The sequence below is a fragment of the Oncorhynchus mykiss genome, chromosome 21, assembly GCF_013265735.2.
Source record: "Oncorhynchus mykiss isolate Arlee chromosome 21, USDA_OmykA_1.1, whole genome shotgun sequence".
NCBI classification, from domain to species: domain Eukaryota; kingdom Metazoa; phylum Chordata; class Actinopteri; order Salmoniformes; family Salmonidae; genus Oncorhynchus; species Oncorhynchus mykiss.
Window position 1 is genome coordinate 31,548,413 of NC_048585.1, and position 72,089 is coordinate 31,620,501.

The window sequence follows — 72,089 nt, forward strand, 5'->3', positions numbered from 1 at the left end:
GTGTTTTTTGATAATAAAAGAAATCCTGAACACTTTTCACGCTGCACGTTGGTCCACTCCTTCCGACGACAAGCGTTACAACCACAAACAAACTTGAATCATCACCACTATAGGACATCTGTATGTCAAATACTTTGTGATACAAAAGATCTTCAACAACATGGGGTCCCTTTCTTGTCCATACAACTTTAAACGCATTCAAATGTTCACATATACAGAGTGTGTCTAAAGCAAAGAGAACCAGCAGTACGTTGTCATCTTTTACAAGAATAGACTGGATTTCGTGAAATATTGGCATCTCACAATGAACTTTAATAAGACAAACAACCAAATCTTAACGGTATACATTCCCTCAATGTTTGGCCCACTTTACACTCAAAACCTTAGTGGAAGAAGGCACCCAGAGTGCGTTTGCGATCTCATGAGCTCCTTCCATTACATTCAAAGGCACCATTTTCCCTGGACCAATATATATGTTTGCCAGTTGTATGCCATCTCACTTTGGTGTTTCTTGGCTAATGTTTTAGTTATGTTTTTAGTTAAAAAAAAAATGGTGTTTTGATTCGTAGCGCATATACCAGCTATGGAGATTTTCTGAATACATTGCTGCTAGGGACAAAAAATGATGCTTTGGTAACATTTTTCCAGGAAACAAATGCTCAAACAATCTGTGATGTTCTGCAATGCAGTGCTTCAAATATACTGTAATACCATCTGATAACACTGGAGAAAATACAGTGTTGACTATTTGAAGAAACAAAAGCAGCAAATGCCAGTGTTGTTCATTTGGAGACACCAAGTCACCAAAGGTAAGTGATTGCATAGTAGGAACCAAGACTGAATGGAAAATCATTGGAACCTTCAAGTGACTTCACTGCAGGGGGTCTGTTACATATAACCATATTTGAAGCTCTGAATTCTCATCAATTTCTTTTGAAATTAAATGCTTGTTTTGCAAGTGCTATAGTAGCAATTTCACCTCATGTTGCCCAACACCCTCCAAGATGTCATGCATGATATCAACTGAAAAATGATCACTTGTATGGAAGTACTGTTATGAATTTAACCAGATTTTTTTTTTTAATCTTGGGACTGTCTTCACTAAACTATGTCTGAAAGTCGTGTTTCTCAACAAGACAGAAACGGAAGCAATATCTTGCACTAAAAGATCCCACAAAACCAAATAAACCATGAGTACCAACGTTGTCACTCACCAGTTACTTGGACAATAGGTCCATGAATTTGGTGATCGTACAAGGGAACCATGATTCCATGACAAAATGTTTACACCCCATACAATTGGGTCAAGTAGTGAGTGAAACATACGTTTTTATATCTTGAGCATGAAATAGAGAAACTAGGTGAATATTGAGCAGAGAGGAATTCCACTTTGGAGAGACATTTCTTAAAATGAAAGTAAATGGCACCCAATGTATGTATGCCACGCTTCGATCCAAGAGGATTAGCGGTTTCAAAGTCGTCAAACAAGAGTTGAATTTTTATTGCATGTTTTTCTTTTGAGAACAGAGCACGATTCTTAAAGAAATATCCGTCACGCAAGACATAGAGTAGAGACTTTCTTTGGGACCATCCAGAGGCTGCAACATTTTGTGTGCATTTTTGTAAATAGACTCTAACATCTGCAAAATGGGTATGTACAATAACCTGGTCATATGTTCCACTGGTTCTATTGCGTCAAATCTTGTGCCAAGAACATATTCAACTGGATCTATAGTTCCCCACTTCTCTGAGAAATATTTCAACCTTTTGGTTTCAGAATTCAATACACTGAAAGGATTTTCAATTTGCCCAAAACACCCAAAATCTATTTTACACCCAATGCCATTGTTGCCAGTTTCCTGTAAAGTTAGGCTCGTCTTCACTGACTCTTTAGCTTGACTGTGGATATCATCAACTGTCTCATCCATGGTACTGTAACGGATGTCGTCTGGAGATAGAGAGGAGGACCAAAGCGCAGCGTGGTAAGTGTTCATGATGATGTTTAATTAAAACTCAGAACACTAAACAATAAATGACAACGTGAATTTACAAAACCGAAACAGTACCGTGTGGCCCAAACACACGGAAACAAACACCCACAAACCAAAAGTGAAACCCAGGCTACCTAAGTATGATTCTCAATCAGGGACAACAATTGACAGCTGCCTCTGATTGAGAACCATACTAGGCCGAACTCAAAAACCAACATAGAAAAACAAACATAGACTGCCCACCCAACTCACGCCCTGACCATACTAAAACAAAGACAAAAACAAAGGAACTAAGGTCAGAACGTGACAGGTACTGACTAAAGTGTCCACTGTTGTCTCACCAGCTCCTGCTGCTTTGAGTTGAGTTATTGTTGTGGCACAACTATCCACAGTAGTCTCATCACAATGTGAGCTTGGTGCTGGCACATTGGCAAAATCGTTTGCTGTAAAACCGTTAGCAGCGGTAGAGAGACCTCCACCATCATTATCAGAAACTGCTTCGGTACGCTCTTCATATGCCCTGTTAAGATGCTTTCTATATCCAGAAAAAGTACCAAATACATGTGAACAACCAACCTGACCACACTTTAAAACGCAGATATTTCTCTGGACAAAGACACGGGATTCACTTCAGATGTTTTACAAGGCTATTGGCATATGCCTGGCGGCGTTTGCCAACAAAACAAAACATTTGTCTCTAACAGATCTGTTTAAAGCAACATTCTGGCCCTTAACCTGGGATTCGCCTTAGTTGTATCAACGTCAGTGTCATAGATTGTCGTTTATAGAGAAGTGTACATGTTTGCCAGACCCTGACTGTAAGAGGTACCAAAGACAAAGGGAGTTTTGTAAAGCTTATCAAAACAGCCCAGTGAGCTAGTATATAGCCTCGTCCCCTGTATTAAGCCTCTTTATTGTTATGTACATTTATTGTTACTTTAAAAAGAAAAGAAATGTACCTTAGTAAAAAAAAAGAAAATTGTGGATGGGTATAATTTGTATGTATAAAATGAATAATAGTAATATTTAAAATGACTAAACCTGGTAATTTTGTATACATTTATTTAAATTTGCACCGGGCCGCTTCTGGGTGGATTCTGGTAGGATGCCGGCAAAGTCGGCCTAATTCTGGTAGACAGAAACGGCCCGATGTACTTGTGCCGATTCTGGGCAGTCATTCATTTTGATTCTGGGCGAGTCCGACACCCGATTCCGGGCTGATTCCATCAGTTCCGGCCCCTAGGAAGAGGGCCAATTCCTCTTTGCTAGCTGGGTATTCTCATCAAGTTGTAGCTACATGTAATTTACCTGTTTCCACTCTAGTCTGTTCCCACTCAATGATGACTTCTCATATGTATGATACGTACCCATTGTTTCTAGAAGAATATGTATATATACAGTGCCTTGCGAAAGTATTCGGCCCCCTTGAACTTTGCGACCTTTTGCCACATTTCAGGCTTCAAACATAAAGATATAAAACTGTATTTTTTTGTGAAGAATCAACAACAAGTGGGACACAATCATGAAGTGGAACGACATTTATTGGATATTTCAAACTTTTTTAACAAATCAAAAACTGAAAAATTGGGCGTGCAAAATTATTCAGCCCCCTTAAGTTAATACTATGTAGCGCCATCTTTTGCTGCGATTACAGCTGTAAGTCGCTTGGGGTATGTCTCTATCAGTTTTGCACATCGAGAGACTGACATTTTTTCCCATTCCTCCTTGGAAAACAGCTCGAGCTCAGTGAGGTTGGATGGAGAGCATTTGTGAACAGCAGTTTTCAGTTCTTTCCACAGATTCTCGATTGGATTCAGGTCTGGACTTTGACTTGGCCATTCTAACACCTGGATATGTTTATTTTTGAACCATTCCATTGTAGATTTTGCTTTATGTTTTGGATCATTGTCTTGTTGGAAGACAAATCTCCGTCCCAGTCTCAGGTCTTTTGCAGATTTCATCAGGTTTTCTTCCAGAATGGTCCTGTATTTGGCTCCATCCATCTTCCCATCAGTTTTAACCATCTTCCCTGTCCCTGCTGAAGAAAAGCAGGCCCAAACCATGATGCTGCCACCACCATGTTTGACAGTGGGGATGGTGTGTTCAGCTGTGTTGCTTTTACTCCAAACATAACGTTTTGCATTGTTGCCAAAAAGTTCAATTTTGGTTTCATCTGACCAGAGCACCTTCTTCCACATGTTTGGTGTGTCTCCCAGGTGACTTGTGGCAAACTTTAAACAACACTTTTTATGGATATCTTTAAGAAATGGCTTTCTTCTTGCCACTCTTCCATAAAGGCCAGATTTGTGCAATATACGACTGATTGTTGTCCTATGGACAGAGTCTCCCACCTCAGCTGTAGATCTCTGCAGTTCATCCAGAGTGATCATGGACCTCTTGGCTGCATCTCTGATCAGTCTTCTCCTTGTATGAGCTGAAAGTTTAGAGGGACGGCCAGGTCTTGGTAGATTTGCAGTGGTCTGATACTCCTTCCATTTCAATATTATCACTTGCACAGTGCTCCTTGGGATGTTTAAAGCTTGGGAAATCTTTTTGTATCCAAATCCGGCTTTAAACTTCTTCACAACACTATGCTCTCTGCGCTTTTAACGGACCTCTGAGACTATCACAGTGCAGGTGCATTTATACGGAGACTTGATTACACACAGGTGGATTGTATTTATCATCATTAGTCATTTAGGTCAACATTGGATCATTCAGAGATCCTCACTGAACTTCTGGAGAGAGTTTGCTGCACTGAAAGTAAAGGGGCTGAATAATTTTGCACGCCCAATTTTTCAGTTTTTTATTTGTTAAAAAAGTTTTAAATATCCAATAAATGTCGTTCCACGTCATGATTGTGTCCCACTTGTTGTTGATTCTTCACAAAAAAATACAGTTTTATATCTTTATGTTTGAAGCCTGAAATGTGGCAAAAGGTCGCAAAGTTCAAGGGGGCCGAATACTTTCGCAAGGCACTGTATATATATATATATATATATATATAAATGAGCTTAGTTCTACTGTCCTACCCTACTAGAAGCCCAAATATAAGATTGTCTTACTCCAATATCATGAATTGTCAGTCCTTGCATCCATAGCTCTGTCTAAAAATTTGAGTGGTAACATTTCTCCAGCCCCGTCCCGTAGCTTTTTACCAAAACAGGGACATGGAAGATGCTTTATTTTTTCTACTGCTAATTGCCACATAAAGTGCTTTCTAATTTCTTCATATTGTAACCTGCAGTAGGCTATATGAGTACAGTATAATGAAAATAATGGCTCCTACTACCCTGACCAAGGGCTTTTGTTCTTGCTGGCAAAGGCTAATCCCCTGTCATTTAGACCAAAAGGACTGAAGGCTCTTGTTCAAAGACTGGGAAACACTTACATACACCCATGTTACAATTTAATATTTCATATATCTGTGTTGCTGTTGTTGTAGGAAGACATCTCCTAATGGCTAACATCAGGGGCGGTCCTCAGCCCTGGTGACAGAGGCTGCTGCAGCTACAGGACTACCTGTGTCTGTAGTTAAGGTATGAAATGGTGGGAAGGGGGGGGGGGGGGGGGGGGGGGGGGGTGAGAGGGAGGTGGAATTAGGGACATGTGACTACAGGGTTGATGGGTTTTGAGGGGTTAATGGCGAGAGGGGTTCGGGGGGCACAAATTGATTTCAGGGAGAGTGGGGAAAGAAACAGGCTGCGTTCCGATACCCTGCATCCAGAAGCGTTTCATTTCACCTCGTCCATTTAAAAGCATTGGATTGGACATTCCACCACAGCACAAGACCACTGAACGATCCCAGGCCAAGTGTTTTCTTTCCTCACCCCTTGTGTTATTAGAATATAGGGAGAGAAAAAATAATGAACAATCCATCACCTAAAACACTGTGGATTAGGCAGGAAACCATCTGTGGTGATGCTTGGGGGTGTGGATTTGGAGCTGATGAGCATGACCTCTGTCTTGTTGCTGTTGAGTTTGAGGAGGTTCATGCTCATCCAGCTCTGGTTGTCGTGAAGGCATCTGATAAGGGAGGGGAGTGGTGGGTTTGGTGGAGAGGTAGAGCTGGTTGTCATCATCACAGCAGTGGAAGTGAACTTTGTGATGTTGAGTGATCTCGCCCAATGGTAGGAGGAATAGGGATTCTTCTGTCAATACGCATTCATGGTTGAGGAAGGTTTTTGAACATTAATGAGTGATTTACAGGAATGAGGTCCATGGTTTGAATCATAAGTGAAATGTATTCAGAAATTGAATACTTAAAACTATGCGGTTCACTAAAAATCACTTATCCTCCCGGGTGGCGCAGTGGTTAAGGGCGCTGTACTGCAGCTGGTGCTGTGCCACCAGAAACTCTGGGTTCGCGCCCAGAATCTGTCGCAACCGGCCGCGACCGGGAGGTCCGTGGGGCGACGCACAATTGGCCCAGCTTCGTCCGGGTTAGGGAGTGCTCGGCCGGTAGGGATGTCCTTGACTCATCTCGCACCAGCGACTCCTGTGGCGGGCCGGGCGCAGTGCACGCTAAACAAGGTTGCCAGGTGCACGGTGTTTCCTCTGACACATTGGTGCGGCTGGCTTCCGGGTTGGATGCGCGCTGTGTTAAGAAGCAATGCGGCTTGGTTGGGTTGTGTATCGGAGGACGCATGTCTTTCAACCTTCGTCTCTCCCGAGCCCATAGCGATGAGACAAGATAGTAGCTACTAAAACAATTGGATACCACGAAAAAGGGGTAAAAAATAAAAAAGAATTCACTTATAATAATTCAGGAGTTGTGAGATGGTAAGTAGTAATGATGCAAGGGATGATGAGGAGGCCATTGTTAGAGTGCAGTGAGCAGGTCAGAATGCAGATGCAGCAGGTAAGTAAGGTATGTAAGGTAAGTAAGGTATGAGGGTGCCAGTCCATTGAGTGCTGTTGATGTGATGATGTGATGTTGCTATATACAGTATGAGTATATCTTTTCATGTGACAACACTGAATAAATAACACTTTGCTACAATGTAAAGTAGTGAGTGTACAGCTTGTATAACAGTGTAAATTTGCTGTCCCCTCAAAATAACTCAACACAGACATTAATGTCTAAACCGCTGGCAACAAAAGTGAGTACACCCCTAAGTGAAAACGTCCAAATTGGGCCCAAAGTGTCAATATTTTGTGTGGCCACCATCATTTTCCAGCACTGCCTTAACCCTCTTGGGCATGGAGTTCACCAGAGCTTCACAGGTTGCCACTGGAGTCTTCTTCCACTCCTCCATGACGACATCACGGAGCTGGTGGATGTTAGAGACCTTGCACTCCTCCACCTTCCGTTTGAGGATGCCCCACAGATGCTCAATAGGGTTCAGGTCTGGAGACATGCTTGGTCAGTCCATCACCTTTACCCTCAGCTTCTTTAGCAAGGCAGTGGTCGTCTTGGAGGTATGTTTAGGGTCGATATCATGTTGGAATACTGCCCTGCAGCCCAGTCTCCGAAGGGAGGGGGATCATGCTCTGCTTCAGTATGTCACAGTACATGTTGGCATTCATGGTTTCCTCAATGAACTGTAGCTCCCCAGTGCCGGCAGCACTCATGCAGCCCCAGACCATGACACTCCCACCACCATGCTTGACTGTAGGCAAGACACACTTGTCTTTCTTTATGCTCCTCACCTGGTTGCCGCCACACATGCTTGACACTATCTGAACCAAATAAGTTTATCTTGGTCTCATCAGACCACAGGACATGGTTCCAGTAATCCATGTCCTTAGTCTGCTTGTCTTCAGCAAACTGTTTGCGGCCTTTCTTGTGCATCTTCTTTAGAAGAGGCTTCCAATTTGATGCAGTGTACGGCGTACGGTCTGAGCACTGACAGGCTGACCCCCCACCCCCTCAACCTCTGCAGCAATGCTGGCAGCACTAATACGTCTATTTCTCAAAGACAACCTCTGGATATGACGCTGAGCACGTGCACTCAACTTATTTGGTCGACCATGGCGAGGCCTGTTCTGAGTGGAACCTGTCCAGTTAAACCGCTGTATGGTCTTGGTCACCGTGCTGCAGCTCAGTTTCAGGGTCTTGGCAATCTTCTTATAACCCAGGCCATCTTTATGTAGAGCAACAATAATTTTTTTCAGATCCTCAGAGAGTTCTTTGCCATGAGGTGCCATGTTGAACTTCCAGTGACCAGTCAGTATGAGGAAGTGTGAGAGCGATGACACCAAATTTAACACACCTGCTAAAAATGGCTAATTGGGCCCAATTTGGACATTTTCACTTAGGGGTGTACTCACTTTTGTTGCCAGCGGTTTAGACATTAATGGCTGTGTGTTGAGTTATTTTGAGGGGACAGCAAATTTACACTGTTATACAAGCTGTACACTCACTACTTTACATTGTAGCGAAGTGTCATTTCTTCAGTGTTGTCACATGAAATGATTGTCACGTTTCTTCAAAATCGAACCCAGAAGCAGACCAGGACAAGGAGAGTAGGAAGAAGGTGAGTATTTATTTACAAGTGAAAGTGAATGGTTAGATATATCCAGGTGGCGTAGCGGGCAGCGGTGGTGAGTTGATGGGAGTAAATAGGTGTATCCAATGGGGAAGCGGAATCCTCCGACAACCAGGCGGGAAAGGGGTAAATGATCCGGGTGAATAACTGAAGACAAAACAAACAGAGGTAAGTTTAAGGCAAGCAATACGTAACAAACAACTAAACAAATTCTATCCAACTTGAGGCTGATACTCTGGCACAACATACTGTTCATGGCTAACGATCCGGCAGGGAATGGATGTCAGGTCCGGGCTTATGAAGAGGAGAGATGATGATCAGGACCAGGTGTGCAGATAGCTGATGGGATACAGGTGTGGGTAATCAGAAACCCCAACTGGCTACATTGCCCGGCAACCAGACAGGGTGCGTTCCAGGACGCCGGAAAAAACACTCCAGGACAGAACATAGGCAAAAAACAGACTCAGGAAACGGGATTCGTGACAATGATATACTCAAATATTTACAAAAATGTGAGGGGTGTACTAACTTTTGTGATATACTGTATGTACGTTATCCATGCCAAGCTCTCCGTCTCCCCCTTTGGCTGAATGTGGTGGAAAAGGTTGATTTTCCTTCCGCTCTTTTGAGGAGGGGACCATCGCCATTAGACGTCTGGGGCATGAGTTAACCATCAAGAGACTGTCATCTTTTAGAAAGAAACAGCTGGAAGACATACTGACAAAGGCAGGAGACTTCAAATGTGAAATTAGTAGGTGTAAATTAATTATATCATTGTCTCGTTCTATTTTGTTATGGTTCAATTTTATGATTCAATTATTACTTGAGATAACTGAATAGATATTGAAGACCTGCCACTGAAATGACTCTTAACTGTATGCTGTATTAACTGTATTATTGTGTGAAAAAGATGTAAGGGAAGCGCTGCACAATAATTGATTTTTGCAGATAGAAGTTGCTCTTTTGGTAAACAGGTTCATGTCTTTCTCCCTTTCTGATCACGTGTAGAATAAAGCCTTAATGGCAGTAATGTGCTGTAACTTACGGTTTTGCCTTGTTATTCAATATTCATCTTTCAGATCTTTCTAGATAGGCAGTTAGTGCAACTTAACCATAGTCCTTTTGCACATTGCTCCCGTCCCCCCCATGCGACGCGAGGGACAGCCGAGCCCGAGTGGACCTCCAGTCCCCCAAAGAAGTGGCGAGGGCAAGCTGGGCCCCAGTGGACCTCCTGTGCCCCCAAGGCATGGCGAGGAACAGTCTGGCCTCAGCGGACTTCCGGGGCCCACCAGACCCCTTGTTGCATTCACACCTGATCAGCCGGTGGGTCTACATTGTCCCCAATCATTTGATGGCCATTTTCAAATGTCTGACCTAAATATGCTTCTGCAACAACATTGCTACTAGCGAAGAAGAAAAAAAACACACTATACCGATCAACTGCTAAGTAATAATAATGAATATTTGGCTTGGAACTAGCTAATGATATATAAGGATACACCAATCTAAATGGTTGACTTACATGCTGACCACACCTTTCACCATTAATGTTTCATGCGTCTCGACCTCTCCCCAAATGAATAAAATAGGTTCAGAGTTTGTTTCGACATTTCAACCTGCGTGTCTTGATCGTGTCTGTTGTGGATGGACAAAATCAACATGTGCGCAGTGGCGGGCGCAGTCTAGTCATGTTGATTTTGTCCATCCACACAAGACAAGATCAGGACACAGGTTGAAATATCAAAATGCACTCTGAACCAACTATATTAATAGTTCACTGCAATTTAGCTAGCTAGCTTGCAGTTGCTAGCTCATTTGTCCTGGGACATAAAGATTAGGTTTCAGTGGTGTAAAGTACTTAGTTAAAAATACTTTAAAGTACTACTTAAGTATTTTTGGGGGGTATCTGTACTTTACTTTAATATTTATATTTTTGACTACTTTTACTTTTACTTCACTTACATTCCTAAAGAAAATAATGTACTTTTTACTCAGACATTTTACCTGACACCCAAAAGTACTCATTACATTTTGAATGCTTAGCAGGACAAGAAAATGGTCAAATAGAACCAAGTTCTATTTTAAGGACTGGCTACGGAGACCTTCATTGACGCGTGCCAGTGTGGATGAAATTATTGAATAACATGTAAGTGTACATTTATTTTGCAACGCATCTAAGCTATGATGCCGTTACTCAGAATGTGTACTCAGAGCATGCGCTGACCAACTGGCAAGTGTCTTCACTGACTCCCTGACCGAGTCTGTCATACCTACATGTTTCAAGCAGACCGCCAAAGCCCCTGTACCCAAGAACGCCAAGGTAACCTGCCTAAATGAGTACCGCCCCCTAGAATTCACAGCAGCAGCCATGAAGTGCTTTGAAAAGCTGGTCATGGCTCACATCAATACCATCATCCCAGAAGCCCTAGACTCACTACAATTCACATTTCGCCCCAACATATCCACAGATGACGCAATCTGTACTGCACTGCCCTTTTCCCAGCCCCGCACGACTCAAAACACCATCATTAAGATTGCCGAAGACACGATGGTGGTAGGCCTGATCCCCGACAACGATGAGACAGCCTATAGGGAGGAGGTCAGAGACCTGGCAGTGTGGTACCAGGACAACAACCTCTCCCTCAACGTGAGCAAGACAAACAAGCTGGTCGTGGACTACAGGAAAAGGAGGGCCGAGTACGCCACTATTCATATCGACAGGGCTGTAGTGGAGTAGGTCGAGAGCTTCAAGTTCCTTGGTGTCCACATCACCAACAAGCTATCATGGTCCAAACACAACAAGACTGTCATGAAGAGGGCACAACAACGTCTATTCCCCCTCAGGATACTGAAAAGATTTGGCATGGGTCCTCAGATCCTCAAAAACCGACTGCAGAGTGTGGCCAAGTACATCACTGGGGCCAAGCTTCCTGCCATCCAGGACCTCTATACCAAGCAGTGTTAAAGGAAAGCCCTAAAAGGCCACCCAAGTCATAGACTGTTCTGACTAGACCGGGCACGCGCATGTCAGGCTGACACTGACAGAAGTAGCGTTACCAGAGTGCCAAGTCTAGGTCCAACAGGCTCCTTACCAGCTTTTTAGTTTTTTTACCCTTGTTTTCTTCCCAATTGGTAGTTACAGTCTTGTCCCATCGCTGGATCTCCCGTACGGACCCGGGAGAGGCAAAGGTCGAGAGGCATGCGTCCTCCAAAACACGACCCTGCCAAGCCGCACTGCTTCTTGACACACTGCTCGCTTAACTCAGATTCCAGCCGCACCAATGTGTTGGAGGAAACACTGTACAACTGGCGACCGCAGTCAGTGTGCATGCCCCCGATCCGCCACAAGGAGTCGCTAGAGCACGATGGTATCCTCTTGGAATTCATGATCTCAGTCAGGCAAACGGCAAACATGGGCAAACATGGTATAGAGATATAAATATGAATGACTTTATATTTCTATGGTCTGAAGTACTGAGTTAGTGTGTCTTAATTCTGCTTGCCTTGTTGGTACACAAAGTACACAAAATACACAAAGTATATGATGGAGGAGTGCAGCAAGGCTCTCTCTCCTGCCAACTCTTTAAACAAATATTTTTCCCTTCTCTATTCCCCCGCTCTATCACTATCCTTCTCTCGCTCTCTCTCTCTTTCTCACACTCTCACCCTCATATATATATGGAGCCAATGGGTTATGGGCTTGCAGACTTGTGAGCAGATGCTGATTTGTTGAACCTGAGAGAGCACAGCAAGACAGCCCTGAATTCAGCCCAGTCTTTGGCATGATATTTTCTCTACAGGTCCACTACAGTGTTGGAAAGAGAGAGAGCAGGGAAAATAATTGGAATCTGGTGACCTAGTTTGTGAAACAGTGTGTGGTAAATGTAATGATCATTGGTGTTGTTCATGGTTCTGTTGATTCTGTTGCAGTCTACAGATGTAGGATCTTAATTTGAGCCAGTTCTGCTACAGCAGAAAAAATAATCCTGCAGCAACAGGAAATGGTAATTACATTTTTGTACGGGTTGATACATGTTTTATTAGGGCAAATCTAGTCTGACATTTTAAAGTGGAAATGGCAAACTGCAGAAGCCTTTAGAAAACTCAAATGTACTACAAGTTTGCATTTCTTGCTGTGCAAGAAAAGTCTTAATAACAAAATAGGGATCAAATTAAGATCCTACATCTGTTGTTACTGTTCCGATTTCTCAGTCACAACTACATAAACAGATTTGTTTTGAGTTGTAATTTTCTCGCCGTCAGATCAATTCATGAATTCCGCTTTTATTGTCTTATTATTAAAAAGGATTATTAAAAAGTCATCGCTGTTCTACGTGGCTGTTCCAGGGAAAGGAGTAAATTAGGTTGGTAATGTATGAATGCCCTCGACGGGTAATTATATTGAAGGTTCACGTTTATGAGAGGAAATGTCTCTATGCTTTAGATTACATATGAGTCATTGTCTTTCTTTTGCACACTGTCTATATCTCCTCCCTTACCAACCAAGGCACAAAAGGTTATTTCTGAAGCTGAAGGCTCAAAGTAAATATCAGGTGAAGAAATGTGATATTGCTGTTTTTATATCATGACTAGAATATGAATACAAATATAGTTATTCAAGATATTGGGTTGAATATATGTAGGCCTCTCATGGATAGGTGGTGCTGAAAATCAAATTTCCCCTATGCAAATGTATATTTCTGTTTATTTATCTCCTTTCAAATTAATCTTATGAAAGTCAATTAAACAGATTACATGTCACTCTTCCCCTACATGAGCTGAAATTATTAACATTTCCTGTGTGTCTCTCCCTCTCGGTGTCACGCCCGTGAATGGCTGACAGGAATAAGGAGTGTAATAGCTGTTTGAATTGATCCCTGTGAGTTGACAAGACGTCTGGCCGGTGAAGCGTCGTCATTGTCCCGTCAAGATAAATGACTTTTGAGCATAAAGTGACAGTTAGTGGTGGATTTATTTCCCTTTGAGTATTAATCAACAGAGGATTTATTTTTGCTGCGTATTATAAAGACTGAGACTTACTCTGCCACTGCCATAGAATAGCGTTCCACCCCTTTGGATATCGGTACTTCTGGGGGAAAGAAAATGAATAGGCTCTGATGTTAGCCTCTGATGTGCCCGACTCTCCAAACATTAACTTCGTGCGGCACACCCACTCCATCACGTTGATTTCTGTGAAGATGAAACTGTGATTGAACAGGCCTCTCCTCCTGCAGGCTCTCACCGTATGTCTCATACAGTTAGAGAGTATGAAGGGTGAGCTTTATAAAGCCTGTCACCTGACCAAACATGAGGTGAGGAGTATACCTGCTACACATGTCTATGCCTGCTGCCGTGTCGGTCAGGGTTCACCTGGGGGTGGAATGTGGGGGGCATAGAGTAGGTGGGAAATGGGGGTGGAAAAGGGGGGTAAGTTGGGCTAGATCGGTTGAAGGGGGTTAGATAGGGTGAGGTGATAGCTATGCAAGGTGGCAGCTTGCTATCCAGCTGGCTATCTCTAACTAAACCTGCATAATGTGGTGGAGAGCTTTAGGTAGGTAATATGGTTAGGGTTGGTGAGGTAGACGAGGCCTAGGTAATGTGAGGTGAAGTGGAAGCTTTGAAGGGAATGGTAGAGGCTGCCTGGGGAGAAGAATGAAGCGGTGGCTGTTGCTAGGTAGGAGAACCAGACCACAGACCTGGGGAGGCACAGTGAACAATGATAAACATCAGCAATTTTGGTCACTGGAGGCCTCAAATCTGGATCTCTCACCATCTGAGTGGATCTGGCCAGGGTTATCCACACAGTCAAACCAAGCGCAGGACAACAAGCGAATAAAACACACCCTCACCGCTCCACCACCATAAGAACACAGCTCTGCATTTTTAATAGGAGCTAAAATCACTCAGGACTTAAGAAGGGGATTGCCTCTGCTCTATATGCAGAGAGCAGAAGACTGGATACTGGCAGTGTTGAGGAAGCTACTCTGAAAAGATAGTTTACCAAGCTTTACTTCACGCTGAAAGAAGTTAAGGTACACTAAAGCTTTCCCTACGAAAAATATAGTTTACTTAACTAAAGTTACTTTGAAAAAGTAGTTCACTACATCCAAACTACTTTGTGAAATGTCAGACTATAAATTGCAAGAGCACACTTTGGGGTCATATGTTAACAGAATGTGTCATTTATCCGATTAAACACAAAAACAATGTTTCAAGTGAGAATTAGGCAGGTCTGACGCAGAAAAAGGAAATATTGCATACTCCACCCACATTTTATTGTATTCTGCAAAACAAGTAGTGTATAGTTCCAGTACTTACAGTGCCTTTGGAAAGACTTTCTTCCACATTTGGTTACTTTACAGCCTTATTCTAAAATGGAGTAAATAAAAATAATACTCAGCAATCTACACACAATACCCCAAAATGACAAAGAAAACAACTTTTTTTAGAAATGTATACAACTTTATTAAAAATAAAAAACTGAAATACTTTATTTATGTAATTATTCAGACCCTTTGCTATGAGACTTGAAATTGAGCTCAGGTGCATCCCGTTTCCATTGATCATCCTTGAGATGGTTCTACAACTTGATTGCAGTCCGCCTGTGGAAAATTCAATTGATTGGACATGATTTGCTTAGTAAAATAAAGGTTCAATTTAAATAAATAAAACATTTGGAAAGGTACACTCGTGTCTATATCAGGTCCCACAGTTGACAGTGCATGTCAGAGAAAAAACAAAGCCATGAGTTTGAAGGAATTTTCAGTAGACCTCTGAGACAGGATTGTGTCGAGACAGATCTGGGTAAGGGTAGCAAAAGAATTCTGCAGCATTGAAGGTCCCCAAGAACACAGTGGGTTCCAAAATTCTTAAATGGAAGAAGTTTGGAACCACCAAGACTCTTCTTAGAGCTGGCCGGCCGGCCAACTTGAGCAACTTGGGGAGAAGCGCCTTGGTCAGGGAGGTGACCAAGAACTCGATGGTCACTCTGACAGAGCTCTAGAGTTCCTCTGTGGAGATGGGAGAACCTTCCAGAAGGACAACCATCTCTGCAGGCCTTCATGGTAGAGTGGCCAGACTGAAGCCACTCCTCAGTAAAAGGCACATGACAGCCCGCTTGACACCTAAAGGAATATTAGACCATGTGAAACAAGATACGCTGGTCTGATGAAACCAAGACTGAACTATTTGACCTGAATGGCAAGCGTCACGTCAGGCGGAAACCTGGCACCATCCCTATGGTGAAGCGTGTTGGTGGCAGCATCATGCCGTGGGGATGTTTTTCAGTGGCAGGGACTGGGAGACTATTCAGGATCGAGGTAAAGATGAACGGAGCAAAGTACAGAGACCTCCTTGATGAAAACCTGCTCCAGAGCACTCAGGACCTCAGACTGGGTCGAAGGTTCACCTTCCAGCAGGACAACGACCCTAAGCACACAGCCAAGACAACGCAGGAGTGGCTTCGGAACAAGTCTCTGAATGTCTTTGAGTGGCCTAGCCAGAGCCTTGACTTGAACCCGATCGAACATCTCTGGAGATATCTGAAAATAGCTGTGCAGCAATGCTCCCCATCCAACCTGACAGAGCTTGAGAGGATATGTAAAGAGGAATGGGAGAAACTCCCCAAATACAGGTACCAGGCTTGTAGCGTCATACCCAAGAAGACTCAAGGCTGTAATCGCTGCCAAAGGTGCATCAACAGAGTACTGAATACTTATGTAAATGTGATATTTAAATTTTGTATTTTTAAATAATTTGCAAAAATGTCTAAAAACCTGTTTTTGCTTTGCAATTATTGGGTATTCTGTGTAGATTGATGAGGGGAAAACAATGTAATCAAGAATAAGGCTGTAATAAGGCTGTAGAATAAGGCTGTAACGTAACAAAATGTGGAAAAAGTCAAGGGGTCTGAATACTTTCCCAATTCACTGTAGCTACACCACTACATGGCAATTTTTTTTGTTAAATTACTAGTTGAACTACATGTAGTTCACTACTCCCCAACAGTGAATACTGGATGGTGGTGGTTCCGTTAAGGTGGCCATGTTTCCTCAGAATGTTGTTGTAAAGTCGTCTTGCCACGTCTCATTGCACATCTAAGAATGACGAACACGCGATGAGGCCCGGACTCCCTGCATAATTCAGATGAACCTCACTCTTTCTCTCTCTTTTTTTCCCTCTCTCTCTCTATATATATATTCTAGTTATTTCTCTCCCTCTCCTTCTTTATCTTTCACTCTCTATCTCTCTTTCTCCCCCGTTCCCTCTCCTTCCCTCTCTCTCTCTGTCCCTTTCTCCCCATCTCCCTCTCTCCTCCCCTCTCTCTCTGTCCTCAGTCTCCTTCACCCCTCTCTCCCTCCCACTCTCCCCTTACTTCTCTCGCACTCTCTTTATGTGGGAGTTCATTCATTGAGTGCTGTGACCTACAGGGAGTAATGAAAACATTGGCACCATTCATGAGCTCTGATTGGGTTTCGGAAAATAAGTAATCACGGGTGAGCTAGTCTTCTCTGCCTTGTGGAAACAGCACACCAGGAAACTGTTGCTGTGTTGGGCCAGGTGCTGCTGAGCTGCTTTTCTGTGCTGCTTACCAAGAATAGTCTTACGTTCCAACCACATATTCAATTAAAGATGAAGCAACTCTGCACTCATTTAAAAAATGGTCACTTGAATTCTGTTGTAACAGTTATCGTGGTCTTGCCTGAAATATGTGGCCTATTTAATACACGACGACCTCGATATTTCATTGAGGAAAAAAGAGCAATGTTGAAGTGGACTAATTGGGTGTATTTATAAAAAGTGATGACCTCTTAATACACTCTGAAACACTCACAAGTGTTCTTTCTTCCTATCATCAGTCGATTTCCCCAGAGTGTAAACGAGTGAGACTTCTGTACCCTTCAGGCCCTCCGGTACACCACGTGACACTCTGCCTTACTCTTCGCCAATAAGCTCAGCAGAGAGAAACACACTCACTTTGACATTAACATTTCACTTTTACAGTACCTGGGGTACAGCACACACACACAAACACAAACGCACAAACACACACTCACTTATCTCTGCAGAACCTCACTTTGCCCTCCTCCTGATACTTTGAGATACCACCCTATCTGTGCATCAATAAATAGGCTGTTTATAAGCTGTGAATGTTGATTGTCAACCTATTACAAACACACACGTACACACACACGTACACACACACACGTACACACACACACGTACACACACACACACACACACACACACACACACACACACACACACAGACTTTTTGGATGCTTTATAGCCTCAGGATAGTGAATTAGCCTTCTCCTTGATGTTCATCCCATCCTTACGTTTATCATGTTGTATCAGCAGAAAATCCTAAATAAACCTTTTAAAAGGCTTCTCCTCTGTAATGCTGTAAATGATCCAAAAGGCCAATGGGTTTATCTTGGTCTTAAAAGCCCAACGTTGAGATTTTCTGTGCAAAAAAGAAGAGGATAGTCACATTAAACCTGCAGTTGGGCTTGGCGGTTACAGATATGTGTACCATAGAATTTGAATTTATGTTTTTGACATCACAATCCTCAAGTCCAAATGTATCATTCACCTTGACCAAATGTATTTAATGTAAACTATACAGAACATTTATGTGGTCCTGATACACATGGTGCTCATAACTATGGTCTACAGTTTTCCTGGTCATGTCATCATATGAAATGGTGGGGAAGAACTCAGGGCCCTAAATCCCTCCAATTACAGTACGCTGGTATGATTTTTGATGAGGGCTGCGACTGTGTTACGTGTTGTGTCTCCAGTCTCCAGCTCAGACGTTTCTTGGCTCTGTGGGCTTCACAGTGATGTGTGGGAGGAAGGACTGCCGCTGTATCTGTATGTGCATTATTACACCTAGTCAGTCAGAAAAGATCGAATCAAATCACATTTTATTTGTCACATGCTTTGTAAACAACAGTGAAATGCTTACTTATGGGCCCTTCCCAACAATGCAGAGAGAAAAATACTAAATGAATAGACCCCTGCCTCCACAGTGCCCTTGCTGAGACAAAGCCACACTACTCCACAAAATAATTTTCCAGAAAGTATCATAATTAACCAGTGTAATCTCTCTTGGATTATTCCCACATAGTGTAGTATTTGACCAGAGCTACTGTATGTAGAAAAGTAACTTGAGTAGGGTGTCATTTGAGATGTGCCCCTTGGCACCACTATGCCACCTTCACATGATGTGTTCACAGACCATAGAGACCATAGAGGGCACACAATGGATGTGGATGCAATAATTATATGCTCGAGGTGGTTGTCTTTTCTGATCAATGAATATTAAAATTACATATTTGTTCAATTATCTTGATTTATTTTTTAAAATGTTCATATCAGTACTGTTAACAGTGGCGGATTCAGGTATAGGCGACATAGGCGGCATCTTGCCGGGGGGCGGTAAGTGGCGCCCGGACAACAAAAACTTGTTATGGGGCACCCAGACAATTTTTTTTTTATTGCTCATATGCACATTACGTCAATGATATCATTTCACCGTGTGGGACTGTTGGTCATTTAAACTTGTTGGAGTGGGCGCCCTGATTCTAGTTTGTGAGCTAGGCAGGCTACAGTCTGGGAAGCTCTCCCTCTCAGAAGTACGAGATGGGGAGGGGGGTGGTGGTAGGTTGACCTCAGGTCTCCCCACTGAAAACCTGAGGTAGGGGGTGTGGGGGAATCTATCAAATAGCGCACCTCTAACGTTGTACAGTACTAATGCAATTAGTAAAATCAGTCGCACTACGAAAGGCTACCAAATAAACCACAATTAATTCATAATACTGTGAATATATAGTTTCACAGACATATTGTTGCATTTTTTTCTGGTTTGTGGGAAATCATTAAGAATAATATAAAACCAATCCAAATTTATGCTATTAGAATTTGTCTATTCTTCCAGTGATCGTAGCTGAAGCAGAGAGGAGCTTACCTGAGGTCCACCTTGTCACAGGAAATCCTTAGTGGCCTTGCTGTCATCCGTATTAACCATGCAATTGCTGGGCAAAATTCTTATGATGATGTAATTGATGACTTTCAATTAAGGAAGGTAAGAAAGGTCAAGGTTTAGATGGCAGTTGTGCAATTTAGTTTGTGTGTTTCTTGTTTGAAGTGCAATAGTGTAATAATCAGGTTATCTTCTTTATAAGTGTGTTATTCTATATGTGCATTTGTGTGTTATATAATTCGTGCAATTTAGTTTTATTTGTGTTTTTTGTTAGCAATGGTGTAATAGTGTGATAATTCGATTCTATTTTTTATTTGTATTTATATACTACAATTTGTTTCTATTTGTCTTTGTTACTTATTTTTGTATATATTTTTATATTTATATAGTTTTAAATGTTACGATTATTTATTGATGTTCCAAATGTCTGATTAAAAATGACAGTTGGTGCAGAATGGTGCTTCTTTTTTTTGGGGGGGGGGGCGCTGAAGCGGGGGTTCGCCCAGGGAGCTATACAAGCTAGAACCGCCACTGACTGTTAACGTAAATAATTATCTTTCATTGATGTCACCTCTAATGGAATAATAATTTAGTGAGAGGGACAACCTCATTCGTTTTCTCAGCAAACGCAAAATCCCAGGTATGTTTGACTCATCAGCCTTGCCGTAGTTTGGAGTCCGGAAACGTCACGAACTGGAAACGAAAAAAGTTTTTCAACAAACAAGAGTAAGCAACTCAATATTAATCTTTCGTTTTATCATCGCTAATTATTTGTGAATAGCTTTAATGATTTGAATTAGTTTTACTGTGATGTCTCTGGAATTGTGGGAGATGTCATCACTTATTCAACCTTACGCCGCGTAACTAGGTAGCCATTGTTGTGCTATGTGGCATTCTTGTACTATTGACAGCAGCACCTAGCAAGCTAGCTAACTGGCTCTAATCTTCTGTCAATAGCAACAGGGTCCGTGTTTTTTTGCTTGTCATCCAGCCAACATATGACATATACAGCTAAATTAGGATGACTGTTGTGTTTATGATAATTAATGTACACATTTTTTACATTCCCAAAATATGTTCTCCTTTCACAGTGGCCGAATAGCCTATTTCATCTGGATCTCATCCATAATGTTGCCTAAATTCAAGTGTCCCAGTCCACTACAAAACCTACACAAGCTTGCTACTGTCAGTGTTATATCTGATCATTGAATCATGAGTCCCCCCAGTTGAATGTTCAGGAGGATTTGTTACTGCCTCAGCCACTGTCTCTACACAGCCATGTCACGCCTTGAGCCGGAGGATGAGAGCGGGCCTGGGCAGGAGCCCAGCAGGGAGGTGGACATGTGGTCGTCAGTGCGTTGCCTTGGTTACCTGTCCAGTTTCAACCTGATGGTGGCGGTATGCCTGGGCCTGTACGTGCGCTGGGAGCAGACAGACGAGCCCATGATCCTTGTTATCTTCATCCTGGGTCTCTTCGTCCTGGGCATCGCCAGCATCCTTTACTACTACTTCTCCATGGAGTCAGCCAGTCTCAGCCTCTTCCACCTGTGGTTTGGCTTTCTTCTGGGCCTCCTGTGCTTCCTCAATAGTCCCTCGCTGGAGGAGAATGTGAAGGAGCAGGCTACTAACTACCTGCTGCTGGCTAGTGTGGCTTTGAGGACGGTGTGGGCCTTAACTGATAGGATAATGGGCTGCGTTCACTATAAACCCACCCTGCTCTTGTCCGAGGAGCTCCTAGAACTCCTGGGCTTTGGAATTGCCAGCACCACCATGCTGATGCACAAATCTATTGCCCTCATTGCCCTAGTGGTGGCGCTGGGGGCTCTGATCGTGAGCCTACGTGTTAAATCCCTCCTAGCCCTGCCCAACTTGGCCTGCTTTGCCCTGGTCACCTCCCTGTTGTTCTTCAAGGCCGTGGGGATAACCACCAATCCCTTCGCCCTGGGCTGCTACCTGGGCCGTCTGATATGTGACCCCCTCTTGGACGTCTACTTCAGCAGCCTAGGGGCCACCGAGCGCTGGCTGCCCCTGCTTTCCTGGGGACGTGTCTGGCGTCGACTCTCCCTGCTCCCTCTAGGGCTTGTGGAGATAGCCTTCTTCGTCCTAGCCGCTCTAAAGATGAGCCATCTAGAACTGTGGTACCTGGTGATCCCCGGATTCTGTGTGTTTGGCCTGTTTTGGACAGTCTGCCATGTGGTGCTGCTGATCACACTATGGGGCTTCCACACCAAGCTGAGTGAATGTCAGAAGGCGCGCTCGATCCAGCAGTCAGACACACGCAGCCTTGACCGGGTCATGGCCTCGCGGGGGATGAGACACTTCTGCCTGATCTCTGAACGCCTGGTCTTCTTCAGCCTGGTGTCCACAGCCATACTGGCAGCTGTGTCCTGGCAGGTAAGATGCTACATAGTGGTAAATGGTGAATTGGCAGGGTAATACAGTGCCTTGCAAAAGTATTCATCCCCCTTGGTGTTTTTCATATTTTGTTGCATTACAACCTGTAATTTAAATAGATTTTTATTTAATGGAAATACACAAAATAGCCCAAATTGGTGAAGTGAAATTAAAAAAATAACTTGTTTAAAAAAATTCTTAAAAATAAAAAAACAGAAAAGTGATGTTTGCATACGAATTCACTCCCTTTGCTATGAAGCCCTTAAATAAGATATGGTGCAACCAATTACCTTCAGAAGTCACATAATTAGTTAAAGTCCACCTGTGTGCAATCTAAGTGTCACATGATCTGTCACATGATCTCAGTATATACAGTGAGGGAAAAAAATATTTGATCCCCTGCTGATTTTGTACATTTGGCCACTGACAAAGAAATTATCAGTCTATAATTTTAATGGTAGGTTTATTTAAACAGTGAGAGACAGAATAACAACAAAATAATCCAGAAAAACGCATGTCAAAAATGTTATACATTTATTTGCATTTTAATGAGGGAAATAAGTATTTGACCCCTCTACAAAACATGACTTAGTGGCAAAATCCTTGTTGGCAATCACAGAGGTCAGACGTTTCTTGTAGTTGGCCACCAGGTTTGCACACATCTCAGGAGGGATTTTGTCCCACACCTCTTTGCAGATCTTCTCCAAGTCATTAAGGTTTCGAGGCTGACGTTTGGCAACTCGAACCTTCAGCTCCCTCCACAGATTTTCTGTGGGATTAAGGTCTGGAGACTGGCTAGGCCACTCCAGGACCTTAATGTGCTTCTTCTTGAGCCACTCCTTTGTTGCCTTCGCTGTGTGTTTTGGGTCATTGTCATGCTGGAATACCCATCCACGACTCATTTTCAATTCCCTGGCTGACGGAAGGAGGTTCTCACCCAAGATTTGACGGTACATAGCCCCGTCCATCGTCCCTTGATGCTGGGAAGTTGTCCTGTCCCCTTAGCAGAAAAATACCTCCAAAGCATAATGTTTCCACCTCCATGTTTGACGGTGGGGATGGTGTTCTTGGGGTCATAGGCAGCATTCCTCCTCCCCCAAACACGGCGAGTTGAGTTGATGCCAAAGAGCTCCATTTTGGTCTCATCTGACCACAACACTTTCACCCAGTTGTCCTCTGAATCATTCAGATGTTCATTGGCAAACTTCAGACAGGCATGTATATGTGTTTTCTTGAGCAGGGGGACCTTGCTGGCGCTGCAGGATGTCAGTCCTTTACGGCGTAGTGTGTTACCAATTGTTTTCTTGGTGACTATGATCCCAGCTGCCTTGAGATCATTGACAAGATCCTCCCGCGGAGTTATGAGCTGATTCCTCACCGTTCTCATGATCATTGCAACTCCACGAGGTGAGGTCTTGCATGTAGCCCCAGGCTGAGGGAGATTGACAGTTCTTTTGTGTTTCTTCCATTTGCGAATAATCGCACCAACTGTTGTCACATTCTCACCAAGCCATTTGGCGATGGTCTTGTAGCCCATTCCAGCCTTGTGTAGGTCTACAATCTTGTCCCTGACATCCTTGGAGAGCTCTTTGAGCTTGGCCATGGTGGAGAGTTTGGAATCTGATTGATTGCTTCTGTGGACAGGTGTCTTTTGTACAGGTAACAAGCAGAGATTAGGAGCACTCCCTTTAAGGGGGGTGAATACTTTCGCATATTACCTGTATAAAAGACACCTGGGAGACAAATCTTTCTGATTGAGAGGGGGTCAAATACTTATTTCCCTCATTAAAATGCAAATCAATTTTTGACATGCGTTTTTTTTGTTTTGTTATTCTGTCTCTCACTGTTCAAATAAACCTACCATTAAAATTATAGACAGATTATTTCTTTGTCAGTGGGCGAACGTACAAAATCAGCAGGGGATCAAATACTTTTTGGACCTCACTGTATACACCTTTTCTGAAAGGCAACACCACTAATTCTGCAACACCACTAAGCAAGGGGCACCACCAAGCAAGCGGCACCATGAAGGCCAAGGAGCTTTCCAAACAGGTCAGGGACAATATTGTGGAGAAGTACAGATCAGGGTTTGGTTATAAAAAAAATCTGAAACTTTGAACATCCCACAGAGCACCATTAAATCCATTATAAAAAAATTTGAAAGAATATGGCACCACAACAAACCTGTCAAGAGAGGGCCGCCCACCAACACTCACGGACCAGGCAAGGAGGGCATTAATCAGAGAGGCAACAAAGAGACCAAATATAGCCCTGAAGGAGCTGCAAAGCTCAACAGTGGAGATTTGAATATCTGTTCATAGGACCACTAAGCTGTACACCACAGAGCTGGGCTTTACGGAAGAGTGGCCAGAAAAAAGCCATTGCTGAAAGAAAAAAAATAAGCAAACACATTTGGTGTTCACCAAAAGGCATGTGGAAGACCACCCAAACATATGGAAGAAGGTACTCTGGTCAGATGAGACAAAAATGTAGCTTTTTGGCCATCATGGAAACGCTATGTCTGGCGCAAACACAACACCTCATCACCCTGAGAATACCATCCCCACAGTGAAGCATGGTGGTGGCAGCATCATGGTTTGGGGATGTTTTTCATCTGCAGGGTTTTGGAAACTGGTCAGAATTGAAGGAATGATGGAGGGCGCTAAATCCAGGGAAATTCTTGGAATGGCCTAGTCAAAGCCCAGACCTCAATCCAATTGAGAATATGTGGTATGATTTAATGATTGCTGAACACCAGCGGACCCCATCCATCTTGAAAACTGCTGGAGCAGTTTTGCCTTGAAGAATGGTCAAAAATCCCAGTGGCTAGATGTGCCAAGCTTATAGAGACATACCCAAGCTTATAGAGACATACCCCAATAGACTTGCAGTTGTAATTTGCTGCAAAAGGTGGCTCTACAAAGTTTTGGCTTTGGGGGTTGAATAGTAATGCACCCTCAAGTTTTCTGTTTTTTTTGTCTTATTTCTTGTTTGTTTCACAATAAAAAATATTTTGCAACTTCAAAGTGGTCGGAATGTTGTTTAAATCAAATGATACAAACTATCTATTTTAATTCCAGATTGTAAGGCAACAAAATATGAAAAATGTGAACGGGGTGAACACTTTCGCAAACCACTGTATATGTTAAACTAATATGTTAAACTAATGAATGAAAAGATGGATTGATAAATCAGTTGGTTTATTGATCAGCTGATTGATCGATTGAGTGATTGATCTGAGCTTTTCATTTATTTGGGTTTTTCCTCATTGAGAGGATTTTAATTATCTTATTAGAGACAGAACTGACCATGATAGCTGCATAGTCTAGTAACAAAGCAAGACGAGTGACATCATCAACATTGAAACATCAAGCGTCACGTCATAAGCCCCAGAGACTGACGCTTGCTACAGGCTTGGCATGCAATCACAAGACAGTCCCAAGCCGGAAAGGAGAGCTGCTTCTGCTCTCAACCATGACCCAAGTTAATTAGCACTTTAATATGCCTATCTCCTTACATAAAGAGCCATACATTATTTAGCTTTACTTGGTAATCTGCTATTAGCATAACAGGCTACACTGTAGCAACTATTTGCCACATCATATAAGATCTCCAGCCATCTTATACTACTGTACCTGTAAACTTCTAGTTATTGCGTTAATGCTAGGCAAGTAGCGTCATCATTGGCTCACAAAAAATAATAATTCCTTAATACTGCACGCAGAGACATTAACATGCTATCCACGAGTTTGCCTGGGTAGGTAGAAAACAAATTGTCAGAATCTCGCTATATCCCTTTAAGCTATGACCCACCATTTATTTTAATCATGAGCAAAAGCTGTTGGTTTTCTACCTAAAGTTGCAATGGGTCCATTTAAAGGCCCTGTGCAGTCAAAAATGTGATTTTTTTCCCCCTATGTTTTATATATTTCCACACTATGAGGTTGGAATAATACTGTGAAATTGTGAAAATGATAATGCCCTTTTAGTGCCCTCAGACGAACCATCAGAGACAAAGCTTCACTTCAGGATTAAGATTGAATCCTACTACACCGGCTCTGATGCTTGTCGAATGTGGCAGGGCTTGAAAACTATTACAGACTACAAAGGGAAACCCAGACACAAGCTGCCTAGTGACGCGAGCCTATCGGACGAGCTAAATGCCTTTTATGCTCGTTTCGAGGCAAGCAACACTGAAGCATGCATGAGAGCACCAGCAGTTCCAGATGACTGTGATAATACTCGCTGTAGCCGATGTGAGCAAGACCTTTTAAACAGGTCAACATTCACAAAGCCGCTGGGCCAGAAGGATTACCATGACATGTATTCAAAGCATGCCTAAACGAACTGGCAAGTGTCTTCACTGACATTTTCAACCTCTCCCTGACCGAGTCTGTAACCTACATGTTGAAAGCAGACCACCATAGTCCCCGTGCCCAAGAAAGCAAAGGTAACCTGCCTAAGTGATTACCGCCCATAGCACTCATGTCGGTAGCCATGAAGTGCTTTGAAAGGCTGGTCATGGCTCACATCAACATCATCATCCCGGATACCCTAGACCCACTCCAATTTGCATACCGCCCCAACAGTTCCACAGATGACGCAATCTCTATCGCACTCCACACTGCCCTTTCCCATTTCGACAAAAGGAACGCCTATGTGGGAATGCTGGTCATTGACTACAGCTCAGTGTTCAACACCATAGTGCCCACAAAGCTCATCAGTAAGCTAAGGACCCTGGGACTAAACACCTCCCTCTGCAACTGGATCCTGGACTTCGTGACGGGGCACCCCCAGGTGGTAAGGGTAGGTAACAATAGGTCTGCCACGCTGATCCTCAACACTGTTGTCCCTCAGGGGTGTGTGCTTAGTCCCCTACTGTACTCCCTGTTCACCCATGACTGCGTGGCCAAACACGACTCCAACACCATCATTAAGTTTGCTGATGACACAACAGTGGTAGGCCTGATCACCGACAACGATGAGACCTGGCAGTGTGGTGTCAGGACAACAACCTCTCCCTCAATGTGATCAAGACAAAGGAGCTGATCGTGGACTATAGGAAAAGGCGGGCTGAACAGGCCCCCTTTAACATCGAGGGGGCTGTAGAGCGGGTCGAGAGTTTCAAGTTCCATGGTGTTCACATCACCAACGAACTGTCGTGGTCCAAACACACCAAGACAGTCATGAAGATGGCACGACAACACCTTTTCCCCCTCTAGAAGACTGAAAGGATTTCACATGGGTCCTCAGATCCCTAAAAAGTTATACAGCTGCACCATCAAGAGCATCCTGACCAGTTGCATCACCGCCTGGCATGGCAACTGCTCGGCATCTGACCGTAAGGTGCTACAGAGGGTAGTGCGTGAGGGTAGTGCGTACGGCCCAGTACACCACTGGGGCCAAGCTTCCTGCCTTCCAGGACCTATATACTAGGCGGTGTCAGAGGAAAGCCCCAAAAATTGTCTTAGACTGTTTTCTCTACTACCGCACGGCAAGCTGCTACTCGCTGTTTATTATCTATGCATAGTCATTCCCACCCTACCTACATATACATATTACCTCAACTAACCTGTACCCCTGCACATTGACTCGGTACCGGTACCCCCCTTTTATATAGCCTCGTTATTGTTACTTTTTAATAATTTTTTACTTTAGTTTATTTGGTAAATATTTTCTTAACTCTTTCTTGAACTGCACTGTTGGTTAAGGACTTGAAAGTAAGTATTTCACAGTAAGGACTACACCTGTTGTATTTGGCACATGTGACAAATAAAGTTTGACTTGAAAAGGCCGCCTGAAATTTCTGCCTGTTTTGGTGGGATGGAGATTTGGCCTGACTGTTGACAGACGGTAAATTAGTAAATAGACTAATAAGAAACCGTTCCAAATCTCTCAGCTAGTTTCAATTTTCCCCTCCCTACTCAGACCACTCCCAGACAATCCGAGCAAAATTCTTGCTTGAGAAATTGCTCTTTGCGAAGAAGCTTTTTTGTCGTTGTTATTTTTGACCATTTTAAATTAAATCAATTGAGGTACTTAATTGTTACTCAGAAATGATTTGATATTGGGATAGAAACGACCTTTAATAAGTACAAGCGACCTGTAAAATGTATAAAAGGCTGTGGCAATACGAGCAGGAACAGCAGCATCTAGTGGACAACCTGGTACTCTCACACTAATTTATGGGGAGAAAAAGCTTCATAAGCTTCATAATACTTGTCAAACATAGAGAACTGATACTGTATACTGGCGGTTGGAGTGAGCTTGGTTTGGGTGGGGTACATGGGTGGCTTTTGGCGATTTATTTGGATTCCTCACCTCTTTAGTAATTTTAAGTAGTTTGGTCCAAATCAGATGTTGGGTATTATATTTAATTAATATTATTTTTTATTTTATTTCACCTTTATTTAACCAGGTAGGCAAGTTGCGAACAAGTTCTCATTTACAATAGCGACCTGGCCAAGATAAAGCAAAGCAGTTCGACAGATACAACGACACAGAGTTACACATGGAGTAAAACAAACATACAGTCAATAATACAGTATAAACAAGTCTATATACGATGTGAGCAAATGAGGTGAGAAGGGAGGTAAAGGCAAAAAAAAGGCCATGGTGGCAAAGTAAATACAATATAGCAAGTAAAACACTGGAATGGTAGATTTGCAATGGAAGAATGTGCAAAGTAGAAATAAAAATAATGGGGTGCAAAGGAGCAAAATAAATAAATAAATTAAATACAGTAGGGAAAGAGGTAGTTGTTTGGGCTAAATTATAGGTGGGCTATGTACAGGTGCAGTAATCTGTGAACTGCTCTGACAGTTGGTGCTTAAAGCTAGTGAGGGAGTTGTGTTTCCAGTTTGAGATTTTTGTAGTTCGTTCCAGTCATTGGCAGCAGAGAACTGGAAGGAGAGGCGGCCAAAGAAATAATTGGTTTTGGGGGTGACTAGAGAGATATACCTGCTGGAGCGTGTGCTACAGGTGGGAGATGCTATGGTGACCAGCGAGCTGAGATAAGGGGGGACTTTACCTAGCAGGGTCTTGTAGATGACATGGAGCCAGTGGGTTTGGCGACGAGTATGAAGCGAGGGCCAGCCAACGAGAGCGTACAGGTCACAATGGTGGGTAGTATATGGGGCTTTGGTGACAAAACGGATTGCACTGTGATAGACTGCATCCAATTTGTTGAGTAGGGTATTGGAGGCTATTTTGTAAATGACATCGCCAAAGTCGAGGATTGGTGGGATGGTCAGTTTTACAAGGGTATGTTTGGCAGCATGAGTGAAGGATGCGTTGTTGCGAAATAGGAAGCCAATTCTATGAATCCTATGATTGAAATCGCCAATTTGGATGCAATCAATTAGCTTAATTGCTCAGAGTTCAAATAGTCTTTTCAACAAAATAATATTTGCAAGAATGCGACAAACTATTTCAACAACAATCGGAGATGGTGGGTGTCATGGCTTGCTGAAATGGAACTACCCTTAAAGAGATTCTCCTGTACCTTTTGTATACTTTTTAGCCGGTTGTTCTGAAAATATTACTCACGAGCCAAAAGTGGTCTCCAAAAATGGTGTACTACTACGTCACATATGTGCAGCTATGTGCACCACGTAATTACTCTCGCCCTCTCGCTCTCTGCTGTGTCCACTGAGTCGCACTGCAACCTCTTTGGATAACGATGGGCAGGCGTCTTGCTAGCTGTCACTCAAATGCGAGGGGCTGAAGCGTATTGGCTAGAACTCTAATTGCTAGGAGTCTGGCCCATGTGGGGGGGAATGTAGGGAAAATGGCGCAGCGCAGCTTCAAAAAAGCAGTCACTTTCAAACTAGGGATTTCGTGGCTAATTAAGGTGACAGTAAGTCTGCCAATAGATGATGCATGTATGAACTACACATTGTCACATCCAGCCCAAAGTGGGAGGTTAAATATTTATATTTCTTAGTCACCAAAGTACTGTAGCATTTCTTTAAGCAATAATACTTACCCACCCACACACTCAACATAGTAAAATATACAATTCAGTGTCCGTGTTACCAAACATGTAGGCCTAGCTATAGCCTTGAATTATTTTTCTTTAATATAGGCCTGCTCTACAATAAAAGGGCTTGAAGGCTGGGATGGCATAAGAGCTTCAGTGTTGCTATGTCAAATCAGGACTGAGGAGATGATGATGGACCAGCTGTGAGGCCTTGGGCAGTCGGAGCTGAATTTAACAAGAGGTCTGCTGCCTCCATCCAAAACTGACGAGCTAATAATGAAGCAGGGAGCTCTGAAGTGATGTGGTAACCTTGCTGGTGCCTCGCTAATTGGACAAGTCAGATTGAGGAAAGAGTTAATAAGGATTTTAATTGCAAATGTGAATGTAACACAAGTGTAGTTGAGGAAACACAAGGCTACATGGAAATCGTCATGGCAACGGCATAAAATAATTTAGATGCCTATTGTTTCTGTGTAATTTATGTTTATTTAACTGAATTTTAACAGCTTGGTGAATTTGTATAACAGAGTCCATTGGGTAGGCCTATAGATGTGGCCTTGGAATTCACTTAGACTATCTTTGAAAAAGCTTAATTCTCACTCATTCCCACAGCTTCACTTGATTGTCTTTGAAGGGTGTTTTGAGCTGAAGCCTTGTGATGGAATTGTTTTATGTCTGTATCTAAATAGCTAAATTCTCTTGTTTCAAAACATTTTTAAAAAATCACATGAAATGCTCTATTGTGTTGCAGCCCTCAAATGGTGTGTTCATGAGTGTGTTCCTGGTGGTCCTCCCTCTGGAGTCTCTGGCCCACGGGCTCTTCCATGAGCTGGGCAGCTGCCTGGGGGGCACATGTGTGGGCTACGCTCTCGTCGTCCCTACCAGCTACAGCAGGTCCGTACACACGCACATATAAAGGCTACGTAGACACATGTACACTGAACTCACACACACCAGGGTCTCCGTTAGCCGGTAATAGCCAGCTTTTGGCAAAAACAAATACATTTGCAAATACATGCTTATCGGTCTATAAGTTAATGTGCAAAATTTTGTGGAATTAAATTGTCGCTTGTGTATCTTCGTTAGTCATTATGTTTATCACACGCGCACAGCATACCGATACAGAGCATATGAGCGGAAAATTTGTCAAACAGCTAGAGGTCGACCGATTAATTGGCATGGCCGACTAATTGGGGTCGATTTCAAGTTTTCATAACAATTGGTAATCTGTATTTTTGGACGCTGATTATGGCCGATTACATTGCATTCCACGAGGAAACTGCGTGGCAGGCTGACCACCTGTTACGCGAGTGCAGCAAGGAGCTAAGGTAAGTTGCTAGCTAGCATTAAACTTATCTTATAAAAAGCAATCAATCTTCACATAATCACTAGTTAACTACACATGGTTGAGGATATCACTAGGTTAACTATCTTGTCCTGCTTTGCATATAATCAATGCGGTGCCTGTTAATTTTGTCATCGAATCACAGCCTACTTCACCAAACGAGGGTTGATTTAACAAAAGCGCATTTGCGAAAAAATCACAATCGTTGTACGAATATACCTGACCATGAACATCAATGCCTTTCTTAAAATCAATGCACAGAAGTATATATTTTTAAATCTGCATATTTAGTTAAAATAATATTGCCTGCTAACATGAATTTAACTAGGGAAATTGTGTCACATTGCACACAGAGTTAGGGTATATGCAACAGTTTGGGCCGCCTGGCTCGTTGCAAACTAATTTGCCAGAATTTTACATAATTATGACATAACATTGAAGGTTGTGCAATGTAACAGCAATATTTAGACTTAGGGTTGCCACCCGTTCGATAAAATACAGAACCTTTCTGTATTTCACTGAAAGAATAAACATTTTGTTTTCGAAATGATAATTTCCAGATTTGACCATTTTAAATGACCAAAGGCTCGTATTTCTGTGCTTATTATATTATAATTAAGTCTATGATTTGATATTTGATAGAGCAGTCTGACTGAGCGGTGGTAAGCGTCAGCAGGCTCGTAAGCATTCATTCAAACTTTACTGCGTTTGCCAGCAGCTCATAGCAATGCTTGAGTCACAGAGCTGTTTATGACTTCAAGCCTATCAACTCCTGAGATTAGGCTGGCAATACTAAAGTGTCTAGTAGAACATCCAATAGTCAAAGGTATATGAAATACAAATGGTATAGAGAGAAATAGTCGACGCGTCATAATTCCTATAATGACTACAACCTAAAACGTCTTAACTAGGAATATTGAAGAACTGGGAGTATTGAACCACCAGCTTTCATGTGTTCTCATGTTCTGAGTGTAACAGTATAATTTCCGTCCCACTCCTCGCTCCAACCTGGGCTCCTCTGCACACATCAACCACAGTCACTCACAAAGCATCGTTACCCATCGCGCCACAAAAGCCGCGGCCCTTGCAGAGCAAGGGGAACCACTACTTCAAGGTCTCAGAGCGAGTGACGTCACCGATCGAAACACTATTAGCGCGCACCACCGCTAACTAGCTAGCCATTTCTCATCGGTCACATGAGCAAGGAACTTAAACGTTAGCTCTTTTACATGGCACATATTGCACTTTTACTTTCTTCTCCAACACTGTGTTTTTGCATTATTTATACCAAATTGAGCATGTTTCATTATTTATTTGAGACTAAGTAGATGTTATTTATGTAGTATATTAAGTTAAAAATTAAAGTGTTCATTGTTCATTCAGTATTGCTGTAATTGTCATTATTACAAATATATAAAAATTGTCAGATTAATCGATTTTTTTGGTCCTCCAATATTCGGTATTGTTGAAAAATCATAGTCGGTCAACCTCTACACACAGCACGAGAACTGCTGCTACAGCTTCTAAAACAGCTCATTTGTTGCTGCTGGAGTGAAACTTGCTTTTATAAGCCCAATCATTGCGTACCAATTCTAAATGCAATTGCGTATTAAACTGTTTTGATGGCCACGATTAAAATTGAAGCAGGCTTCCCATTCACCATTCAAGTGCATATAGGCAACGGTATAGGCAGGCTTCAGCATGTCACACACCACTTTGCAAGGAGCTGGAGCAGTATGCATTTTGAAAACATATATTTATCTGTTTTGAAACCTTTTACTTCATATTATGAGGCATGTAGCCTATATCTCTCATGTTCTATTGGTTTTCAAATCAACTTTCTTTCATTGTCCAGTAACCAAATGCACAATCCTAAGCTGTGTTCGATATTAACCTTACTATTTTTGATGTGAGTATAAAGTATGGATATAGTTAGTATGCCAAAAGTTCACAGATGTCGTACTAAATTCGGCAAAATACAAAGTATACGAGCAGTGTACACTATTTCCGTGCTTTTAGGGACCATGATGCAATTCTTCAGAAAATGGGTGTGGCTTCACAACGTTTTCACATTTGAAGAAAATGTCGGGGAAAATGCAGCCAAAGTCCGACGAGAGTGGATACAAATTCATTGCTTCATTGCTTTTCTTAACATTATGACAAATGTTAAGAAATGTAATAAAGTAATGTCTTTTCAAGTAAGTTACGTTGGCTGACAATTTGTTAACTACGCTATCCTTATAAAGAGCATAGCATTACAGCAGTATGTTAGCTAGTTGGCTACTAATACATCGAACTTGCCAGGCTGTATTTTAACTATCTGATATCTTACTATTTTCTATCTAACTATTCACATCATTCTTAACTAAGTGGTATAGTCATTGTGTGTTTCAATGGACATGGTTAATTCAGGCTATCTACTCCGATTTCAGAACTCTCGTCTGAGTGTGCCAGAGCGCAGAATAACTGATGAATTTAAGAACACTCAACACCCGTTGAATATGGCCAGTGGCAGTAAACGTTGGCCAAAAAAAAGCGTCATTAAATTGTTTCCAGTCACCAACGCTCTGGATAACATGAAAACAGCCTAACCAGCTCTGCTAGGGCAAGTAAAATGGTTAGAGTGAGGTGTTCTCTCATTTGTGGTTGGAAGTAGCTAGCCAACATCATCAGTCAGTTAGCTTGGGTGCTTGACTGCCAGTGAACACTCGGATCAACCCTACTCCTCGGCCAGAGTGTCCAGCGTGCGCTCTGAACGTTCCGAGAGTGAAACTCTCTGAATTTATGAACGGACAATCTGACAACACTCTGAATTTATGAACGGACAATCTGACAACACTCTGAATTTACGAATCGTAAGACGTCTAGCTGGTCGTTTGTTATGCTAACAAACTAGCAAGAGGTTGCATAGCAACAGCATCAACTTCTGGTAGACGGGCAAAGCGCTAGTACGCTCAACTGAAACGATACCGTTCATTTACAGTATACCAAAATGAACTAATAGTATGTAGTATATACTCATGAAATGTGTAGTATACAGAATGTTAGTATGGGTATTCGAACACAGCTCTAGTCATATTAGCAACCCATGCTAGTTCTTGAATCTTTAGATCTCCCCTCTTTTCATATTTATAACAGATATTTGTATCTCTGTCACATGAAACCGCTTGCATGTGCAGTTTGCATTTGACAACTGTATTTTTCCGCTAATTGCATTACGGAACAAACATATCTGTGTAGCTTACTGCTTATTGTGTGCTTTGCTAAGCTTATACTGTGAAGAAATAACAGTTTATCAACATTTTAAGCTAAACGTTCTGATCTGTTGCATCAGACTCATTGCTTTTAAATTTGTAACATTTTTTTTATGTAGCCGAGGCCTACTAGTTATATGAATTTGGGATCTATCATCCCATAACTGTCCCAGGGTCTGTTTGGAATAGGCTATTTCTTTCTCGCATTGAACGCCAAGCTGACCATAAGAATAGGTCAACTTTTCGACTATGGGGGATATTGCATTGACGCAGGCTAGTGATTTTGCTGTTCGTTACTCGTCTTGTTGGCTGATGAAAAGTGAATGTGGCAGTTATTCTTATATCTTAAAAGTGCGCATTGGAATTCGGTAAGAAGGATGCACGCTGTTGTGTCCTCGAGTTGCATGTTCTGTGACGACAAATAATCAAAATGTGATTTTTGTCAGTGGGTGGACGCCCTAATCAGGTTATGTGCCCAATGCATATGGGTCCGGTAAATTTCTCAAATGTCTGTTAAATTAAAGTACTGCCGATCAAAAGTCAAGACGCCACATTTTCCTAATGGAAACTCTGACACTCGTACACAGACCTCACACGCACAGACACACATTCACTTTATTCTTCTCCACAATCATTACTTCCCTGCACCCAAGTAAAAAAAACAATAATAATTCAATCTTATCTTTACAGCATCCAGAGGGACAGACCATAATTTCAATTCCCTCACTGGACAAACCAAGTGGAAAAATATCCCAATAAACATGGCCCTAATGTTTCCCCCCTTAGGCTGCTCTCTCCCTGGCATACTAAGTGGCTGTGGCTGGAACATGTGTTTATGACCAGGCAGGGCCACTCTCTGTCCAAAATGGCACCCTATCCCTTTGACTAGGACCCATAGTGCACTACTTTTGACTAAAGCCCTATGTAGGGAATAGGGTGCCATTTCAGACTCTGCCTCTATGATGTAAAAAGGGCTTTATAAATAAATGCGATTGATTTGATTGATCTCTGTGCTAGGGCAGTTAGCACTTAGCAGTAGCTAGCTCTGTGGTGGTGATTCGGATGCAGGCCCATACATCTGCTCTGTATGCCAGGGCTGTGGATGTAGGCCCCAGCGGGAGACCAGAGAGAATGTTGAGAATATAGCAGTGTATTATCTACTGTTTGATGGGTTCAGATCATGTTTTTACAATGGTGAGTGGCCCCTTGGGAAGATGAGGAGGAGAAGAAGGGAACGGTGAGGGACAGAGAACAAAGGAGAGAAAGTCAGACAGGGACAAAGTGAGAGAGGGTGCAGGGGAGAGAGACAGGCTTTTAGAGAGGGAGGACAGAGGGAAGGAGATAGCAGGAGACTAATATGTTCCCATCTTTGTATAGATAAGGCCAGGTAAGTGAAACAAATCTGTCACGTCAGCCTCTAACAGCCACGTTATCCACTGTCCCCAGTCATCTCAATACAACTACTCAGTCAAAATCTACTCATTATTTAAACAGAACTCTCTCCAATCTATCCAGCCCAAAGTCTCTCTCGAGATCATAATAACTCTGCTTTAAGATGAGATGCTTTGAGTTATGTAGATGTCTCTATGATTGAATGGAGAAAGTCGTGAGTAATGTCAGGCACAGGGACAGAGATACAGAGTGAGTGGGGCGATGTTGAGTGACGGAGACTGGGGCAGCCTTGACTCCTGCCCTCATGCCTGGTGCTGTGGGATGGAGAGAAAGAGGTGTGCCGGATCAAACAGGTGGCTCTGTCTTACCCTCCGAATCTTGTTGTTGGGTCAGGACTCATCTCCATCGTTATTCTCGCTCATCTTAGCCTTACTCACACACACAGACATGCACATGCACACACACACAAATTCATATTATCTCATATTCCATCTCTACTGTACTGCCAGTGCCTTCACCTCTTTCACCTCTATTCCTTTTCATTCTCTACATTCTCCTCGTCTTCCTCTTTTCAATTCTGCTCTCCGTCTCCACTTGCCATTCTCTCCTCATATTCATTCTCGTTCTCTCCTCCACCTATCCTCTCATCCTCTCCTTTCCCTCCACCTATCCTCTCATCCTCTCCTTTCCCTCCACCTATCCTCTCATCCTCTCCTTTCCCTCCACCTATCCTCTCCTTTCCCTCCACCTATCCTCTCATCCTCTCCTTTCCTCCACCTATCCTCTCATCCTCTCCTTTCCCTCCACAGCCCAGACGGCCAGCCCACCCTCCTACCTCCGGACCAGGTGCAGGAGCTGAATGTGCGCTCCACGGGCATGTTGAACAGCGTGCAGCACCTCTTCTCCCACCACATGATCGAAACGTTTGGCTGTGACTACTCCACCAGCGGGGTGACTTTGGAGGCCCTCCAGGCCAAACTCAAGGCCTTCCTGGAGCTTCGCACGGCCGACGGGCCCCGCCATGATACATACGTGGTGTTCTACAGTGGGCATACGCAGCGCACCGGGGCCTGGGCACTGGCAGGTGAGGGTCACCATAGCTCACAGAGGCTGGCTGGCTGGCTACCAGCAGACAAGCTTCTTGCCTATCTCTGTCTCTCATCGTCTATCAGTGTTTATTTTACACCTACTTATTTCCAGACTAGATCAAACATGAAAAAAAACAAATACAGGATCAAATTAAGGTTATATGTTTGAATAGAACATGATGATGAGTGTAGAATAGTATATTTTTGTTTTGACAAACATTTAAATGTTAGTTTTTGAGAAATGTCTAGAACAACAGCAGTAGTTAGAACAAGTACACAATATTTAGTAGTCTGCCAGATACAGTGCGTGCCTGTACTTTTCATTAATCCATGGCGATTTAGTAGAAATGAAGAGTCCAACATTTTCCCAGTGTGATAACTGAAGTTTGTCTTCAGTGGCTGCCGACACACACCCACGCTTTATCACTGCATGGTGCAAGGCAAGCTCAGTGACAATTAAACATGACTTGACCATTAATGTACTCCCACTCGTAACTTTTCCTTTTCAACATGAACCCAGACAACTTTTACCTTTTGTCTTTAATGTCCATTACTTGCTCACCACCTACCTTAACCACCTACCTTAACCACCTACCTTAATCAAATACATGCATACAGTCGTCGTGGCTCATCGGGCAAGTCAGCTGTAATAAGTGTAGTTAATTAGTATTATTATTAACCCATTAACCAATTATTATTTCATGGACTAAGGAAGGAATATATTTGTATCGTACTGTACATTCTAAGCAATGATTACAGTAACAAAGTAACCTTTGTTATCAAACTAGCTACTAAACTCCTAACATGCGGGGTCAATTAAAAAAAAACTTGTATGTATTGTTTTCCTAAAGATACAGATCCGACTACGGACCAACTAAGTCTTCTAGTAATATATGTCAAAACATCAACGCGGCCACAGTACACCACACCTCTGCTCCCAAATTGTACTTTAAGCATCAGTGTGTCGCGACCACACAGTATCACTCCTCCTAACCAGTCCCTTTCTGAGCAGCTCCCAAACTGTAAAGAAATATCTTGGCACCATCTACGGGCGCCTCTTAATCTTCCTGCCATGGAGCCCACTGCCGTATTAATCCTCATGAAGGATACTGCGTGTCATACCCCGTGTCACAGTGTTTGAGCAGTGGAGGCCGAGTGGAAAACAACCCAGGCCCTGGCTGGCGTTGGAGCTTTACAGAACGGACTGGGAAGAGCGGGGGGGTTGTCTCTGGCACTCACACTCAATCACACAGGCTACTCACGTGCACATATACACGCTCGTACTCCGCTCACGTTTCTGCCACAGAGGAAGGGTGCCCAAACAGAGAGCAGTCCCTATAACTCAAGATTTAGGTGCCTTAGACTAGGGATAGGCCATACAGGTGTGTAGTTGTAGACGGTACACAGAATAACGATAGAGAGGATTGGACCGATAACTTGACTATTCACATGTTCCTTTTGTTTGCATTGTGCATGTTCTGATATAGAACATATCAGCTGTTCGCAAATGGTTGTTCCTTGTTTGTCCCAGCCTAAGACTAGGGTTGTGTTTATTACAATGTTTTATTTCTCTCTCTACCAGGAGGAGACTCTCTGCGTCTGGAGCAGCTGCTGGAGTGGTGGAAGGAGAAGAACAGCGGCTTCACCTCCCGTCTCATCCTGGTCCTGGACACGGAGAACTCCATGCCCTGGGTAAAGGAGGTCCGCAGGACGGAGGGAGTCTACTTGGCCGTGCAAGGGGCCGAGCTCGCCCCTGCTGGCGACATCGAAGGCGGGGTCGCCCCCCGCCTTGGGGACTTCACCTCGGAGTGGGTGGAGTTCAACTGCAACCCGGACAGCACCACCCAGTGGTCGGAGAAGGACAGGGCGGTGGCGGCGGCCTACGGCGTGTCGAAACACTGGAGTGACTACACGCTCCATCTTCCCACAGGGAGCGACGTGGCCGAGCACTGGAAGACCCACTTCCCCCAGGCTACCTATCCTCTGGTGCACCTATCCAACTGGTGCTGTGGGCTCAACCTCCTCTGGCTGTGTGGAGTGTGTCTGAGGTGCTTCAGGCGACTCAAACTGGGCTGGTTCCCTCCCAATATACTAGACACGGGACAGGGCATCAAACTGGTCCACTCATAGACTGACTGAGCTGTCTGCCTGCCTGGGAGATCACTTGCCTGACCACTCACCCTGAATTGAATTCCTCTGCTCTATCAATCGCTACCTACTTTCAGTCAGAAGCTGTCATCCTAGAAGTTGACTTCAAAACAAATTCATCAGTGATTGGTTAGATTTGTTATAGACGATCCAAATCAGAGAATCAAAGTTGATAACGTCATCAGGTAGTCCGGCTCTGGCCCAACCCATCGGTTTCTGGGGCCAATCAGATTGGTCAGATTGTGTTCGCGTTCTAGAAATCGTCAGGGGGGAGGCAAATCCAGACTCATCGTGGAGAAAAAAACATCAGTTGGACGGAGCAATGTGGATGGGTAGCCAGGCAAGGAGACCACAATGGAGTTTCAGCAGGTAGCCTAGCGGTTAAGGGTTGGTTCAAATCCCCGAGCCGACTAGGTGAACAATCTTGTTGATGTGGCCTTGAGCAAGGCACTTAACCCTAATTGCTCATGTAAGTTGGTCTGGATTAGAACGTCTGCGAAGTGGCTAAAATGTAAATGTGTTGACCTATGATCTATGGTAAGTTATGTGTAGACAATCACCAATAGAATATGTGGTAAAGTACAGTCACCACAGTAGGCCTGCTTTCTATGGTAAAGCTATAGACAATCACCGCAATCAGTCTTATTGCCATAGACTTCAACCATGCTAGTGTGGGCCTTATCTAAATGGTACAAGTAGACAATCTCCACAATATTCTGTGTATCTATGGTTTACTGACATCCACCCTATGTGCCTTTGTGAATTGAACGGGACATTGTGCTTTATTTTGAAAGTGTAATATGACATTACTCACGTGTTTTTTTTCTGGGAAGATTTTTGTAAATTGTTTGTCATGTTTATTTCCCCTTTTGAAACTGATAGTATACAGATTTTACCATTAAAATGTCTAGCCAAAGATTTTGGGACAATTTTCAAGAGTTGTGTCTTGCCTTGCGTTTGGTGTTCGTTTCTGTGGACTGACTATTTAAAATGATGAGACGAAAGCCTTATTTTAGTACCCAATTCTGTTCCATTAGATGGATCACCACAAATGTGGTTAATTCATTGATTCGTTTTTTTTTTTTAAACATTCATTTTATAAATGTGCTGCATCAGTGTGAGTAGGAGGAGGGAGTGTTGACAATTGGTCAGCCTGACAGGATCCATATAGCTGCAGGGATATACAGTACACAGCTCCCTGCCTGGCGCCACTTTCCTGCAGTTGTTTTGGAGTCAAATCCACCGTTAAAACAATGACTCACCACATGTAGCCTATCATTGAATCACTACGGCTGCGATGGCCATGGTGACCCATATTGGCCAACCTTTCTGCTTCATTTGGTGCTCTCTCTCGCTCTTTCGCTGCGATGCTGCCTTTTATGATACACTGTGATGTTTATGCTAAAAAGGTCCAATTGTATTATTCTACATATAAATGAAAGCCGAGCTTTTTGTCTCGCTATGTCTTTGATGTCCTGATAAGAGCCGATGTGATGCCTTATCTCAGATTATGCTTGAATAATAAAGTGAATATGTAAAACGTTGACCACATATCTATTGAAAGTAATAGTTTGGAAAGCATGTTCAATGGGTTAAATTGGGCCCAGTCGGCTCTACATAATTGCTTGTCTCTTAGTTGTGGTTTGATAGGATGTGTAGAGGGAGAGAGGAAAAATAAAAAGCAAGAGTGGGAAAGATGAATCATGAAATGGGGCATAAGAGAGAGGAGATGACCCAGAGGTGTCCCTAGCCATCCGTTCCAATTCCAGACATTAAAATGACATGGTTTACAGACATTGAGCAAATACAGGGCCTTGGTGTAGATATGTTACTGTTGGCAGCAAATATTGGGTTTGGGAACGTAGAAGTCCGGGCAGATGTTGTAGGAATAATTGTCCTGCGCTGCTGTAAAAAGCTGTCAGTTCTCTCTCTCTCTCTTTCACTGGGGAGTCTAGCTGGACACAAAGCTTTCGCTTCAGCTTAGTCGCCCTTTCCTCAACATGTTTGGTGGAAATTCAACACCAGGGACACCTTAAGTCAATATTAAATGAATCACTCTTTAACACACGTACAAAGTACAAGTCTGCCCACAAGCTCCGTCAGGGTGCTCCCCTCGGCCCTCTTATATACCGCTACCCAAAAAACCTACATAGGCATGGTTCATAGGGTTGGTTCTTGCAGGTGACTGGCTGTTATCGCTCGTTGCTCAGATTCTCTAGAAACTATCTTAACTTCCAGATCATATTCTGGGCATTCTGCCCATAGGTCTGTAGAGGAGGTCACAGTCACCTGCACGAACCAAGAGGGAGTGAGAGAAGATGCATACTGTGTACAATTCAAGGCTATGTCTTCAGAACATAAAATGTTCCCTTACAATGTCTCCAAGGTAGAGCTGTTTTCGATGGTCACACTTGATGCGTTTTATTGGTTTCATAGAGCAGGTCAGTGAACCGTGGCATGGTGCCTGGAAGATACTATTAGACTAGAGAGAGGAAGGGATGAAACAATGTTGATAAGTTTTGGGATGAATAGAGAGAACTCCAGTGTCAGCTTTGCTGCTTTCATACAGGCCTGTATCCTCACACAGACACATGCTTGCTCGCACGCACACACACACGGTCTCTGTCTTGTCTTTCTATTGGACAGGGCTGAAATAGAGTGCTGTTGGGTAAGGTCAGTGATTCATGTATACAGGAGGAATCATTTATTGGAATATTAGATTCAAGGCTGGATTAATCTCCCAAACTGGATTCGGTAATAAAAGAGCCAGTCTCTCTCTCTCTGCAGCCCACATCAATGTGCTGAGTCAGAGCCTGCCACTCACTCACACACTGACAGTAGGACTACCCAGCATGCTTCAATCAGCAGCTGTGCCTCATCTGTACTGAGTGGGCAATTTGGGCCCGTCAGAAAATGTTTCCCTAGTATAGGAAAAATCATGTGCGTGAGTGTTATCCAGACTGTATTTGACAATTACTTAGCTGTTTATCGGGTTTTTGTAACCGGGAATTAAGTCACTTGAAAGAAGTGTGCTTGAAAGAACCGAAACATTGACACAGCCCACAGTAGGAGGCCATGGGTAGAAAGTCTTCTAGAAATCTTATTTCACTGCTAGACAACACACCGGTATGAAATTATTCACTGTCTTCATTTAACTATGTCTCCACAATAAGGCAAGCACACATCATTATTCCTAGTCTCATTCATTGTTTCCAAGCCTTTGTATTGTTGCAATATGAACCATCATGCCAGTACTGTATGACTAGGAGCTCATTGCACTCTTTCCTATTCAGAGGTATGGTCTATTCTCCTGTGTGTCCTTCAGGCCTTTTTAAGTGTGCTGCTCACAGTCATTCAGCATCTGCTCGTTGCGAGGGAAATCTACTGTAGATGTATGAATACAGAATTTCTATCTTCTCTTCTCTCTGGCTGTAAATGGGCCTGACCAGCTGCTGGAGTAATGGGATGAGATTATTGATTCATTCGATGCAGGACCGCTCCAACTTTCCCACCCAAAAAAGATAGTTGATATTGCTGTGACTTTGAAATGTCAGAGGCATTATCTCTAATCACAAGAGGTGAGGAAGCGTTTAGTGGCCACTTAACCACTGAACGCTTTCCTCTCCACATTATTATTTTATTTTAAAGGCGGCTGCCAAATACAAAACCTTCCATCCAGCTCACTTGTCCTTCCTTCATCCAGCAAGGAAATTAAAACAAACTAGCTACCTTTTAGGTCTTTTGAAGTAAAAAGGTCTTTCTCTGTCCTTCCATCAATCAATCAAATTTATTTTATATAGCCCTTCGTACATCAGCTGATATCTCAAAGTGCTGTACAGAAACCCAGCCTAAAACCCCAAACAGCAAGCAATGCAGGTGAAGAAGCACGGTGGCTAGGAAAAACTCCCTAGAAAGGCCAAAACCTAGGAAGAAACCTAGAGAGGAACCAGGCTATGTGGGGTGGCCAGTCCTCTTCTGGCTGTGCCGGGTGGAGATTATAACAAAACATGGTCAAGATGTTCAAATGTTCATAAATGACCAGCATGGTCGAATAATAATAAGGCAGAATAGTTGAAACTGGAGCAGCAGCACAGTCAGGTGGACTGGGGACAGCAAGGAGTCATCATGTCAGGTATTCCTGGGGCATGGTCCTAGGGCTCAGGTCCTCCGAGAGAGAGAAAGAAAGAGAGAATTAGAGAGAGCATATGTGGGATGGCCAGTCCTCTTCTGGCTGTGCCGGGTGGAGATTATAACAGAACATGGCCAAGATGTTCAAATGTTCATAAATGATCAGCATGGTCGAATAATAATAAGGCAGAACAGTTGAAACTGGAGCAGCAGCACAGCCAGGTGGACTGGGGACAGCAAGGAGTCATCATGTCAGGTAGTCCTGGGGCATGGTCCTAGGGCTCAGGTCCTCCGAGAGAGAGAAAGAGAGAAGGAGAGAATTAGAGAACGCACACTTAGATTCACACAGGACACCGAATAGGACAGGAGAAGTACTCCAGATATAACAAACTGACCCTAGCCCCCCGACACATAAACTACTGCAGCATAAATACTGGAGGCTGAGCCATCGATCTGTCTGTCTGTCTCCTTCATACCAATAGCATTCATTTAACAACAGCACACTTCTATTGAAGGGAGGACATCATTGATTTCAATCTCTAAATCAAAGTATAGCCGTGCCCAGAGATATTTTAGGAGAGAAGTAAGAGTGAGACTTTTCTGAAAACCAGAAAGGAAATTTTAGCGCCAAAAATGTCAAAACTACAGTGCCTTGCGAAAGTATTCGGCCCCCTTGAACTTTGCAACATTTCAGGCTTCGAACATAAAGATATAAAACTGTATTTTTTTGTGAAGAATCAACAACAAGTGGGACACAATCATGAAGTGGAACGACATTTATTGGATATTTCAAACTTTTTTAACAAATCAAAAACTGAAAAATTGGGCGTGCAAAATTATTCAGCCCCCTTAAGTTAATACTTTGTAGCGCCACCTTTTGCTGCGATTACAGCTGTAAGTCGTTTGGGGTATGTCTCTATCAGTTTTGCACATCGAGAGACTGAAATTCTTTCCCATTCCTCCTTGCAAAACAGCTCGAGCTCAGTGAGGTTGGATGGAGAGCATTTGTGAACAGCAGTTTTCAGTTCTTTCCACAGATTCTCGATTGGATTCAGGTCTGGAGTTTGACTTGGCCATTCTAACACCTGGATATGTTTATTTTTGAACCATTCCATTGTAGATTTTGCTTTATGTTTTGGATCATTGTCTTGTTGGAAGACAAATCTCCGTCCCAGTCTCAGGTCTTTTGCAGACTCCATCAGGTTTTCTTCCAGAATGGTCCTGTATTTGGCTCCATCCATCTTCCCATCAATTTTAACCATCTTCCCTGTCCCTGCTGAAGAACAGCAGGCCCAAACCATGATGCTGCCACCACCATGTTTGACAGTGGGGATGGTGTGTTCAGGGTGATGGGCTGTGTTGCTTTTACGCCAAACATAACGTTTTGCATTGTTGCCAAAAAGTTCCATTTTGGTTTCATCTGACCAGAGCACCTTCTTCCACATGTTTGGTGTGTCTCCCAGGTGGCTTGTGGCAAACTTTAAACGACACTTTTTATGGATATCTTTAAGAAATGGCTTTCTTCTTGCCACTCTTCCATAAAGGCCAGATTTGTGCAATATACGACTTATTGTTGTCCTATGGACAGAGTCTCCCACCTCAGCTGTAGATCTCTGCAGTTCATCCAGAGTGATCATGGGCCTCTTGGCTGCATCTCTGATCAGTCTTCTCCTTGTATGAGCTGAAATGGGTAGATTTGCAGTGGTCTGATACTCCTTCCATTTCAATATTATCGCTTGCACAGTGCTCCTTGGGATGTTTAAAGCTTGGGAAATCTTTTTGTATCCAAATCCGGCTTTAAACTTCTTCACAACAGTATCTCGGACCTGCCTGGTGTGTTCCTTGTTCTTCATGATGCTCTCTGCGCTTTTAACGGACCTCTGAGACTATCACAGTGCAGGTGCATTGATACGGAGACTTGATTACACACAGGTGGATTGTATTTATCATCATTAGTCATTTAGGTCAACATTGGATCATTCAGAGATCCTCACTGAACTTCTGGAGAGAGTTTGCTGCACTGAAAGTAAAGGGGCTGAATAATTTTGCACGCCCAATTTTTCAGTTTTTGATTTGTTCAAAAAGTTTGAAATATCCAATAAATGTCGTTCCACTTCATGATTGTGTCCCACTTGTTGTTGATTCTTCACAAAAAATACAGTTTTATATCTTTATGTTTGAAGCCTGAAATGTGGCAAAAGGTCGCAAAGTTCAAGGGAGCCGAATACTTTCGCAAGGCACTGTATGTCTACATCGCTGTGTGTAGTTATACATTTTCATACTTTCTATAGGATTGGAGGTCAGGGCTTTGTGATGGCCACTCCAATACTTTGAATTTGTTGTCCTTAAGCCCATTTTGCCACAACTTTATAAGTATGCTTGGGGTCAATGTCCATTTGGAAGAACCATTTGTGACCAAGCTTTAACTTCCTGACTGATGTCTTGAGATGTTGCTTTAATATATCCACATAATTTTCCTCCCTCATGATGCCATCTATTTTGTGAAATGCACCAGTCCCTTCTGCATCAAAGAACCCCCACAACATGATGCTGCCACCCCCGTGTGTCACGGTTGGGATGGTGTTCTTCGGCTTGCAAGCCTCCCCATTTTTTTTCCAAACATAACGAAGGGCATTATGGCCAAACAATTATATTTTTGTTTCATCAGACCAGAGGACATTTCTCCAAAATGTATGATCTTTGTCCCCATGTGCAGTTGCACACCACAGTCTGGCTTTTTTATGGTGGTTTTTGAGCAGTGACTTCTTCCTTGCTGAGCGGCCTTTCAGCTTATGTCGATATATGACTTGTTTTACTGTGGATATAGATAATTTTGTACCTGTTTCCTCCAGTATCTTCACAAGGTCCTTTGCTGTTGTTCTGGGATTGATTTGCACTTTTCGCACCAAAGCGCGTTCATCTCTAGGTGACAGAATGTGTCTCCTTCCTGAGCGGTATGACGGCTGCTTGGTGCCATGGTGTTTATACTTGCATCCTATTGTTTGTACAGATGAATGTGGTACCTTCAGGTGTTTGGAAATTTCTCCCAAGGATGAACCACACTTGTGGAGGTCTACAATTTTTTTCTGAGGTCTTGGCTGATTTCTTTTGATTTTCCCATGATGTCAAGCAAAGAGGCACTGAGGTTAAAGGTAGGCCTTGAAATACATCCACAGGTACACCTCCAATTGACTCAAATTATGTAATTTAGCCTATCAGAAGCTTCTAAAGCCATGACATCAAAATTATAGTTTGTTAACAAGAAATTTGTGGAGTGGTTGAAAAACACTTAGGTTGGAGTCATTAAAACTCGTATGTAAACTTCCGACTTCAACGGTGTTATTGATTTCTCGTCAATTTACACACAATACCAAAACAGGTTTTTAGAATGTTTCAAGTTTATAAAAAAAAAAAACTGAAATATCTTCTTTACGTAAGTATGACACTTTGCTATGAGACTCGAAATTGAGCTCAAGTGCATCCTGTTTCAAATCAAATCAAATCAATTTATATAGCCCTTCGTACATCAGCTGATATCTCAAAGTGCTGTACAGAAACCCAGCCTAAAACCCCAAACAGCAAGCAATGCAGGTGTAGAAGCACGTTGGCTAGGAAAAACTCCTTAGAAAGGCCAAAACCTAGGAAGAAACCTAGAGAGGAACCAGGCTATGAGGGGTGGCCAGTCCTCTTCTGGCTGTGCCGTGTGGAGATTATAACAGAACACGGCCAAGATGTTCAAATGTTCATAAATGACCAGCATGGTCAAATAATAATAATCACAGTAGTTGTCGAGGGTGCAGCAAGTCAGCACCTCAGGAGTAAATGTCAGTTGGCTTTTCATAGCCGATCATTCAGAGTATCTCTACCACTCCTGCTGTCTCTAGAGAGTTGAAAACAGCAGGTCTGGGACAGGTAGTACGTCCAATGAACAGGTCAGGATTCCATAGCTGCAGGTTTCCATTGATCATCCTTGAAATGTTTTTACAACTTGATTGGAGTCCACCTGTGGTAAATTCAAGTGATTGGACAGGATTTGGAAAGGCACACACCTGTCTATATAAAGGTCCCACTGTTGACAGTGCATTTCAGAGCAAAAACCCAGCCAGGAGGTCAAAGGAATTGCCCGTAGAGCTCCAAGACAGGATTGTATCGTGTCACACATCTGGGGAAGGGTACCAAAATGTCTGAAGCTTTGAAGATCCCCAATATCACAGTGGCCTCCATCATTCTTCATTTGAAGTTTGGAACCACCAAGACTCTTCCTAGAGTTGGCCACCCGGCCAAACTGAGCAATTGTGAGAAAAGGGCCTTGGTCGGAAGATGACCAACAACCCGACTGTCACTCTGACAGAGCTCCAGTTCCTCTGTGGAGATGGGAGAACCTTCCAGAAGGACCATCATCTCTGCAGCACTCCACCAATCAGGCCAGACTGATGCCACATGACAGCCCGCTTGGAGTTTGCCAAAAGGCACCTAAAGGGCTCTGACCATGAAAAACAAGATTTTCTGGTCTGAATGCCAAGCGTGACATCAGGAGGAAACCTGGCGTCATCCCTACGGTGAAGCATGGTGGTGGCAGCATCATGCTGTGGGGATGTTTTTCAGCGGCAGGGACTGGGAGACTAATCAGGATCGAGGGTAATATGAACGGAGCAAAGTACAGAGAGATCTTTGAGGAAAACCTGCTCCAGAGCACTCAGGACCTCAGACTGGAGGCGAAGGTTCACCTTCCAACAGAACAACGACCCTAAGCACACAGCCAAGACAACGCAGGAGTGGTTTCGGGCCAAGTCTATGAATGTCCTTGAGGGGCCCATCCAGAGCCCAGACTTGAACCTGATCTAACATCTGTGGTGAGGCCTGAAAAATAGCTGTGCAGGGGATCTACAGAGAATGATGCTTTGTAATTATGGGGTATTGTGTATAGATGGATGAGGGGGGAAAAAATCTATTTAATCCATTTTAGAATATGGTTGTAACGTAACAAAATGTGGAAAAAGTCAAGGGGCCTGAATACTTTATTAGCAAGTGCATTGGTGATGTTGTACCCACAGCATCTATTAAAACATTCCCCAACCGTGGATTGATGGCATCATTCGCGCAAAACTGAAAGCCCGAACCACTGCTTTTAATCAGAGCAAGGTGACCGGAAACATGACTGAATACAAACAGAGTAGCTATTCCCTCAGCAAGGCAATCATACAAGCTAAGCATCAGTATAGAGACAAAGTAGAGTTGCAATTCAACGGCTCAGACACGAGGTATGTGGCAGGGTCTACAGTCAATCACAGACTACAAAAGAAAAACCAGCCCTGTCGCGGACAACAATGTCTTGCTCTCAGACAGACTAAACAACTTCTTTGCTCGCTTTGAGGACAATACAGTGCCACTGACATGGCCCGCTACCAAAACCTGCAGGCTCTCCTTCACTGCAGCCAACATGAGTAAAACATTTAAAGGTGTTAAACCTTGCAAGGCTGCAGGCCCAAACAGCATCCCCAGCCGCGTCCTCAGAGCATGCGCAGACCAGCTGGCCGGTGTGTTTAAGGACATATTCAATCAATCCTTATCCCATTCTGCTGTTCCCACATGCTTCAAGAGGGCCACCATTGTTCCTGTTCCCAAGAAAGCTAAGGTAACTGAGCTAAAAGACTACCGCCATGTAGCACTCACTTCTGTCATTATGAAGTGCTTTGAGAGACTAGTCAAGATCCATGTCACCTCCACCCTACCTGACACCCTAGACCCACTCCAATTTGCTTAGCGCCCCAATAGGTCCACAGACAGCACAATCACAATCACACTGCCCTAACCCATCGGGACAAGAGGAATACCCATGTAAGAATGCTGTTCATCGACTACAGCTCAGCATTCAACACCATAGTACCCTCCAAACTCGTCATTAAGCTCGAGACCCTGGGTCTCGACCCCACCCTGTGCAACTGGGTCCTGGACTTCCTGACGGGCCGCTCCCAGGTGGTGAGGGTAGGTAACAACATCTCCACCCCGCTGATCCTCAACACTCGGGCCCCACAAGGGTGCGTTCTCAGCCCTCTCCTGTACTCCCTGTTCACCCATGACTGCGTGGCCATGCACGCCTCCAACTCAATCATCAAGTTTGCAGACGACACTACAGTGGTAGGCTTTATTACCAACAACGACGAGAGGGCCTACAGGGAGGAGGTGAGGGCCCTCCGAGTGTGGTGTCAGGAAAATAACCTCACACTCAATGTCAGCAAAACAAAAGAGATGATCGTGGACTTCAGGAAACAGTAGAGGGAGTAGCCCCTATCCACATCGACAGGACAGTAGTGGAGAGGGTGGAAAGTTAAGTTCCTCGGCGTACACATCACGGACAAACTGAAATGGTCCACCACACAGACAACGTGGTGAAGAAGGCGCAGCAGCGCCTCTTCAACCTCAGGAGGCTGAAGAACTTCAGCTGGTAACCAAAAACACAAACTATTACAGATGTGCAAGCATCCTGTCGGGCTGTATCACCGCCTGGTACGGCAACTGCTCCGCCCATAACCGTAAGGCTCTCCAGAGGGTAGTGAGGTCTGCACAACGCATCACCGGGGGCAAACTATCTGCCCTCCAGGACACCTACACCACCCGATGTCACAGAAAGGCCAAAAAGATCAAGGACAACAACCACCCGAGCCACTGCCTGTTCACCCCGCTATCATCCAGAAGGCGAGGTCAGTACAGGTGCATCAAAGCGGGGACAAAGAGACTGAAAAACAGCTTCTATCTCAAGGCCATCAGACTGTTAAACAGCTATCACTAACATTGAGTAGCTGCTGCCAACATACTGACTCAAATCTCTAGCCACTTTACAGTTTTTTTCGATTGCTAAACGACAGTGGGCACAACTGGAGTCACATGTGCAAAACTCTAACTATAGTCTGCACTACCAACAGTCACCTGAGCTAAACAGTTCACATCACCTGCAAAACTCATTCCAAGCAACACAACTCTTAACACATGGCTCAAAACACGCTCAGTGCAGCCAAACACTATGCACAACCCTCACTGAGATAACACACACTGTCACTCAGAACACACTGAGAGTAAAAACACTAGCATCAAACACCAATACAGAAAATACAAACTTTTCATCTTTACAGTTTGAACAATTTCAGTGACTTCATACAAAGTAATATTTTCTTCAAAGAAAAGAGTGACATTCTTTCACATTATTTATATTTTTTTTTAGAACATAACAATTCTTTAAGGTAAATGAAAATTAGTTTGCTTCAATAGTCTGTAGTAATTTACGGAATTACAGTAATGAGAAAAAAAAGGTAGAAACTAAAAGTACATACTGTAATTCGAACAAATAATTGAGGGGCTAATCCTGCCTCTCTCTAGCATCAGGCCACAGGTTTTCTTCAACATCACATCTAATGTTTTCTCTTGCCATGCACCTGGGGAAGAACCTTCTGGAGTGCCTTATCCAACCCTGGCAGTCCTCTGGACTCGTGTCCTCACATCCGGCACGCATGGCTTCCAAAAGAGACATTTGGTCATGTGGGTGGTGACCAAACACTTTCCACCTCCAGGCAGAGAAAAACTCCTCTGTTGGGTTGAGGAAGGGTGAATATGCAGGCAGGTACAAAACCATAAATCTGTGATGTGCTGCAAACCAATCTGTGACAGCTGCAGAGTGGTGAAAAGCAACGTTATCGCAAACTATGACAAAAACTTGTGGGTTTCTTACTGGCTCCCCCTGTTCTGCTGGCACTAGCTGAGCATAGAGCTGTTCTAGGAAAGCTATAAGCCTTTCTGTGTTGTATGGGCCAATGAGTGGTGTGTTGAGAAGCAAACCATCATTGGCCATTGCAGCACACATGGTGATATTTCCCCCCCTTTGGCCTGGAACCTCCATATAACATTCCTTCCTCTGCGCCGTGTTTTGGCAAGGTTAAATCCAGCTTCATCGATAAATACAAATGAATGTGGTCTTTCCAGTGCTTCCACCTCCATTACTCTCTGAAAAACAGTAAGTGCACAGTTTTACTGTAGAAATGCTAGTGTTTTTTTTTACTGTAAATATTTTGTATAGCTGTGTACGTAACCTCAGACGTCTTACCTGGACATATTGGTATCTTTGCTCTTTTACCCGTTCACTGTTTCTCTCGAACGGTACAGTGTATAACTGTTTCATTGTAACTTGGTGTTTCTTTAGGGCTCAAGCAATAGTTGTTGTGCTGACAGAATTAACATTTTCAAATATATAATTATCAGCCAGCACTCTATCTTGAATCTCCCGCAGTTTTATTGCATTGTTGACAACAACCATGTCAACAATAGCATTTTCCTGCGCATCTGAAAATATTTTTCCTCTTCCCCCTGTTGGGGGCAGCCTTTGGGTCCTGTTGTAAAAATATATTTTACAGTCAAACTTACTGTAATATATATCTGTGTAAATATTCTATAATTGCAATACAAAAAAAAAAAATCCTGTAATGTTTTCATTTACTGTAAGGATGTAACTCATCTGTTTGCATGATGGAAAATTCGCATTACAGATGCCACTGTGGATCTTTGCAGATTGGGTTGCACCCTCAACCCTGCCTCTCTCAATGAGAGACCATGGTTCACGACATGGTCTATAAGTGTAGCCCTTATTTCATCTGAAATAACAGCTCTTTGTCTTCTTTGTCTTCCTCCACGCATCCGCCTTCTCCCTGCCACCCTTCTCCCTCCACGAACCCATCTTCCTTGTTCCATTTCCAAAATGAGTCTTTCTGAGCTCTACCTATATATACTGTAATATGTGTGTGTGTTCACTAACAAGTCTAAAACAAGACACCTGCTTAGCCTTTCAGCTGAAATTGCAATCAGCAGTGTTTGAAAGGCACAAGGCTGAAATCTATTCCGTTTTGAATGTGTGGTTCACAGTTTTGACAGTAGTGTGTTAGCATTTGAACAAAGTGCTGCAAATCCACAGTGTTGTGCAGGTTGTGGTTAAAGTCATGGGATAAGTGTGTAGAGTTTTGAAAACTGTGTTCAAGCAATGAAAAACGAACTAGGGTTTGGTCCACATGAACTGCTGCTGTGCCGACTGTAGTTAGTTTTGCACATGTGACTCCAGTTGTGTCCACTGTCGTTTAGCAATCGAAAAAAACTGTAATAATGGAAACATTTTATGTAATAAATGTATCACTAGCCACTTTAAACAATGCCACTTTATATAATGTTTACATACCCTACATTACTCATCTCATGTATATACTGTACTCTATATCATCTACTGCATCTTGCCTACGCCGTTCAGCCATGACTCATTCATTTATTTTTATGAACATATTCTTATTCATTCCTTTACACTTGTGTGTGTATAAGGAAGTTGTTGTGAAATTGTTAGGTTAGATTACTTGTTAGATATTACTGCATGGTTGGAACTAGAAGCACAAGCATTTCGCTACACTCGCATTAACATCTGCTAACCATGTGTACGTGACAAATAAAATTGGATTTGATCGTGACGCCAAATTTCTCCTTGAAAGTCTTCCATACCCGTGACGTGAATTGGGGGCCACGGTCGGAGACGATGTCCTCCCAAATGCAATAGTGCAGGAAGACCTGCTGGAACAGTGCCTCAGCCACCTGGAAAGCAGAAGGGAGAGGAATAAACCGGCATGACTTAGAAAATCTGTCCACAACCACCAGAATGGTGGTGAAACGATCAGAGGGAGATCGGTAACAAAGCCAATGGACAGATGAGACCAGGGACACTGAGGCGCAGGAAGGGGAAGGAGCTTCCCTGCTGGAGCGATTTTGTTTGGGCACATACGGAGCATGAGTTGATATAGCACGCCACATTCTGCGCCAAGGTGGGCCACCAGTATTTCTAAGAGATGGAGTGAATAGTGCAAGTGATACCTGAGTGGCCAGTGGTGAGGGATGTGTGCACCCAGGTCAACAGCCTATCCCTTATCCCTGTGGAAACGTAGATGCGCTCAGAAGGACAGTTAGTGGGTGCGGGCTCCCTCTCCAGAGCCTGGTGAATGTCTGCATCATCGTTCCAGACCACATTGACTGACTCGAGAGGGAAGGCAGGTCCTCCGACATTCGGGCGCCTAGTCCGTGATATTAATCTTCGACCATGAGATGGTGGGGTTATGGCGTTGGAGCCATGGGAGGCCGAGGATGATCTTGTGAGCTAGAGCACTATAATTGGGAGGAAGAAAGGAGTGTTTTCCTGATGAGTGGACTCCACGGTGAGGTGATGTGTGTAATGGTTCCGGACCCTAGTGGTCGATTATTCAGGGCTTGAACCGGAAAGGGGGGTGGGTATGAGGTGATGTTCAGAGAGAAGGCAAGGGTCTGGTCAATAAAGTTCCCAGCGGCACCGCAATCCACTAGCGCTGTAGAAACAGTACATGAGGGACAGCCAGCTAGTGTGAGAGACACTAAAAAGGGTTTGGCTGAAAATGATGAAGATGGGACACTCACACCTGCCCCAGGAGGTGGAAGATCACGTGACCGTCCCTCTGCTCTCGTGGATCCCGAGTTGGGACCTACCGGACACTCAAGCTGGTGCCCACCTTGACCACAATAGGGACACAGCCCCAGCTGTTTCCGTTTACGTCGTTCAGCAGCGGGGAGGCGTGTGACCCCTACCTCCATGGGTTCAGGCTCTCATACAGTGGTCACTGAGGGAGAGAGAGCAGTGAGGGTACCGATTAGGTTATCCAGATGGATGGCCATCGCGATGAGTGATTCCAAGGAGAGGTTGTCCTCAGCCCTCTTCTGAATAGCTACGGAGCTCATTCCATCCGCTGGATACTGCTACAGTCCGGAAGGTGAGCACATGCTCTGCAGCGGTCTGGTCATCCTACCGTAGTTGGAATAGGGATCCCCCTCTGATCGAAGATACCTCTGAACAGAGCCAAAAACCCTTCATTTGAATCTAGCTCCTCCACGCCTCTCTCCCAGACGGCCGTAGCCCACTCCAACACCCACCCAGTTTCAGTGGTGGGGACTCCCATCTGGTGCGGAAAATAGAGGGAGCACTGGAGTAGGAAGCCATGGCATTTAGAAGGGGTTCCGTCATATTTATGGGACAAACGTGCGTAGCTGACCTGGGCGGACAACTGAATGGACTGATGTGCTGGCTCGACTGGTGCTGGCTCGATGTGCTGGCTCGACTGGGTCGACTGGTGGAAGAGTATCCTCCGCTACTTGAAGGCAAAGCCTCTCGGGCATGTTTGAGATGTAGAAGATTGCGAAGAACCTCATCCATAGCCGTTCCCAGTTGTGCCAGCTGGTCGTGGTGTGGACGAAGTAGGTGTCCCTGTTCGTCGACCGTCTGGGAGATGTCTGGATTTCCTGCTGCTTCCATTTGTTGAGGCAGTATTCTGTAACGTAGACGCTGGGAGTCGGGAAGCAAGTGCAGGTGGTGAGTTTAATAATGAACTAAACCTGGACCAATACAAGAAACAAGAGATGCGTACGAACATGAAACTACAGCAATACTGCCTGGGGAATAACCCTAAGTGAGTGCCAGATATAGAGGAGGTAATAAGTGAGGAAATGGTGTCCAGGTGTGCCTCGTCATGAGGAGCAGGTGCACATACTGATTGATGCCAGGTGCGCCTAATGATGGTTGCCAGGACCGGTGGTTAGTAAACCGGTGACATCGAACTCTGGAGAGGGGGAGCAGGAGTAGATTTGACAATATTATTTAACTACTGATAAAAAAAACAATAGTTTCTACCTTGTGGCCAGGTGTATATGCCTCATTATATTAGTTAACTATTGATAGAAAAGGATAGTTGCTCCCTTGTGGCCAGGTGTATATAGGTGCTCCCCTTTCTCCAACTAAACAGAACAAGTCCACCTCCACCTATGTTCTAAAATGTGTGACGCTGAATTTGTCTCAAGGCTTTTTCTCAGGAGACTATCACCATGGCAAAGTTGACCCTATTTTCGCTTCTCAGCGCTGCCTTTTCTCTGGGTGATGCAAGTAAGAGATATACCTTCGTTCTTTTTGTTATTTTGTTATTTTTTTACTCTTTTTAGTTAGATAAGAGGTGTTTATTGATGTGTTGGTAGCAGAGGTATTCTTATCAGTGGTTTGATTACCTGTTCACACGTCAGATGCAGTTTGATGATATAATTCCACACTTTTTAAAGAGCAGATGAGTATTAATCTTCTGTCTTTGGCTCTCTTTGTTGTAGTGGATCTGAATGACGCAGAGAAACACATTATGGAGACCCTGATACGCCACCTGCCAATCTGTGAAATGCCATCCTCATATCAACAGACTTTCTGAAACCTGCAGAAAACAATAATATTACATTGTTTTGCTAATGTTAATGGACTGATAACGCACAGATAGCCATGTTGCTGTGTTCAATAACACGGCTGGAATGCACTTTTGACCACTCGGATTTCATAAAAATATTGAATGTTATCTATCCCTCCTACAGAGTCTGAGGAGATGGGAGTGAAGGAGAAGCAGGGACTACAAACCAGGAGCCCACCTGGTTGGGACAGTTATTTTTTTTATTTATCCTTTATTTAACTAGGCAAGTCAATTAAGAAATTCTTATTTACAATGACTGCCTACCCTAGCCAAACCCTAACCCGGACGACGCTGGTCCAATTGTGTGCCGCCCTATGGGACTCCCAATCACGGCCAGGTTGTGATACAGCCTGGAATCAAGCCAGGGTCTGTAGTGACGCCTCACGCCGAGCAACTCGGGAGCCCCATGGGACACACTGCTATCACTACGTCCCCATCATGGAAAAATGGCCAGAGGCGCCTTTTAAATTGCTGTAAACAAGTGTCTATATTTAGGGACAGATTTACTCATTCTAAACATCATAGGATTAGTGTGTTTAACAGGGTTGCTAAACTAAAACTTGATATGTGCTATTCATTTTCTTTATCTTTTATATTCAGAAACTTATATATATATATATATATATAAAATCATCATTAAATTTAGACTCACAAATGAGCAAACAGGCTTGGATAACTCTGGATGCCACTTCGGTCTCCCCAGAGTTGGGTAAAGTTGCTTTTAGTTTTTGTTGCACACTTTTATGTGGAACAACTTCCAGAGCTCTAAGAAATGAAATGTTCTGGTCCCACAGTTCAAAGTAACGATTGGAGACAGCCATGTTGATTAATGTGTCTGTTCTAAATGTTTTGACTGTATTTCTACAGGGCTCATCTGTAAAAGAGAGTCTAAATTATGATTATATATATATATATATATATATATATATATATATATATATATATATATATATATGTATATGAAGTTTCTGAATATAAAATAGAAAGAAAATGAATAGCACATATCAAGTCTCAGTATGACTTATCTGTCAAAATATAGGTTAAATAAAACAAAATACTACCTTCTGTATGATTCCCTTTAAAATATCTCTTTCACAATTGTCCAATGTCCCAGTTCTTCCGTGGCCTGCATACACCAGACATGTCACCCATTGAGCATGTTTGGGATGCTCTGGATCGACGTGTAGGACAGCTTGTTCCAGTTCCCGCCGAGATCCAGCAGCTTCGCACAGCCATTGAAGAGGAGTGGTACAACATTCCACAGGCCACAATCAACAGCCTGATCAACTTTATGCGAAGGAGATGTGTCGCGCTGCATGAGGCAAATGGTGGTCATATCAAATGCTGACTGGTTTTCTCATCCACGACATACCTTTTTTTAAGGTATCTGTGATCAACAGACACATATCTGTATTCCCAGTCATGTGAAATCCATAAATTAGGGTCTAATGAATCCATTTCAATTGACTGATTTCCTTAAACATTGGGGCAAAAAAGTATTTAGTCAGCCACCAATTGTGCAAGTTCTCCCACTTAAAAAGATGAGAGAGGCCTGTAATTTTCATCATAGGTACACTTCAACTATGACAGACAAAATGAGAAAAGAAATCCAGAAAATCACATTGTAGGATTTTTTATGAATTTATTTGCAAATTATGGTGGAAAATATGAATTTTGTCACCTACAAACAAGCAAGATTTCTGGCTCTCACAGACCTGTAACTTCTTCTTTAAGAGGCTCCTCTGTCCTCTACTCGTTACCTGTATAAATGGCACCTGTTTGAACTTGTTATCAGTATAAAAGACACCTGTCCACAACCTCAAACAGTCACACTCCAAACCCCACTATGGCCAAGACCAAAGAGCTGTCAAAGGACACCAGAAACAAAATTGTAGACCTGCACCAGGCTGGGAAGACTGAATCTGCAATAGGTAAGCAGCTTGGTTTGAAGAAATCAACTGTGGGAGCAATTATTAGGAAATGGAAGACATACAAGACCACTGATAATCTCCCTCGATCTGGGGCTCCACGCAAGATCTCACCCCGTGGGGTCAAAATGATCACAAGAACGGTGAGCAAAAATCCCAGAACCACATGGGGGGACCTAGTGAATGACCTGCAGAGAGCTGGGATCAAAGTAACAAAGTCTACCATCAGTAACACACTACGCCGCCAGGGACTCAAATCCTGCAGTGCCAGACGTGTCCCCCTGCTTAAGCCAGTACATGTCCAGGCCCGTCTGAAGTTTGCTAGAGAGCATTTGGATGATCCAGAAGAAGATTGGGAGAATGTCATATGGTCAGATGAAACCAAAATATAACTTTTTGGTAAAAACTCAACTCGTCGTGTTGGAGGACAAAGAATGCCGAGTTGCATCCAAAGAACACCATACCTACTGTGAAGCATGGGGGTGGAAACATCATGCTTTGGGGTTGTTTTTCTGCAAAGGGACCAGGACGACTGAACCGTGTAAAGGAAAGAATGAATGGGCCATGTATCGTGAGATTTTGAGTGAAAACCTCCTTCCATCAGCAAGGGCATTGAAGATGAAACGTGGCTGGGTCTTTCAGCATGACAATGATCCCAAACACACCGCCCGGGCAACGAAGGAGTGGCTTCGTAAGAAGCATTTCAAGGTCCTGATCTCAACCCCATAGAAAAGCTTTGGAGGGAGTTGAAAGTCCGTGTTGCCCAGCAACAGCCCTAAAACATCACTGCTCTAGAGGAGATCTGCATGGAGGAATGGGCCAAAATACCAGCAACAGTGTGTGAAGACTTACAGAAAATGTTTGACCTCTGTCATTGCCAACAAGTATTAAGATAAACTTTTGTTATTGACCAAATACTTATTTTCCACCATAATTTGCAAATAAATTCATTAAAAATCCTACAATGTGATTTTCTGGATTTTTTTTCTTATTTTGTCTGTCATAGTTGAAGTGTACCTATGACGAAAATTACAGGCCTCTCATCTTTTTAAGTGGGAGAACTTGCACAATTGGTGGCTGACTAAATACTTTTTTGCCCCACTGTATGAACTGTAACGCAGTAAAATCTTTGAAATTGTTCCATGTTGCATTTATATTTTTGTTCGGTACAATTGTAAACAAACACTATGTAGCTTCAAAACATAGTTTAGTCATTTCTATATATCATGTATGGTTAGGTCTGTCTATGAATTTCAGAGTGGCTATATTTCTCCAGTCCCATCCATCAGCTGCTTGCCAAAACAATGGCAAGGAGATTGCACTTTCCTTTAAAGAACAGTAGTGTTTAGTGTCTGCTGGTTACACATCTGCCTGTGTGCTCTTTAGGAGGGTCTTTGGTTTTGGATCGACGGGTCCAGGTTTAGCTACCAGAACTGTGGCCAGGGGCAACCCAATAACCACAACTATGGTGCAGTGAACGACAACATAAATGGCCGTGAGCATTGCATGGATATGAACTATGGAGGTACGATGCAGACGCCAGTCCACCTTCCCTCACTTTATGCATCAAACATTTTAATAGATGTAAAAATACATCTGAAATAGAATTTGTTCCTTTTTTTTAGCTACATAAAAAAAAACATCAATACAATAATTAGCTTTCTCTGTGTTACCCTCTTTCCCAGGTGACCGTGGCTTGAATGATGCACCCTGCCGGATTCAACAGCCATTCATGTGTTCCAGAAAAATGTGATTTCTACCGATTAGCTGAGAATACGTTCTATCGTTACTCCCCTGGTTAGTCTGTCATCGTGTGTAGTGTACTTTTATATTCTTGTTGATTTTAATGTGGGATTATATAACTTTTTTTTTTATCTTGATGATTATTGCTGATTAAGTAAAGTGACTTTGGGTGTCTTGAAAAGCGCTTCAAATATTTTATTATTGTTATTATTATTACATCTGAGAGCCTCCTGGGACATGGGATTCTTCAATAACGTCACAGTCGGTAATATTTCCTGTTGTTCAGAGGTCATTTTTGCAAAACCCCCCCGAAAATTGTGTGTGGCTACAGGGAGGGGGTTTCCTTTGCAGAAGCACCCTCATGAAACAATGTATTAATATGTGCGTGCATGTGCACCATTGATTGCAAACAGTCCTTTGTAACAACCGAACCTATCCCTTAGCTCTCAGCATATGGGATTATTTTAACTGAGGATGGTGTTGGATGCTGGATATTGCTGTATAGCTGGCCAAAAACACCTAGTATGGGCAAAATGATGTTGAAACGGATGATAGGATTCAAAGTGTAAATCTGGGAGCTAACGGGCCTGTCAGCCTTGTGGGATTTGAGGACGGAAATTAGCTCAGCTGTCACAGTCGGGTTCAGATGGGTTTTACTCCGGGCCGAGATAGGGCAAGGGCTGGGCCAGATTTGGACGGAATGGAAAAATACACAGAGAGTTGATACAGGAGTTCCTCAAACAAGCAAAGCCAGCCAGCTTGCCAGCCACCTCTCCCTATGTCCCTGCCATCAAATCCACTCTCCCCTTAATTAAGTGGCTGACATGACTGAAGCGCTCTCCGTCTGGCTGCGTGGTGGAAAGTAGGTTATGGAAACGAGGGGGTGTCCTCCACCTTCCCGCCATAACACACATGCATTCAGACTGTAGCTGGCTGGAGACATACCTGTTTACTGCACCGTAAAGCAAAGCATGGATGGCAACCGTGCAGTGGACGGGGAATAACAAATGGAAAACGCATCACGGTAGTGCAGAATACTGTACCCTGCAGTGTTACTTAGCTACATGGGCTGATTTTATGTGTCATAGCCATGTGTTGTCTCAAGAGATGTTGTGCCTGCATGTATGTATGTATGTATGTATGTATGCTTGCTTGCATTCATGTGTGTAGGTAGCCTACACTGTGCTGTGCACTAGAGATTTGACCACTTCATTATACTACGGTACGACATTTCTGCTGAGACAAAATATTTCATGATATTACATGCATGACGGAGTGCATGCCTGTATACTTCCACGCATGTATGTTGGTAGCCCACATACAGTACACTTGAGATGTGTCCTGCCCAGGGGAATCTCCAGAATTATACCATACTGTAGTTGAGGCAAAATATTGAAATTTGCTTCTCCTTCCTTCTCTGGAATGTGGAATACCATTCGCAACAAGTTTGATATATATTTTGATGTATATCTAGTTTGAATGGTATGCGTGAAGATACCAGGCAGACCCAGACTTAAATGATGCAGAAAACTGATTTATTTCCCAGATTTACCCATGCTTCATTATTGGAGCATATTGGCTCTGGGCACTGATGTCAGTGTTCCCCAAGAGGCCCTCCCTGCAGGAATTTGTTTGATTGTAGCCTCACAGCTGGCTTGTGATGTGGGCCAGGCCTGAATGGAAGGATGGAGGGAGGAGGGGAGACGGGCGAGTCAGTTGCCCCCAGCTGTGAAAATCTGAAACTCAGGCTGGACCCTGGTGCAGGGTTGGGAAGAGGGAGGAGTTTCTCTCTCTATTTCATTCTTGCTCTCTCTCTCTTGCTTTCTCTCTCTCCTTCTCTATCTGTTTCTGTGAGAGTGAGATAGAATAGACCAAAAATGCACGTGCACACACATATACCCACATGTCCTCAGCAGCATCCTCGCCTGGATGGGTGGAGGATATAAAAGCCTGCATGGTCCCTGCCCTGCTGTAGAGAGGCAGGACTCCCTCACTGTTTGGCAATTGGGCAACGGAATGCCTGCCTGCCTGCCTGCCTGCCGCAAATATGTGACAAACAGCAAAAGTAAGAGACACAAGTACGGAACAGACACCCACATTTCCCATGAGAATATCTGTCATCCTCCGTGGCATGCGGTGTGGAGACATACCAGGGCTCATCTAATTTGTGTCCTTGCTGTGACTGCTGAGAGAGAGAGAGAGAGATAAAGGGAGAGAGAGAGTTAAAGAGACAGACTGCTGAGAGAGAAAGAGGGCGAGAGGGAAAGAGGCCAGGGAATGAAAAAAGCGACTGAGACCGAGACTGTATTTTGTATTGAGGCACAAACACACTGATGATGCATAGGGGCAGGAGACTTGTTATTGCCGTTATTGCTCCAGCTGTTCCATTTGGATGAAGAATATGTTTCATGGGACGTGTGAATGGACTATAAAACAGGGAAACAGTCTTGGGTGTGAAAACATTGTGTTAACGAGGCCCACTTCCATTCATTCAGGATAAAGAGGGTATTCTCGTAACCTGCACCTCAGCGTTCAACACCATAGTGCCCTCAAAACTCATCACTAAGCTAAGGACCCTGGGACTAAACACCTCCCTCTGCAACTGGAATCTGTACTTCCTGCGGGCCACCCCCAGGTGGTAAGGGTAGGTAACAACACGTCCGCCACACTGATCCTCAACACGGGGGCCCCTCAGAGGTGCGTGCTCAGTCCCCTCCTGTACTCCCTGTTCACTCATGACTGCACGGCCAGGCACAACTCCAACACCATCATTAAGTTTGCTGATGACACAACAGTGGTAGGCTTGATCACCGACAACGACGAGACAGCCTATAGGCAGGAGGTCATAGACCTGACCATATAGTACAACCTCTCCCTCAATGTGATCAAGACAAAGGAAATGATTGTGGACTACAGGAAAAAGAAGACCGAGCACGCCCCCATTCTCATCGAGGGGGCTGAAGTGGAGCAGGTTGACAGCTTCAAGTTTATTGGCGTCCACATCATCAACAAATTAACATGGTCCAAGCAGACCAAGACAGCTGTGAAGAGGGCACGACAAAACCTATTCCCCCTCTGGAGACTGAAAAGATTCGGCATTGGTCCTCAGATCCTCAAAAGATTTTACAGCTGCACCATTGAGAGCATCCTGACGGGTTGCATCACTGCCTGGTATGGCAACTGCTCAGCCTCCGACCGCAAGGCACTACAGAGGGTAGTGCGTATGGCCCAGTACATCACCGGGGCCAAGCTTCCTGGCATCCAGGAACTCTATACCAGGTGGTGTCAGAGGAAGGCCCTAAAAATTGTCAAAGACTCCAGCCACCCTAGTCATAGACTGTTCTCTCTGCTACCACACAGCAAGCAGTACCGGAGGGCCAAGTCTAGGTCCAAGAGGCTTCTAAACAGCTTCTACCCCCAAGCCTTAAGACTCCTGAACAGCTCATCAAATGGATACCCAGACTGATGCTACTACTGATGCTACTACTCTCTGTTATTATCTATGCATAATCCATAATTATCTCAATTACCTCGACACCGGTGCCCCCCACACATTGACTTTGTACCGCTACTCCCTGTATATAGCCCCGCTATTGTTATTTACTGCTGCTCTTTAATTATTTGTTTTTCTTATCTCTTATTTTTTTTTATTTTTATTTGTTTAATGTATTTTTTTAAAACTGCATTGTTGATTAAGTAAGTAAGCATTTCACTGTAAGGTGTTGTATTCGGCGCATGTGACAAATAAAATTTGATTTGATTTGATGTCATTTATTGAGTGTAAACTGGACTGTGAATAGGTTGATGTGAAGCAGGATGACTTCTCACACATCACCCTTCGTTTTAGACCAGCGTTGTAGTCATTAGGGCACACTGTGGCAATCCATTTAAAAATGAAAACAAGTGGTTCCTGTTGGACAAGTCCAGGTAGTCCCTCCCTGCTCCCTGTTTCAGTACGTGTTCTCCCGTTTGGTGCCTAATGAACACAACCCTGGCTGCTTCACATGACCAGCCCCTGTTGCTAAGCAGCCAGTTCAGGTCGAGCTATTTTAATGGCTGACACTAGATCACCCATATTCTAATTACATTGGCTGGAGAAGCGGCATCCACCGCTAAAATGATAACCTGCTTATTCAATTCATTGACTGAATGTGCACATGTAATGACTACCATATTACATGCATTCATGAAAGGATGGATGCGGCTGGGCCTGGGGGACCTTCAAATATAATTTATATAATACTACAAAAAAATATCCTTGAGCTCTAGGCATCATTATTGTCGCTATAATATGCATTGGTTGAAACTCAATGTTAAATCTACCTACCATCATATCTAAGCCAATATGACAGCAATGTCAATGAGAATTCGCAAATCAACTTGATTGACTCGCCTCTCGTCATGATTGTCCATCGTTAGGGCCGTTAGCGTTAGGGTCGTCAGATAAAAAAAAAAAATCCCAAACCTAGCTCAAATTTTTTGACATCGGGATTAAAACGAGGCTACAGCGTCGATAAAGTGACCATTAGATTTAGACACATTTGGACTGGATACGTTTGTAGGCTCAACAGTTTTTATTGAATTCACAATGAATGGCTCTCACGTGTACATTTCTGACCAATAAAAACCAAGGATGTGCTGCTACCTTTTCAGACCAATTTCAGAGTTCTAAAACCAGTCGAGCAATTTGGTTGCTGCGCAACAGTAGCAGCTAGCTAGTAGAAAGCCAGCAGCTTTAGGTAGATAGCTAACACCAGTTGGATGAGAAGCTAAATAAAATAACTAGCTAGATATATTTCGCTATGTAAGGTTTTCATATGGCTGAAGATAGTCATCCGTGAAAACTGCTGACCTGGACTGCGCCGTAATCAGAGCACGAACAAATAAGTTAGCGAACATCTTTGGCTGCTATTATAGCCAGTTAGATACACAAACTTTGGTAACTTTGGGGAAACTGCCACGTTGCTAATTATAATACATGCACACACCAGACAGACCGGTTGCTGTTAGAAGATCAAGAGCAAATTCTAGCCCTTACCTTATGCAGTAATTCCGTTCACTCCCTCCTCTGTCAATGACATTTTCTTCTTGTCATTATAATACACATTTACACCTTTTGATCAACACAGAGTCAAGTTACTTTTCAATGCGTTTCCAAAAACCTGACGTCTCTATCCACAAGTGAAAAGTAGCAGGGATGCAATTTGCACATGAAGCATCCAGGTAAAACAACATAATGATCATTGCTTTTTTTGCACGCAGTCAAAAGAAAACGCCATGCTGCTAACACATTCCTGTAAAGTTTAGAGAGGATCTCATGTTAAATACCGTTGAAGTAATATGGCTACTGATTCATCTAAAGCCCATTCTTGTGGGAAGCTGCTATATACCACCAAGTGCTAACAGTCAGTATCTGGATAACGTGCAAACTGCTTAATAATGTGATATCAACAGAGAGGTAGATTTTATGGGTGATTTAAATATCCACTGGCTTTCATTAAGCTGCCCAATTAGGCTGTGTAATGAGGAGCAAACAGATGCTGAACTTGACACATTGATGAAATTGCTTATTCCAGTTACTAATAAGCATGCACCCAGTAAGAAAATGACTGAAAACTATTAAACTCTCGTGGATTGATGAAGAATTGAACAATTGTATGGTTGAGAGGGATGACGCAAAAGGAATGGCAAATAAGTCTGGCGGCACAACCAATTGGCAAAAGTATTGCAAATTTATCAAGAATCAAGGTAAGACCAAAATACAGACTGTGTTAAAGTAATGTTTATTACAGCAACATGGGCAGGCAAGTGACCGGTCAAGGCAGGCAGGGGTCTATAATCCAGAGTAGCGGCAACGGTACAGGATGGCAGGCAGGCAGAGTGGTAGGCAGGTGGGCTCAGAGTCCGGACAGGCAAGGGTCAAAACCAGGAAGGCGAGGAAAAAAAGAGACTGGGGGAGGGCAGGAGCTGAGAAAACCGCTGGTTGGCTTGAACAAACAAGACCAACTAGCAACAGACAGACCAAAAACACAGGTATAAACACACAGAGGATAATGGGGAAGATGGGCGACACCTGAAGGGGGGTGGAGACGAACACAAGGACAGGTTAAACAGATCAGTGCGAGACAAAATTGAGAAATCATGTGACTAAACTGAATAAAAAGAAGACACTACACTATCAAACAAAGATAAATGACATCGCAGTGCTAGCTGTGCCACCAGAGACTCTTGGTTCGCGCCCAGACTCTGTCGCAGCCGGCCGTGACCGGGAGGTCCGTGGGGCGACGCACAATTGGCCTAGCGTCGTCTGGGTTAGGGAGGGTTTGGCCGGTAGGGATATGCTTGTCTCATCACACACTAGCGACTCCTGTGGCGGGCCGGGCACAGTGCACGCTAACCAGGTCGCTGGGTGCACAGTGCGTCCTCCGACACATTGGTGTGGCTGGCTTCCGGGTTGGATGCGCGCTGTGTTAAGAAGCAGTGCGGCTTGGTTGGGTTGTGTTTCGGAGGACGCATGGCTTTTGACCTTCGTCTCTCCTGAGCCCGTATGGGAGTTGTAGCGATGAGACAAGATAGTAACTATTGGATACCACGAAATTGGGGAGAAAACGGGGTAAAAAAAAGAAATAATAATAATAATTTAAAAGCACCTTCAATTCAATTTTGGGAAAAAAGGCAAACTCAGCTCAGACATTCATTGAATCAGATGGCTCATTCATCACAAAACCGACTGATATTGCCAAGTCATTGACATTATTAGCAAACTTAGGCATGACATGCTACCAAAAAACGTTGACACTACTGACCAAATTATGAAAGCCAAGCATTGTAATTTTGAATTCCGTAAACTGAGTGTGGAAGAGGTGAAAACATTATTCTTGTCTATCAACAATGACAAGACACTCTGGTCTGACAACTTGGAGGGAAAATTACTGAAGCTGATTGCCACTCCTATTTGCCATATTTTCTATTTAAGCCTCCTAGAAAATGTGTTCCCTCTCATCAATCTAGACACAATAGCCATAAGGACAAAGTGAAAACAGGTTTTTAGACATTTTTGCAGATGTATTAAAAATAAAAAACAGAAATACCTTAATTACATGAGTGTTCAGACCCTTTGCTATGAGACTAAATTGAGCTCAGGTGCATCATTTTCCCATGGATCATTCTTGAGATGTTTCTACAACTTCATTGGAGTCCACCTGTGGTAAATTCAATTGATTCGACATGATTTGGAAAGGAACACACCTGTCTATATAAGGTCCCACAGTTGACAGTGCATCTCAGACCAAAAACTAAGCCATCTGTCGAGGCACAGATCTGGGAAGGGTACCAAAAAATGTCTGCAGCATTGAAGGTCCCCGAGAACAAATTGGCCTCCATCATTCTTAAATGGAAGAAGTTGGGAACCACAAAGACTTTATAGTGCTGCCCGCCCGGCCAAACTGACCAATCAGGGGAGAAGGGCCTTAGTCAGAGAGGTGACCAAGAACTCGATGGTCATTCTGACAGAGCTCCAGAGTTCCTCTGTGAAGATGGGAAACCCTTCCAGATGGACAACCGTCTCTGCAGCACTCTACCAATCAGGCCTTTATGGTAGAGTAGCCAGATGGAAGCCACTTCTTAGTAAAAGGCACATGACGGCCTACTTGGTGTTTGACAAAAGGCACCGAAAGACTCTCAGACCATGAGAAACAAGATGTTCTGCTCTGATGAAACCAAGATTGAACTATTTTGCCTGAATGCCAAGCATCACGTCTGGAGGAAACCTGACACCATCCCTACAGTGGAGCATGTTGGTGGCAGCATCATGCTGTGGGGATGTTTTTCAGAGGCAGGGACTGGGATACTAGCCAGGATCGAGGTAAAGATGAAAGGAGCAAAGTACAGAGAGTTCCTTGATGAAAACCTGCTCCAGGACCTCAGACTGGAGGTTCACCTTCCAACAGGACAACAACCCTAAGCACACAGCCAAGACAATGCCGGAGTGGCTTCGGGACAAGTCTCTGAATGTCCTCGAGTGGCCCAGCCAGAGCCCAGATTTGAACCCGAACATCTCTGCAGAGATCTGAAAATAGCTGTGCTGCGACGCTCCCACCCAACCTGACAGAGCTTGGGAGGATCTGCAGAGAAGAATGGGAGAAACTCCCCAAATACAGGTGTGCTGAGCTTGTAGCGTCATACCCAAGAAGACCTGAGGCCGTAAGTACAGAGTAAAGGGTCTGAATACATGTAAATGTGATATTTCAGTTTTGTATTTTTTATGCGTCGACATTATGGGTTATTGTGTGTAGATTGATGAAGGAAAAAAACAATATAGGCTGTAAAGTAACAAAATGTGGAAAAAGTGAAGGGGTTTGAGTACTTTCCGAATGCACTGTATAATATTCAATGAATACGTTTTATTGTAAATTTCATATTTTGTAATAACTCACTATTGTTTATAGGTTATGTAGTACTAGGCCTTTGGGTGCCAAAGACATCGATGAAGGCAGACCCCCACACCTCTGATTCAGAGGGGTTGGGTTAAATGCGGAAGACACATTTCAGTTGAATACATTCAGTTGTACAACTGACTAGGTATCCCCTTTCTTGAGTAAACTTTAAAGCACATTTTCATGTCTTTAGTTAATGGGTACAAACTAACTATCTTAAGGTACTTTAAGCTAGGCTGTTTGAGAATGTTTGACTCCTAAGCAACCTGCCTACACATTGTTTGAAGTACAACAGACATATATAGCTAATGTAGTAGGTCAAAGCGTGCTTGAAAACCTTGGTAGAGCATGGGTGAAGAACGCATTGTGGTGGTCATGTGAATTTCCTTGCTTTTTCGGCTTCAGACCAATGACTACTTCTCACTTAAAATATAGTTATTTGTTTTTAATACAATTCCATTGACTGATTGAATATATTCAAAGAGGGATGGGGTGTCTCTTTTATTAAGAACACTTATTTATGTCTTTGGGAAATGGGACGAACACTTCAAAGCAGTCAGTTATGAGAGGAGCTTTTGATTTGGCAGGATTAGAGATAGGCAACCCCTAAATGACATAATCAAACGTACTTTACTCCATCATCTCTAGAGGAGGTTGAAAGGCAGAGTAGTAGATAAGAGGCAAGGGGCAAACACATCTATCACATGTATATTTACACTATATTGAAATGGGTACAATGTTTTCCAACATCTTCATTTACCAGGACCACATTAAATCCAGTGTCAGGTGTAAATGGACCGTCTTTAGAGCTTTTTTGAGAATTACGACAAAACCAAAGGCAGGTCCTTGTGAACCACATGCAGAGATTGCCTGTTGGTACATTTTCTTTATTGGCTTGTCAAATATGTTTACCACACACTGACAGATTGAAGTTGTGACATCAGGGACCCACTATATTACCAAAGGGTCTTTTGTATTCTGAGCTCTCACCACTGTGAAAAGCTTTCTATCGATTGGCAACAAACTAACAGAGAGGATTTAGTACTGAGGAGAAGCACAAGCCATTTCCCTGGATTGAATATTCAAACAGTTCTTATTTGTTTAGGGACAGATCAAAATTTACCGTGGGGAGGGGTGGTCCAAAATAGGGGAGGGTTGTCAAACTTTTTGTTTTCCTTTGGGGAGGGTTCTGTGATTTTCTGGGGAAGGGTAGTGCGTTTTTTCCCTGGTTTACATTTGCTCTTCTGCTAGTATTTTTCCTATAAACAATGGCTTGATTTAATTTTGATATTACCCTAATAAAGTTTAGAAAAGTTTGAAGGTGTGGCTATTATTAAGCTTTAGTTACTGCAGGTCTTTGAAATGAAGGCAGTGTGCTCCAACCGACTCCGACAGTTGAACTTTAGATGAGGAAGGCTGTTTCAGGCCTACCATAGTCACTCTTACAATCTAACATTATAATGCTTATGTTTATAACAAATATTTGGATAGAAAATGAACGAATTACCCTCCTTCTGTACATCTTTTTGGATACCAGACGAAGAGCTCAATGACTTTCAACGAGTCAGTTCATCAAATTTCTGCCTTGCTAGAGTTACTCCAGTCAACTGTAAGTGCTGTTATTGGGAAGTGGAAACATCTAGGAGCTCACGGCTCACGGCTCAGCCACGAAGGGGTAGACCACACAAACTCGCAGAATGGGACTGCCGATTGCTGAAGCACGTAACGCGTAAACATAATCTGACCTCAGTTGCAACACTCACTACCTATTTGCAAACTGCCTCCGGATGCAACATCAGCGTCGGCTGGAGTGGTGTAAAGCTCGCCGCCATTGGACTCTGGAGCAGTGGAATCGCGTTCTCGGGAGTGATGAATCACGCTTCACCATCTGGGAGTACAACGGACGAATCTGGGTTTGGCGGATGCCAGGAGAACGCTGCCTGCCCCCATGCATAGTGCCAACTCTAATGTTTGATGGAGGCACACCATGGTTCACCAGCAGCACCAAACATCTAAATAAGCTACGAGCCGAACAAGCTTGTAAGAATCGTACTTAAACTCCCCCTTATACTCATCTGGAGGTTGAATTTTGTCTCTATCTCTGTAATGTGTCTGTATCTAATTTAATTGTATACGCAAATCATGATATTGAAGTACTGAAGTCAGTATGCTTTGTTTATTGGTTGCGTGGTGGATTGGCACAGAAACCTGTTGGTGGAAAATTTGTTGTGTATATTTTAATACGGTATAACAATTTTGAAAATCAGATTTTCCCCCTAACTGATAATTGTCTGCGGCCAGATCTGATCATAGTGTAATGAAACAGGTAGGGAGAGTGAGCTCGTGTGTGTGGTGGTCGGTGAACCCTCAACTCTATGGCCCGTAGCCCTGTGTGGCATCGACTGTGCAACTAAAGCATGCTGAAGTGGCAAAGTCGACATCCACATTTATAATGTGGGTTGCTACACTTATTGTTGTTTGTTGTCGTAAACATGAGTTCATTCTGGGGGGGGGGGGGGGGGGGGGGGGTTCAATTTATTTTACAGTACAAGGGGAGGATCATGTGAAAATATTTTTTACTTTGGGGAGGGGGGTGCATTTTTTTTATGACGCCTTGAGTTGGACCAGCCCACCCCCCCCCCCTCCCAGTAAAGTTCAATCTGTCCCTTATCATCTCTAAGAATAACTTTTTGGGTTGCACGTAACAATATCAACACAGCCCGCCATAGACCAACATGTACATTTGATTCGCTGTAGCCCTCCATTGAAATACAATAGAGTCAACTGTCAAGACATATCTCCTCAACATGGAATGACTCTCATTAGTTAACAGCACAGCCAAGAGTTAACCTTGAATGACCGCATATGACTGCAGTGTGTTCGTGTTTTATCAATTGCGGGAGTGTGTGTGTGCCTGCATCTTCACTAGTGTGTGCATTTGTGTGTGTGTGTCCCAGCATCCCACTCAGCATTATATGTGTGGTCCCTGTCACATTAGCATTACTGATATGTGTGCTGTGTGCAGCATTACAGAGAATTAAGTGGCTGACTACCTTAAGCTGTCAGTGCTCTAATTAAAACAACTCTCTCTCAGGCTGATGGAGAAGCAATGGAAAGCTGCTAATTAAATACATTAAGGCCACATTCTGGACAAAAGGACTTCTTTAAGGTCAACTATCACGTTTCAGGTAAGACCCAGATGCAGACTGTCGATGTCACGGCCGTCCTCCTCTTCATCTGAAGAGGAGAGGCGAGATGGATCTGAGGACCAATACACGGCGTGGTAAGTGTCCATGGTCAATCTTTAATAACGAAAGTAGTGAACACTGAAAACTATACAAAACCAGTAAACAAAATAACAACCGTGAAGCTAATCATATGGACTGTGCTGAAACAAGCCATCAACATAGACAATCACCCACAAACAAACAGTGCAACCCAGGCTACCTAAGTATGATTCTCAATCAGAGACAACTAATGACACCTGCCTCTGATTGAGAACCATACTAGGCCGAAAACATAGAAATGCCCCAAAACATAGAAAAACAAACGTAGACTGCCCACCCAACTCACGCCCTGACCATACTAAATAAATACAAAACAACGGAAATAGAGGTCAGAACGTGACAGTCGAAGTAACAAAATGTATTACTAGTACAGGGGCAGGCAAAACGACAGGTCAAGGGCAGGCAGAGGTCAGTAATCCAGTGTGGTGTGGCAAGATACATAACTGCAGGCAGGCTCAGGGTCAGGGCAGGCAGAGGTCAGTAATCCAGTGTGGTGTGGCAAGATACAGAACTGCAGGCAGGCTCAGGGTCAGGGCAGGCAGAGGTCAGTAATCCAGTGTGGTGTGGCAAGATACATAACTGCAGGCAGGCTCAGGTTCAGGGCAGGCAGGGGTCAGTAATCCAGTGTGGTGTGGCAAGATACATAACTGCAGGCAGGCTCAGGGTCAGGGCAGGCAGAATGGTCAAAACCGTGAATCTAGAAAACAGGAACTAGAACAGCCAGGCGCAAGGGGAAAACCGCCGGTAGGTTTCACGAAACAAAACGAACTGGCAACAGACAAACAGAGAACACAGATATAAATACACAGGATGATGGGGAAGATTGGCGACAACTGGAGGGGGGTGGAGACAAGTACAAAGACAGGTGAAACAGATCAGGGTGTGACATTAACAGTGTCAAAACAGTTTGTTTTCATTCCTATATATAGAATGATTTGTATTGAACCCCTTATAATAATCATAATCGGTAACACTTATTTGGTTAGTCCATCTGTAGATGCTCTACAGACTATCTACCAACAATAAACATAGCCCTAACTTTATCCAGGCTCTAAACTTAACCCTTTGCCTAACCCTACCCCTAACCCTTCAACCTAACCCTAACCGTAACCTTAGCAAGCAGTTGCTTATCAACAGATAGTATGACCATCTGTAGACCATCCGTAGAAGCTCTATC

The 72,089-nt window shown here is 43.5% G+C and overlaps 1 protein-coding gene across 1 annotated transcript; it reads left to right on the top strand.

Moving 5' to 3' along the window:
- Window positions 1-19,982: 19,982 nt before the first annotated feature.
- tmem168a (transmembrane protein 168a) lies at window positions 19,983-40,617 on the top strand. Its single transcript, XM_021577492.2, has 5 exons — window positions 19,983-20,195; window positions 20,561-21,863; window positions 30,596-30,738; window positions 36,645-36,919; window positions 38,506-40,617. Exons 2-5 carry the CDS (start codon window positions 20,700-20,702, stop codon window positions 39,051-39,053), a joined length of 2,130 nt encoding a protein of 709 aa, XP_021433167.2. The 5' UTR covers window positions 19,983-20,195; window positions 20,561-20,699; the 3' UTR covers window positions 39,054-40,617.
- The last annotated feature ends 31,472 nt before the right edge of the window (window positions 40,618-72,089 follow it).

What these genes read in the sequence shown, in the direction of transcription:
- tmem168a (XM_021577492.2), top strand. Translation starts at nt 20,700, where the DNA reads ATGTTCAGGAGGATTTGTTACTGCCTCAGCCACTGTCTCTACACAGCC. An exon ending in GTCCCTACCAGCTACAGCAG is followed by an intron (nt 30,739 to 36,644) that starts GTCCGTACACAC and finishes TTCCCTCCACAG; the next exon opens with CCCAGACGGCCAGCCCACCC. An exon ending in CGGGGCCTGGGCACTGGCAG is followed by an intron (nt 36,920 to 38,505) that starts GTGAGGGTCACC and finishes TCTCTCTACCAG; the next exon opens with GAGGAGACTCTCTGCGTCTG.